The sequence below is a fragment of the Aplidium turbinatum genome, chromosome 12 (genome assembly GCF_918807975.1).
Source record: "Aplidium turbinatum chromosome 12, kaAplTurb1.1, whole genome shotgun sequence".
Lineage (NCBI taxonomy): Eukaryota > Metazoa > Chordata > Ascidiacea > Aplousobranchia > Polyclinidae > Aplidium > Aplidium turbinatum.
In genome coordinates this window covers 24,046,888-24,115,159 of record NC_137483.1, presented here as the reverse complement: position 1 = coordinate 24,115,159, position 68,272 = coordinate 24,046,888, and the positions used below count along the sequence as shown (strand labels likewise).

Here is a 68,272-nt window from a genome sequence, read left to right as displayed (position 1 = left end):
GTCGCCAAATCAACAAACCTTGGATTGCGGCGGCAATTGCCGTATGCTTTAATCAAGCGAAATTTTATGCGCTTCTTCTTGATCGTGTGTCACATGGCGGTAGCCCAGAGCATCACGCACGCTATTTTATGCGCTGACAATGCTCTTGTGAACTGTGAAAAGTTTGCAACCTTATAAATACTGGCTTAACTGTTACGCAAAAGTTATTCTTTCATCGAATGCTTATTTTTGACCGGTGTCGTTGCGAATATAAAAAGTGGTACAAAATTGGATAAATGGTTCTTCGGCAGTAAAGAAAAGTAATGCTTCCGATCATATGGCATCGCGCGTTCATTAGGGTGCGTCATGTGCCCCAATGTTCATATTTTTTGTATTATTTTTTTTCAAGCAATAATATGAAGTTTCAGCAAAAAATATTAATGTTTAGGTCCTCCACATTGCAGTTAAAAATACAGGAATTTCACCCTATAGTCCATAAATACCTTGTTTTAACATAACAACACGAGTTTTGTTCTATGGACTTTGAAAACTGATTTAGAGTAATTTTGGGGTGCTGAATCCGAATCTGACCTCAGATTTATCCTATCACGTCAGGTTTGTGAGATATGATAACAGCAAATTGTTACTTTTGTCAAAAGTGGAAGATTTGACGTTGCGTTTATTGCACATACACATTGTGCTATATCCAGAAATCCAGGCCATGTGGTGCATAAGTAGCTGGAATACACTCACCAAGTCACCAACTATAATTTTGATACCAATTTGCTTTCTAAGTAACATTATTAACAAGGCAGTAATAACAAGCTAAAAGGGAGGCTGAAAGTATAACTGACCCCCTCCCCCATCAATGTTTTGCATGAAACTACAAAATTTTTAGCAGGCCTATGGCAATGCTTAGCCAGTAACCTTACTTAAAGGCTGTTTTGGCCTGTCTAATACTAACCTTTCGCTATAGCACTGCATATGTTGGTGGTGAACGCAACGCCAAATCTTCTACTTTTGACAAAAGTAACAATTTGTTGTTATCATATCTCACAAACTGACGTGATAGGATAAATCTGAGGTCAGATTCGGATTCAGCACCCCAAAATTACTCTAAATCAGTCTTCAAAGTTCATGGAGCAAAAAAAATCTTTTTTGTAGACCAGTGTAATATATGGATTATGCCTGCATTGCGCTTGGGCATGTTGAATGTTGATGAAGACTTGCAGTTTTTGTCAGTCGGGGAGTTATGTCATTCAAGGTGGCTAACACTTGCTTGTAGGCTACTTACGACTCATGTAATCAACCCTTCCAAAAGTTTCATGAACTTGTCTGAGTACTGCATTGTGCATCAAGGTTTGCTTCCCATCTTGGTTTGAAATAAAACACCACAATTCATTATCTGATGGGTTAAAAAACTTCTTCAACATGTTGCAAAGAAATCTTCCCAAAGCAAGAAGTAAAAGAGATTTCCAAGAAGGTTTTGGAATGCAATGCATTATTCGCTCAATCTGAAAATGTCATTGTTGGTATGCTAGGCGATGAAGGCTGCCAAGTTAGAAGAGCAGCAGTCCAACAAATCTATTCCTTAGGTTCACAAGCACAGGAAAAGCAAAGCAAGAATCATGTTGGCTTCTCACAAAAAGCAGAAGATGAAAATCGAAAGCTGAGAAAGGAAATTTCACCAGCGGTGCCACCTGCAATATGCAGATTTCTTGTGCCACAGCTTAATACTAAAACAAAATCATACGTGAAGCTTGGCACAGTTCATAAGTCTGAGCCACCTATCATGAGATCACTAACAGATCAACAGCTTGACAATGTCATCGACGAACCTCTGCGGCTGGATTATCCTTGCCACAACCAAGCAGTGGAGCGTCACGTCAATCTTGTGACTGAAGCAAGCTTATATGCTGTAGGTTTTGAAAGAAGGGATGACCTGGGCTGATTCATCAGGTACGATCTCGTCAATTTATGAAAGAATTCAACAGCAAGAAGCAATTCCCACTAGGGTTAACCCACTAGATTGACATGTTCACCTTTTTGTGCTGATTGCTGAAGTCTCAATGTAGTACCGGTAGTCTAGCACATGCAGCAGTATGGACTGGAGTATATCAATCTGTGTGCTGGTATTTTCTTGACAATCATTTCATGGCAGATCACAGTCTACCAATTACACTATATGTTTTATGCACCTACACTTTGCACAGTCCAGTGAGTAACCCCCAGGTCATGCAGTTGTGTGTGTACATGACATGAGCACTATATTGTATTATCAATCACACTACTGTACCGTTAGACCAGTGCCAACATCCTCTCAATTAACCCTTGTATTCTCTATGTCATGTGTGCCGTATATTATGCATACTATGCTGTATATTTATTGCAAATGCAATAAGCAAAAGTATCCAAGTCATCTGTGACCAGTATATGCAGTACAGCATGTGCATTTACCCATTACTTTGTGCTTGCGCTACCGTTTTTGTCCAAAACATTGTCAAATATACGTTTTTTGTCATAACTTTTTTTCTAGTGAAATTAAGCCAAAAAGTCCTCTTAGAGGAGATAAAAACATTACGATTCTGCATCATTTGATACCAAACTCATGTTCCTAGCACCAGCAGTTCCAAAGTTACATCAGATTTGAGAATTTTGGGGTCTTCCCCCATAAAATGGGGGGGGGGTAGCACGGCCAATAGGTGGTACAACTCCCTGAAACCAGTTTTGTTGTTGTTTTTTGCCAATTTCTCAGGGGTGTAGACCCCCTTTTTTTAATTTAAAAAAAAATCTTTTTTTAATCCACCCTATTGTCAAGCTAACAAGGGGATACGGGCAATTGGGATGTGGAGCACCTAAACCTTGACCAAATTCTTTGAAATTTTGTAATTTTGCTTTTTTAGTCAAGCCTCACCAACAACAAAAAAAAATTTTGTTTTCAATCATTTTTTAAATTTTTGGGGGCACACGACGCACCCTAGCGTTCATGAACGGGCAGTTTTGCGTCTTCACGTATTCCAGTGACAACGCGACAACCTCATCCTCCGATAATTCCGATTCTGACTAGTTCTTTATCCAATAGACTTTGTGTTGCTCGCAGTATCCTAATTGTGCCGAAATTGTGTTAGTGCAGGGGTCACCAAACTTTTTTCTCGGAGGGCCGGATTGCTGCGAGATTAACAGCTGCTGGCCGGATACAAATTTCAAAAAGATATGAGTCCGCCCCGTTAGCTCAGTGGTTACGCGCTCGGCTCAAGATCACGCGGCGCTGGTTCGACTCTTGGTGTGTGCGCTTGAGCAACGCATTTCAGGACTGCTCTCCATTCAGCGGCATCTAGTGAATGGAATAAATCCCCGGCAACAACACTTCAACAACCGAAAAACTTCACTCTGCCAAGCTCGGTAACTGGCCCTGCGTCAAGAGCCTCTGCAAGTATGCGAAACTACCAGGAATAACCTATCAAGGCTTTGTCAGTCCGAGGATAAAGATTCAAACCAACCAACCAACCATAAACAACTATTTAGAATCTCCATTGACTTGAATTGAGCACAATAAATAACAAAGTCAGCGGTGGAATAGCAAAGTTGTGATGAAAATCGAAAGGTTGCTGGAAAAGTTATCCCCTACTGTGATACACTGCAGGGCATCGTAGGCTACTCTTGAAAAAACATTACGTTTTTCCAAATTTGGCCTAGGCTGTCCCCATTTGTGGTGGCCTAATGATAAAAGAAACAAAAGAAAAAACAATATGGAAAAATCATTAGCAGGTTGCGTGTAGCTCAACAGCAACGTCAGTCCTTTACAAAAGTTTGGTAACTTTTTTCCTTAACAGTTGTATAGTGCAGCTGTTATTTCCGCAGCACGTGGCGGGCCGGATGAAATGAGTTGGCGGGTCGGTTCTGGCCCGCGGGCCGTAGTTTGGTGACCCCTGTGTTAGTGCAATGTATACGTAAATCGAGGCAATCTCGCAGGGAGCTATTGATTTGTTATCGGTACCTGATTGAGCAATTAACGTTATTTCATGAAAATTTAACGTCGCTAGATGTCGAATTAATGTAAAACAAACGTAAATTTCTTATTGGGCATTGTTGTTACGCCATATAACTCGCCAGGAAAATTAAATCGATTTGTGCTGACTCGAATGTTGAATCAACCCAAAATTAACTTACTTTTTTAATGAGTTATAACGTGAATCACCGTAACAGCTCGCTTTATCACTACTTTTGGTATTATTACATCACAACAAATCAAACAGTGCGGTCTTGATAGACTATTCGATTATTTTTTTCTCTTATCGTTTTACATGTTTTGGTACAATTTTTTCGTAATAAACGTGCACAGCAATTGCCGAAGCAATTTCAACTTTTGCCGTTTGGCCTCGTCAACGTTTTTGCGAAGTAAAAATATGCTACAGTAGTTTTGAAGACTGTGTAAATGTTCACAGCAAGTGAAATAGTCCGAGGTGAGGTCTTGGTGCGATGTTTCTGCTGATTAAACTCCCGCTGCGAGTAAATCAAACAGGAAGAAATTTTGAACAATTTTTGTCCGAATTAAATGCTCATTTTGCGACGGCATTTTTATTGCCGTAGCAGAATGGCCATTATGACGTTTGCGGCGGCAACTGCCGTGTGCCGCCGCTAATTTCGAGGACTGCACAATAGTACTGTCACTTAATACATAACATCATAAGATGATTTCAAGGTAAATTTCAATGGAATTTACCTTGAAAAGGAACGTCCTAAAAATTTTATTTACATGCACTCCGCTCACGCGATGATGAAATGATCTTTGAATTCAAAGCATTGGAGTTTGTACATTACAAGTGAGGCTTGTAGCTTTTAAGCTGCTTGTGTTGAATGGTCGGCAACATCTCTTCTGTATTTCCCTCTCATGCAAAATTATACAAGAGATATAATTGTGCATCGGCAACATCTCGTGACGTCTCTCCTATATTTCTCTCACATACAAAAAAAGGAAAAAATAAAATTGTGGGCGGCTTTATTTTTATAACGACAATCTGTCTGGTGTTTGTTTACTGAGGAGACCTTGAATGTCAGAAGAAGTCTTGTCTTGTCTCCAGCAAAGTAAATTCTGTGCAGTGGCAATACATTCAAACACATTTCATTGAGTTGGTAGTTACTAGTTCAGGGATTAGGATAAATTTATTGCTCTAAAAAATGGCAATATCCCCCAACAGCAATATCTTTTTGGCGGAAGAGGGCAATGCCTGACGGGCAGGCATCCTGTAAGGCGGGCCTCAATGAACGGGTCTGCTACTATTCGGTAGGGTGGAGTGAAAAAAGTTTTTTGTTTAAATTGAAAAAAAACGGGGTTCTTAAATCCCGACAAATGACCTAAAACTTCATTAAAAATTGACTTTAGGGGGTTGCCCCCATTTTCCAGCCGGCAACCCCCCAATTTATGCGCGCGAGGGGGTAAAATTGCCTATCTCGGTAACCACTGGTCGTAGAGTCATGATATATATCTCAAAAGCTGCAAAAACATCATGTTTCTATCTGTCCTAAGAAGAAAGTTTGCTCTATTTACAATACAAAACGAGCTATAGCCAAAAAACCAAAATATACACACATTTTTGTTAAAATTCAGCATTTTTTCTGACAAATTGTGATCTGTCATAAGTTTTTTGAAAAAAAAATCTGATATGTTGCACTTAACTTTTAACCCCCAAACCCTAAAACGGCAATGATAATTAGGCTACAGTACCCAAATTTTTTTTAAATCGTCAAATAGGGCACTCGCCGAATCGGACTCGCAGAAACGGGCCATTCCGCAATGAACAGAGCACCCGGCAGCCCGTTGCAACCGGTTCCCCTGAATCTGCACGTTCCGATCTTAAAAAAGAAAAGCTAAAAGGGTAAACGTCTTTTAGGTGCTGGTCTAATAGGCGCGCACACCGTGGCGTCTGGATATTTAGGTGCGGAGCACTGTGGCGCCCGGTCATTTAAGTGCTATTCCTACCTAGTGGCGTAGGGCAATGCTTTTCACACAAAATATTATATTGAACAGGCAAATATATTGTTTTGGTAATGAAACGTTCGAAAAATGAAATGAAACGTTAAAAGTTAATTGTTTTGTTAATGCGTGTGCGTTGTTGGTCATGGCTTCAGTGAGTGAAATTGCTTAAACCGGCAATGCTTTTTCACACAAAATGTTATTTTTTTGAATGCTTTTTCCGAAACCGGCAATGCTTTTTCACACAAAATGTTATACTGTATTGAACAGAAAAATACGTTGTTTTGTTAATGCGTGTGCGTTGTTGGTCATGGCTTCAGTGAGTGAAGCTGCTTAAACCGGCAATGCTTTTTCACACAAAACGTTATATTATAATTTTAAGCAAAAAGTTTATGTAATTTAGCCTACAGTCTTTTTGATTGAGAAATTCCAAAGTAAGGGGTTGCCTAGTCAGTTTTGACTGCCAATTCCAATGAGTGAAAGAAAAAAAATCCACTGCGTCCCCATCTTTAAGAAGTCCTCATCTGATAACTGCACCGCCAAAATATTTTTTTTTAATTAGCCAAAAAAGGACAGGCAAAGACTATGGATCTGCCATCAATTACATTTTTTTTGCTTGAAATAGGCTACCTTTTAACCTTGGACGTAGGGATACTTCTTTGGTCATCATGGCAAAAATCCCAAGACGTGTGTATACGTCCGTGGTCACGAAAGAGTTAACTAAAAATGAACTCAATAATGTTTGGAAGCTTGAATAATTTATTGATAAAACTTTCACCAACGCAAACTTGGACTAACAACAAATAAAACAATAATAAATCAATAAAACAACAATATATTCTTCTGTTCAATATAACATTTTGTGTGAAAAGCATTGCCGGTTTAAGCAGCTTCACTCACGGAAGCCATTATATATTTTTTTGGCAAGCTGCCAAGCTGATACAATCTGCAGACTTTACTAGGAATAGCACTTAAATGACCGGGCGCCACAGTGCTCCGCACCTAAATATCCAGACACCACAGTGTGCGCGCCTATTAGACCAGCGCCTAAAAGACTTACTCCCAGCTAAAACTACCACATCCCCCACCCTCCATACAATGCGACTTTTGCCCACGTCTTTTCCCGGAATGGCCCGTTTTGGCGAGTCTAATTCGGCTAGTCCGATTCGGCGAGTGCCCTATTCGGCGAGAGCCCTTTTCGGCGAGTTCCCTATTTGGCGATTTTTTGAATTTTTTTTGTTAAATTATCGGGTACCGTAGCCCAATTATCATTGCCGTTTTAGGGTTTGGGGTAAGGTGTTAAAGCAGGGGTTCTTAAACTTTTTTTAACGCGGACCCCTGAAAAAATTTTGGTTTGCATGTGGACCCCTTTCTGGCCTAGTCCGAGAAACTTTTTTGATCAGCATATATTGGACATTAGGGTGATTCAAAAAAAACAAATTTTTTTTTTCATCATTCTCACCCCTTAGATATGTGATGCATCATGCAAAAACATGTATTCCAAAAGATTTTTAAAATCAGACATCATTTAGAGGTGGCACAGCCCATGCAAAATTTTCATAGTTTTCCTATATGCGTTACACTACCAATCTACCATTGACAGGCAAGACACACCAATAACACAAGGTTGAGCATTACAACAGTATATTACATATTTACAAATAGTTCAACATATCAAACGTTTTCGACTTAACTTAAGTCCTCATCAGGAATCTGTAAATAATTATAAACTACAATAAATTTCACTTCTTGACAGTGACTACCGTAACTAACTAAAAGCATCGAGAAACACGCACGATTAAAAGCACTGGAGTGGAAAACATACAGACAGACGAAAAATTACATTAAGAAAAGGCAACTGCATGATTAAGTTACAAACGAATTTGCACCACGGAGTACGTGATACAACTAGGCTAATAAATATTGAGGAGAATGGAGGCGCCACTGGCAAATAATTGTTTGTTTAGATTTGGATTGTAGCGTTTGATTAACAACGCTTCCTGAATTTTTGTGTCAAATTGGGATTTGCCTTTGCGTAAAATTTTAAATGAGTCAGCAGAGAATTTTTGATCTGTGCAAAAAGAACAATCCATGATATGGTCCTTGATGGCACTTTTCTTTAAGTCTCTAAAGTTCAGATGCTCCCGTACTCTCGTGGTCAAATGTCTGGTGGACATACCGATGTACGTCAATGCCGAATCACACGGACATGTAAAACAATATACGACATTTGAGCAGAGAGACGAAGGCGTCTGAGACTTTAGTTGAAAATACGAACTAATTTTAAATGTTTTATAAACAGGAAAAACGTCCACATCAAATTTATTTTTCATAAACTGTCCGATTTTACGAGCAAACGTTTTGGATTCTTTTCCCACAAACGGAATGGACAAGCAATGCTTCACATTTAACTCATTTTCAGCCTTTTCTTTTTGGTTGGAATTCTCAGAGATAAAACGATTCAATATTTTCTCAAAGTACAATTTTGGATAACCATTATTATAAAACATTTGTTTCAATTTCTCTATTTCAATATTAAAAAGAGCATCATTGCAGCAAATCATTTTAGCCCGAGCTAATAGGCACAAGATCAAACCAGACTTCCATTTCAATGGGCATAATGCATCAAAGTTCAAAAACAAACCAGTATGAGTTGGTTTGCGCCAAACCCAAGTATCAAATCCAGTGGCATTAATTTTAATTTTAACGTCCAAAAAAGGAAGGGTTTCACGTGAATATATTTGTAAATATGTAATATACTGTTGTAATGCTCAACCCTGTGTTATTGTTGTGTCTTGCCTGTCTTTGGTATAAAAAAGCAAACTCTCTCCCGAAACTATACAATCTACCATTGTTTTGACCAGAACCACAGAAATTCTTGGTCAAGATGCTACTGTAGAATATATCAAAAACTGGGTAAATATTACAAGCACATGGCAGTAATTTCGTAAACCAGAAGAAAGAGTGCCTGAAAAAGTCATCACCTGGTCTTGCAGCTGCGTTAGATCGCACAGGGGTCACTGACATGAGAGCTGTGTAATATATCAGCAGAAACAGTGGCGGGGGTGGGTGGAGACCCTGCTCAATTCAGGCTAAGTTCTTCTACCATAAGACACCATTGACAAAAGTATCGACTAAACATTAATTATGAATGAAACAAAAGATCAGTTCCATTCTAAAATCCTAATGAGCCATTAAAAGTGCATTGGGATGGCAAGCTCCTCGAAGATCTGGTAGGCAAGCAGCATGTGGACCATTTACCAATACCAGTTTCCGGTCACAGCATTTCCAAGCTTCTCTGGGTACCGAAACTTGCTTCAGGAACTGGAGACATAATGGCAACTGCTGTTTTTAATGCACTTGAAGAATGGGTAGTGCGAAAGTGAGGGCCATGTGCTTTGACACCACTGCCTCAAACACCGGCCAACACGCTGGTGCATGCACTCTTGGAGCAAAAACTTAGGAAAAGTTGCTTCACTTTGCTTGCAGATATCACATTATGCTTAAACATATTGCTTAAAATTTCATGGAAGGATAAAATCACAAACAAAGATGTACTATCCAGAATACAAACCAACATGGAAGTTCTACAAACAATTAAATCAAGAAAATTGAAATATTTTGGCCACATGATTCGCAATAATTCTATTCAAACACAACTACTAGAAGGAAAAATGAACGGCAAACGAAATAGGGGCAGACCACCAAGAATTTGGACTAATGATATTGAAGACTGGTCAGGACTTAACTACAAAACTGCAAAAGAAAAAGCTCAAAACAGAGAAACTTGGCGTCTCATTGCCTCCAACCCTCGACGAGAGGAAGGAACTTAATGATGATGATGATCACATTATGGAACTTATTTTGAAAAGCACATTTGAAACAAAATTTGATATGTCCTCTGCTCCAGGCATCAGCCTCTTCAAGCGGTTTCACGAAAAATGGAACTTTATTGATCAATCCAATTACCAGCCAGGCCCAACTGATGCACATGTCAATAACTTCATCTAGCCAGTTTGTGCAGATCTGTTGACATTTGCAAATGAACAATTGTCTGTAAGACACCTACGAGATTATTACCGAGACATGCTGGAATTGCTTATAACTTTTTTAGGAGAACAACCTCACAATGGGGTTGCCTTCCGCTGTCCAGGTGCATTCCACCACACTCGATGGAAGTCCAAGCCCAAGGTATTGTACTGTTAAAAGATTTTGCTTTTTTGCAGCCAATTTAAGCTGACTCTTTGCTTCATTAGTATATGTGAAAGCATGGATTATATACTTGCATTTTGCCAAGTGAAGCTCCACGACAAGATCTTAATTTAATGAAATAGCTCTTAGTCTTAGGGTATAAACATATCTGCTCAGGTCTTTCAAAAGCTACTTCAAACAAACTTTCACACCACATATGGTACGGTACGTGTCAGAAGAATTAGTAGCTCTGGCTTTTTTTAATACCTCGGTGAGCTTGGAAACCAAGAGGAAAATGATGAGCTCTCTCAGAATGCAACAAAACCTGGAGGGCAAAAACAACCTCCGTCCAGAATTGCTGAAAAAGAGCTGCAGGACTTTATGTCAAAAGACACTATGGAATTTTTCCATAAGCCAGACATTTCACATGAGCTCCTTTCATTAGATCCGATTACTTGGGATGACAGAGATGATTATGCCAAAGCTAAAACACAGGTGTTGGCTCTAAAAGTGGCTAACGATCATGTCGAACGAGGTGTGGCCCTGGTACAGCGATTTAACAAGCTGCTTTCGGAGACTGAAGAGCAATTTCAGTTTCTTCTTCAAGAGGTGACTGAGCAACAAAAAAATTTCCAGACAGTGTAAGAATACCGTTGTGAGCCAGATTGAAAAACAATAATGTGCATTAACTTTGTGATAATGACTGAACACATATCTACATTACAAAATAACATTTCTGCATTCATTGAATCTTTGTAAATATTTGATGACTTTTAAAGACAGTGTTTTTGATATTTATCAAGTATTATTGATCCAACAAAAACGCGAATTTTTTGTTGTTTGTTTTGTGTGTGTTAATTTGTCAGGTTGTATTCTAGCTTTGATAGCTTTTTTTAGCATGTATTTGTGTTTTAGGTGTTGTTCTTCCTTTGTGGAATAATGTGAATCAGTAAATCTACCATTTCAATGACATAATAATAATTATGTTATTTTTTAATAAATTTCATCCAATTTGCAAAAATTGAAACTGGATGTGCCACCACTAATCCTTTAGGTAGGACAAAATTTTTTTTATGTATCATATTACTGCTTTACTCATCACACTTTTAGGGGGTGAGAGTTAAATATTTCAAAAAACAAAATTTTTTTCATCGATTTTGAATCACCCTATTGGACATAATACAAAAAAATTAAATTGAAACAATTTATGTTTTATTAAATTTAAGAAATCGCGAATGCAGATTGTTTTTCAATATCTTCGATTTAATGTTATCAATGTGAAGAATGCTGCTGTTTGTCTTCAACAAGAACATGAAATTGCGACTTCGCCTTTGATAGAGCAACAGCAACACGCATGCCATCCTTTGCATCCAACCGGTTTCAACTCTTTGTTTTGATAGTTACCAAGGATGAAAATCCTGATTCACATAAATGTGTAGTCGCAAAAAAGGATTATAGCAGCCATGGCTCTCTTTACCAAAAGAAGATATGCTTGCGTCAACGAACTCCAAAAATCGCCAATACTTTTCGATTTGAAAGACATTTTCAATGAATAACGTAATAAACGTAGGCTACGTAACAAAAAACAGTAGGCCTACAATGCGATAACAATTATCTGGAAACGCCAAACTAGAAATCCTCAGCATTGTTTGAACTTTATCTCTTCTGTTGAAAAATTTATTCCATTTTTGAAATTATGCACTAAGATTTCTATTGGGCCTTCGTGGACCCACTAATACTAGTCCGCGTACCCCTTGGAGGTCCATGGGCCCCAGTTTAAGAACCCCTGTGTTAGGGTTAGAGGTTAGGGGTAAGATGTTAGGGTTGGGGGTTAGAGTCTTATTTTAACGTTTAGCGTCGTTAAAACGATGTAAATGCGGCAATGACAATTAATTAGGCTACGTTACCCAATACCGGTAATTTTTAAAAAAAAATTCAAAAAATCGCCGACTAGGGCTCTTGCCGAATCGGACTAGCCGAATTGGACTCGCCGAATCGGACTATCCGAATAGTAGCAGACCCGTCTTTTCCATCATAGACTGGGCCTCCAAAGCCACATACGACATCACCATCCAAAACCAAATTCAATTTGAAGACGAATGCTCAACACGAGCATTCGTCTGCTCGGACACGAGCTGGAACCGACGATTGCTGTAAAAGTGAAGTCATATTTTCAAGTCAAGAAACTTGCTTTAGCAATTTATCATACACTTTTTTATTTTGCAGGTTTGCTTAGTTGTTACCTTTAGAAATGTTAAAGAATACGTCACGTGCTGTCGGTGCGTTGTTGAATCACAGAGTCACAACATTGTCTCAGCATGTTGCACCTGTACACTCTTCATCCAAGGCTGAACCAACCGAATCACAATCATTTGTGATGAATTTGTTTCAAGGCAAACTAGCTTCAAAACAAGTCCTTCCATACCCGAAAGTAATCAATCAAGAACAGCTGGAGTTCATACAAGCTATGATCGACCCATTGGACAGATTCATGAAAGAAGTAAACAACCCAGCTGTTAATGATGAGCTTGCCAAAGTCGAAGATCACACAATGCAGGGGCTCAAAGAAATGGGAGCATTTGGGTTGCAAGTGCCTGTTGATTACGGAGGGCTTGGGTTAAGTAATACACAATATGCTCGACTTGTTGAGATTGTTGGTCGGTATGACCTTGGAGTGGGAATTGCTCTTGGTGCCCATCAATCTATCGGCTTTAAAGGAATCTTGTTGCGTGGAAACGACAAGCAAAAGGCAAAGTACTTGCCATCGCTCGCTGCTGGAGAACAATTGGCAGCTTTCTCACTAACAGAACCTTCAAGTGGCTCTGATGCTGCTTCTATTCAAACACAAGCTGTGAAGAGCGATTGTGGAAAGTTTTACACATTAAATGGTGGGAAGATCTGGATCAGCAATGGTGGGATAGCCGATATATTTACTGTGTTTGCAAAAACGCCAGTGCAACTTTCTGATGGCACTACCAAAGATAAGATATCCGCCTTTATTGTTGAACGTTCGTTTGGTGGAGTGACAAGTGGACCTCCGGAAAATAAAATGGGGATCAAAGCTTCTAACACTGCTGAGGTCCATTTTGAAGATGTAAAGGTTCCTATTGAAAATATGCTTGGTTCTGAAGGGGATGGGTTTAAGATAGCCATGCACATTTTGAACAATGGCAGATTTGGGATGGCAGCCGCGTTATCTGGGACCATGAGGGCAATGATAGAGAAGGCTGTGGATCATGCCTCCAATCGAGATCAGTTTGGAGCAAAACTTCACACGTTTGGCGCCATCCAGGAGAAGCTAGCGAAGATGTCGTTGCTTCATTACGTCACCGAATCGATGGCTTATATTGTATGTGCTAACATGGATGCCGGGTACGAAGATTTCCAACTTGAAGCCGCAATTAGTAAAATATTTGCTTCTGAAGCTGCTTGGACAGTTGCTGATGAGTGCATTCAAATACTGGGTGGCATGGGCTACATGAAAGAATGTGGCGCAGAACGTGTCCTTCGAGATTTGAGAATATTTCGAATCTTTGAGGGAACAAATGATATTCTTCGACTCTTTGTCGCACTGACCGGCATGCAGTATGCTGGGAGGTTCCTCGAGCCTGTGTCGAAAGCGATAAAGTCGCCGGTCATGAACATGGGTGTTCTATCACGATTCGGCGCTGGATATGTTGCCAAAAGATTGCGCAACAACGTCAATATGTTACCAGGCCCATCGCTGTCTCCACACGTACATCCCGACGTGTCTGCATCAGGTTCATTGCTTTCCAACGCCATCCTCCAGTTCGGCTTGGCTACGGAAAGCATTGCGGTGAAACACGGAAAGAAGTTCATTGAAATGCAGTTCCTTCAAAACAGACTTGCTGATGCGGCCATCGACATATTCGCCATGATGGCGGTAATCAGCCGCACGTCTCAGGCTTTGGAAACGCAGAGCGACGCATCGATGGAGACGGCAATGTGCAAGGTTTGGTGCAACGAAGCTTCCAGACGCGTTCTTCAAAACTTGAAAGCGACAAACAACAAAGTTTATTCAAAAGACTTTTCGAACATGAGCAAAATTTCCGAAGCTTTGATTGAGAAGCAATCAGTGCTTCAGTCCCATCCACTCGGGTTTTAATATTTCCTATCTCGTAACTATCTCGCTATTTTATTTTGTAAATGTTTTAATTCTTGTTGAAATCCCTCTGTCCACGCTTCCCAGCGAGATCCAGTTGGTAACTGACCGCTTTTATCAACCACCTCATTGTGCAAACCAACACATCTTTCAACAGCTGATGGCGTATTCCAAGGTTTTGCGCCTTGTGTGGTTTTGACATGTGAACAGCTGAACGTATTCTTGCCATGGGAAGCTGCAAGGACTTGTCAGATATCATCAGGTGTTCATTGATCAGTAGGCTGTTCAATAAAAATAGGGATAATAAAAATCACGCTTCATGTGCTCTAGAAAGGTTAGTCTGATCATTATAAGTATTATTGTTATATAATAAATAAATGAAATAACTTATAATAGTATAAATCGTTCAATAATATTGTAATCGTCACTCTGATCTTTCAGTTTGCTGATAAAGTAATTGAAGACCTGAGTTGGAAAACGACTTGTCCAAAATACGACTTTTAAAATGACGCAAGTTAAAGTTCTTTCAAATTTGGTAATCTTCTTTCTATGCAAACGCCAGCGTGTGTTAGGCTATAGCGAAATTAAGCCAATTTTTAAATTAAATGTCGCGCGGAGCTAGGCATTGACCATCATGCAACATATTGTTGGTGATAACTCAATTTCCACAAAATGTTATTTAAGTAATTCCACAACTCCGGTCTTAAATTTCGTTTTCCAGAAATTGATAACATACGGACCGTTACTTCTTGCTTTTCATTATAATCAGAACTTTGTTTACTGGTCAGAAGTTTTCATCACAATGTTTTAGCTTTGATGTGGCAGAGTTTTGTATGTGTTGTATATACTTTGTAAAAGATTAGTAATTTGTGTAGAAGATATCTGCGTTTTCTGCGCTACACCTGGTGCTGTTCGTTGACACACCCACAGATGGTTGTTATTCTTACGCAATATTTATTTCACTATCTCCCATCAACGTTGTTTGAGTGGTTCAAGCGGGTGTGGCCACCACGATTTACTATCGGACGCTGATAGGGATGCTGTGTTGGCATCTCATTCCTTGTTTAACTAATACTCAAGACCGCCCTGCTTGTCATGTTGCGCTTGCAAATTAGAGGTATTGATGAGGCAATTATGCCTGTGTCGTGTGTGTGTAGTCCAGTTTTAATCCGGTGATGTCCCCGTTACCGAGGGTGGCTGGATTCATCTCCAATTGCCGCAATCGCCTTCACACCCTGCCTCCACATCGATCTTTCTAACGCGTTCTCTCTTGTCAAGCCCACCTTGACGCTTTCCTCCTCAACTTGCCTTTTCCACGTTTTCTTGGGTCTTCTTTGTTTTCTACGACCCTCCACTTGCAACTCCAGCGCTCTTCTCCAAACATCATCTTCATTCCCTTCTCAAAACATGCCCATACCAACTCACTCCATTTGTTTTCGCCAAATTATCAACAGCCTGGACTGTCATTTTCAATTACTCGATAGCGAAAATAAAATTGTTTTACATGCACCTGATACATAGAGGTTTATAACCACTCATGGGCTGAAGTCCGTCGCGTTTTTATTTAAGAGTAAGGTCTCAAAACATCGGTCAACATCTTTTCAGCTTCAGTTGTGACATTTTCTTTTGTGTGAGACGGATTGTTTAGATTTCAGGTCTGGTGATAGAAAACCAAGTCTGTGTGGCTTCGCCAGTGGTGCTGTACCATGCATCCACGTCGGCCGAGTGGTGAGAGCGTATGCGCGACGTTCAACAGGACTCGCTGTGTCTGTGCAAAGACACTTAAATGACATGCCAAAATAAGGGGAGCAGCTGACTCAAAGACTGATATGTCCCTTCGCTGCTTCCTGTTGTATAGCAGTGGGCGAAACATAAATCATATTATTATATCCCGTTTGGTGCTTTGTAAATCGGATATTTTAGAGTAACATGGTCAGCAGTTTGTTTCGCCGTATTCGAAGGCCAATGAGGGAGCCAAACCTCACTTGTGCATATTGCAATGGAAGTGGCTTACTATTGTTCAGATTCTATGTAGCTTGATCCAAGGCAGGTTTACAAAGGGTTTAGCCTAGTTATGGTTGCTTTTTGAGCATTATTTTTAGACCAATTATGGTTTTTTGATTGATGCTTAGATTCCGTATTTGGTCAAATTCATTAAATTATAGGCTAACTGAATTTCCATAACAGTTTGAGAGACAAGTTTTATAATAAATTTGAATTCACTCTTCAAATTACTTTTCTTTCATGACCACCGAAAGATTTAAACGAATTAAATCATTTGCTCAAAATTCGTGTAAGTTAGTGGCTTTTAGAAAAAATTCCAAAGTTTGTCTGGTTTTTGAATCTTTATCCTCGAACTGACAAAGCCTTGATAGGTTATTCCTGGTAATTTCGCATACTTGTAGAACAGGGGTTCCCATCCTGGGGGTTATGTCCCCCTAGTAGGCCATGAGCCTTTTTTAAGGAACGTTTTTTAGAAAGGTGGTCATAAAAAAATTTGAAAAATAATAATTTTTTAATTTATCTCCAAGTTCACTCCAACACTATATAACTAAAGAAATAATAATAACAACATTTATATAGCGCCACATCCACAGTCAAACTATGCTCCTGGGCGCTGTACACGACAATGGTGATAATTAATACGGTAATTTCAGTCATAATGTTCATTGAAGTAGAACGTTTTCAAGCGAGTTTTGAATTCATTTAAATTTTCTGCTTCTTTCACACAAATAGGCAAACAGTTCCAGCAACAACTGGGAAGGTACGATTTCCATATTGTGTCTTATATGAAGGGTTGCACAAGAGCAATTGATGTTGAGAACGCAAAGTTCTGGCAGGTTTATAATGAACAAGCAAAGTGTCCAGATAGTTTGGAGCAAAACCATGGAAAACTTTATAAATTAATAGACATATTTTGAAGCGAATACGATACAATACTGGAAGCCAATGCAGGGATTTTAGTATAGGAGTGATGTGCTCACGTTGACGTGTTAAAGTAATTAGCCGAGCAGCAGCATTCTGAACTCTTTGAAGACGCAAAATAGTACAATGTGGAATGTTATTTAACAATGAATTTGAATAATCAACCAGGACGTCACAAGTGCATGAGTTAAAGTTTTACAAGCATCAACATTAATAAACTGTCTGATGGAACCAATATTTCTAAGATGAAAAAAGCAAGATTTGACAGTGGAACTGACAAAGTTTTCTAAACACAAATGTTGATTTAATGTTACACCAAGCAATTTAATTGAGTTAGAAGAAGAAAGATTGATATTACTCAGGGTAAGGGTCATGTCATTAAACTTTGAAATACACCGTTTCGGAGAAAATACAATAAACTCACATTTTTCTTGATTCAGTTTCAACATATTATAAGACATCCAATTTGAGATATCAACCATACATTTTTGGAATTTTGACTTAATACAACACAATGAATCTTCATCAGTAACACGCAAATACAATTGTATATCATCAGCATATGAGTGGTATGAAAGCCCATGTCGCTTTATGATGTCAAACAGAGGTTTGATGTAGAGGCAAAACAGGACAGGGCCGAGAACAGAACCCTGAGCAACTCCAGAAGAAAGAAATGTTGCAGAAGACATTGAGTTTTCAATTGCTACAGATTGAGTTCGATCATAAAGATAAGAAGAGAACCACTCAAGTGCCATTCCTGTAATGCCAAAATCTGATTTGAGACGATTTAGAAGAATTTTGTGATCAATGGTATCAAAAGCAGCTCAAAGATCAAGAGAAAGTAGAACAACGCTGTGATTACAGTCAAGTACGGTAGCAATATCATTGTGGATTTTTAGTAAAGCTGTTTCTGTGGAGTGATGTTGACGATAAGCAGATTGATTGATATCAAATAAATTTTGCACGTTTAAGAAATCATTTAACTGTCTGCCAACTACTTTTTCCAATATTTTTGACACAAAAGATAGATTGGACACAGGGCGATAGTTCTTGAACTCTTCTTTGTCTAGACTAGGATTTTTTAAGTGTGGACGAACAATGGCATGTATAAGTTTTGGGGGAACAAGACCACTTGTCAAGGATTTGTTTACGATGGAGGTCAGAAAAGATGATGAATGCTTTTTGAGGAGCCATGAAGGTACTGGATCTAGTTCACAAGATGCAGATGATAATGCAGTTAAAATGTTAAGAATTTCAGTCTTGTCTGTTTCAAGAAAACTAGAAAATGAAAAATCAATGTGAATATGGTTACAAGGATCTGCTGACTGAGTTCCTCCAGTTATATGATGAAGACATGGAAGAGTATTCCTAATTAAACTAATTTTGTTTGAAAAGTATTGGTTAAATGATTCAGCAATTTCTTGAGCAGACTTTCCAGTTGGATGAACACTTCTGTTATCTTTGCCCATCAATGTTTTAGAAAATTTGAAGAATTGTTTTGGAGTTTGCTTTCACTGATTTGCTTAAGATAGTAATTTTTCTTGGCCTTAAGTAGGGGAGATGTGGGACCAATGATACAAGGGGACCAATACAACACAGCTCGTTTTTGATCCCTACTAAAAATTAACTTTTTTTTTGGTAATTATTGGAACGAGATTACATAAACCTTCTTTGCCACGAGGTTTGAAAGTTAGGTTGTTGCAAATGCAGAAATGAGACACAAAAGTATGTTTTTGGCAGGCAAAAGTAAAATGTAGTACTTCTGGAAAACTTTCAATATTATGTTCAAGTGTTTATTATAGCAAATGCTAAGTTTTTCATGTACTAGGTAGGAAGGTATTTTACAAGATTGGTAGGCTTTATGAGAAATAATAAGTCGAGTTTTGTGAAACCATCGTTTAATTCAAAGTTTTTGAGATGGGGGAGCTTTGAGACACTGTTAATTGAGACCATGTCTCAAAGGTCCCTGTCTGAATTTGAAAGTATTTTTTGCAGAAAATGCCTATGTTGAAGCCATCCGAAGGCTTAAAAAGGAATTTTTCAAATGAAGCTTCAAATAATGCTTTGCATGACATTGTTTAATATAACTTATCTGTGAGAAAAGCTGCCAAAAAACATAAATTTGATCATACCACTCTTGGCAGATTCTTGAAGGATGGATGAAAAATGAGCCATTTTCTGAAGTGTTGTCACACTTCATTAAATTTATGAATTTCTCCAAATCAATCTAGGTATTTCTGGAAACGTAGCCTACAATGTGAGAATTCTGTAACTTCTGATGAGCATCACCAAACAGGAGAAACTGAGCCTTGTACCTCAGCTTCCTTACAAAAAAATGATTCGATTTTGTTATCTTCAATACGGCCATATCCAAAAGCAGTTGCAAAGGGAAGAAAGAGAAAATCACGAAAACGTAAATCAGTTGTGAAAATCTTCAGAATCTAACACAAGCAGTGTTGTGGAAGTTCATCTAGAAACTGACGTTGAGAGTGTTTGCACCGATACCAGTGATGTTTCATGTGAAGAAAATGCATTGCAAAACATAATTCCTGATTGTCTTTCTACTGGAACCTATGTAGTGGCCAAAGTTCATGCAAATGCAGATGTTAAATTTAAACATTTTATCGGCCAGCTTGCACATGGACCTGATCAAGATAATGACTATGAAATGGAGTTTTTAAAACTAAATTGAGAAAACATCGGACAAAATGAAGGACTGTTTTGTGTTCCCAGGAAATGAAAATGTGGCTTATGTGTCTCATTGTGATATTGTATGTCTTCTGCCAGACCCAACCTCGGTTGCCAAAACGAAACGCTTGTCTGGTGTTTTGAAATTTGCAATAAACTTGTCACAATATCACATTGCTGTCTGTGACGACCCCTCCCCAGCCAACTGTTACTGTTTAAACAATTTTGTATTGAATCAGCTTGTTCTTTCTTCCATCTGTCCATGTTCGTTCTAGAAACTTCTTGTTCTTTGCTTTTACACGAAATGCAATCTTTCTTCAGAAAAAGTACAGTTTTCGTGTAAGTAGTAAACCTGTCTCATTGGTCCCATTGGTGTGTTGCAAAGGTCCCACCCAGGTGGGACCAATGATACAAAAAAGTGAACTTTTAAAAAGTGAAATAATTTTTTAATCTGTGGTCCAATCCAAAGCCTTAGCTATGCATAAATACAGTAAGAAGATGTGCTTCCCTCAAACGCTTAAGTAGCCCTGTACTGCGAAAATCACGCGCGACAACGGAAAAATACCCATTTTGTTTCATTGGTCCCACATCTCCCCTACTAACATGTTCACATATTTGCATTGTTTTTTGTAAATATCTCGATAAATAGATAATTTAGTTTTTCTCCATTTGTGTTCAAGCTTTTTTCGAATTTGTTTTTCTTTCTTGAGTTCCATAGTAAACCAGAGAGAATTTGTTCTGAGTGTGAGCAATTGGGAGCAGATGGGGGCATGATCATTAGAAATAGATTTAAGAGTTGAATTATACAATTTTACAAGTTCTTCACAAGAACAGTTCAATTTTAAAGATTGAAAAGCAAGACAGACATCAGAAGCAAAATCTTTATCAATAATGTTCTTCCATTTGCGAAATTTTACTTCCTTCTTGGGACGAGGTGGTTTGTATAGATTTGTTTTTAATATTAATGCAAAATGGTCAGAAGAGAAAATACCCTGAACATTGGTCAGACATGGATCAATGACTAGTGGTTTATCAACAACAATGTTTGTATGACATCGCACTAACATGAAGTCTAGTGTGTGACCTTTTGCATGAGTTGGATCATTGATCAATTGTTTCAAACCAAATGTAGATGAAATATTGTTAAATTGCACAACATCCACTGAACCAATATTATCAAGATGCAAATTTATATCTCCAGTAACAATAATTTCATTATTACATAAAGACAATTGTTCCAAATAGTTAAACCACTCATTAAAAAATATGCTTGTTTTAAATCCATTCTTTATGGAGGGAGGAGGTCGATAAATTACACAAATTAATACTGGAATATTACCATGCTTTGAAATACATTCCATATGTTCAAACTGAAAAAACTGATGGCTAGCAAAAATTTTACTCTTGTCAAGTTTGGCAGAGACATTGTATAAGAAACCTACACCACCACCACGCTTTCCTTGAGATCTGGGAACATGCAAAATGTCATAACCTTTAGCAGTGATGTTACTTAACACATGACCATCAATTGAACTTCCTAACCAAGTTTCAGTCAGGGCACACACATCAATTTTGGAGTCAAAAATAAAGTCAGTTAAGGAAAGTGATTTATTATTGATTGATCTTATATTTAAACATCCAATAATTAAGGGGGAGTGAAATTTACTAAAAGTGGGAAAACGTTGGACTGGAATTAGATTAGTTAAGTTCAAGTTACTTTGTTTTCGATGAAAAGTTATAGGCCTACCAGATGACTTTGTACATACAACTGAAATTGGTCTTCTGAAACACTTTCCTGCTTTCTTTCCTCTCCTGGTTGGCTTAATCCTGTTGATTTTCAATTTTAATAACTCATTCCAAGCTCTTTTCTCTAAACTGTACTTTCCACTTGACAGATTTTTTACTTGTAACAAACTGCATCCTGAATAAGTGTACTGCTGCCATCTTGATTTTAATTTTCCAAGCTCAAATAAATTAAATTTTAATAAAAATAGTATAAATTAACAGCACAGGCTAATACAGTAGAACTTGGATAACTCGTCAGTTTTCCCAAGTCGTCAATGATTGCCAGGTCCCGGAAGAAGGCCTATCTTTTGTACACAATCAAGTTCGGTTAAGTGGTCATCGCATAATTCGATTATGTCGTCACTGTTTTCTTTCCCCTGGGACGTAAGATTCGTCTAAGTTGTCATCCACCCAAATGCTGACGTGGCATTTACAGACTTTCATCAATTTAATGAAGCCGATGTGGAGCTGGTAACCAGAGAAACAATAGCCTACTGCAAGAAATCCCAGGCACCTTAGGTAGGCTACAGAAAATGAAAACAACGAAGAAGATGATGGTCAAGAGGAAGAAGAGCCTGTGCCACCTCCTTCTACAAAAGAAGCTTTGCAGATGGTCGGAAAGCTCCAACACTATATGTTATGCCAAGAAGACAGTGGTGAATTCGCAAGCTCACTATCAAAAATGCATGACTACTTGGTTGACAAGATAGGCAAAACGCAGTCAAAAATATCTGTGTTCTTCAGTTAGTCGGCAGCAGTGGCCGAGTGGTTAGCGCGTTGGGCTCGCAGTCGAGAGCCTGCATGTTCGATTCCAGCCACCCGTACTTACTGTTGTTTCTCTGGGCAAGAAACTTTACGATAATTGCCTCTACCCAGTGATCGATTTCGAGTAATGGGTAGGTACCAAATTTAAGTCATAAGTAGAGTAGACAACCGGAAACAGACATTGCAGTCGGCTGCAGCGTGGGTCAGGTGTACGTAGGAAGGCGTACGCCGATGCATAGCGCTCAAGTCCGCTTTCCCGCAATGCAGGATAAAGATAATAAAAAAAACAAAGCTATTAAGTGCGTTATTAGTAGGCTACTGTAATGTAGCCTACTTTATTGTGTAGCCTACCTACCGTAATTAAATTCTTTCTCGCTTTCCTCTTCGTCTCACTTTACAACTGTCGCATTTAATTAATTAGGTCGCGGTGCACCATGAAATTAATGCCACGCGAAACAATGGCAAAATTTAGCTGTTTGCATTGGTAGTCAGTTCGCATAAGTCGTCACTTTTTCTGTTCCCCCTGGGGTGACGAGTTATTTAAGTTCTACTGTAGCTATAATTAATGTAGGTTACTGTCATGTTTGTTGTGTGTTGTATTTATATCATTCTAACTACCGGTTGCTGTATAAACAATTTTTTTAATTAAAATGACGTTTCTTAATTTTTTCAAAAGGTTAAAAAAAATATGGGGCCATTGATTTTTCAAAATTTTTAAAGGGGGCCACACAGGGGTTATACTATGAATCCCTGGGCCTGGGGCCACAGTGTAAAAAAGGTTGGGAACCCTGTTGTAGAGGCGCTTGAGTTGACGCAGGGCCGGTTACCGAGATTGGCAGAGTGAAGTTTTTGATTGTTGAAGTGTTGTTGCTGGGGAATTATTCCATTTAGCCTACTAGGTGAATGGAGAGCTATCCTGAAATGCATTGCTCAAGCGCATACCCCGAGAGCCGAACCAGCGCCGCGTGATCTTGAGCCAGGCGCCTAACCACTGAGCTGACAGGATGGACGATGTGTCTGACGTGATATGACGACGTCTCAACTTCTCAAGTACGGTCCCATCTCCTCTTTACTGCGTACATTAAGACATATTTTACCTCATACTTCTATAAACATTATATAGCCTATTCAATTAAAATTTAACGTTAAACTCCACTTTAAAGCAATTAGGCTAGGCTATATCGCCTTCGTTTATAACGTCACTGAAAATGTTGCCCTCTAGGAAAAAGCATTGCTCTTTCCTTGCCTCCTCCCTCCCGCTGTAAAATTGATGTGGATACACCACTGCCCAGGCAGCAAAATCCATCATTTTGCATTGATTCAACATCGACGTTGAATCAATGTAAAAATGATGGATTTTGCTGTCCGGCTGGAAGCAGAGCCACTTAACCTTGTTTGTTTTTTGTTTGTTTTATTATCTTTATCCTGCATTGCGGGAAAGCGGACTTGAGCGCTATGCATCGGCGTACGCCTTCCGACGTACACCTGACCCACGCTGCAGCCGACTGCAACGTCTATTTCCGGTTGTCTACTCTACGTATGACTTAAATTTGGTACTGTCCTACCCATTACTCGAAATCGATCACTGGGTAGAGGCAATTATCGTAAAGTTTCTTGCCCAGAGGAACAACAGCAAGTGGCTAGAGTCGAACATGCAGGCTCTCGACTGCGAGCCCAACGCGCTAACCACTCGGCCACTGCGTTCGCGCCCTACCTTGAGTGGGGCGCGAACACTGAGCTAACGGAGCGGAAGACATAGTTATCTTGCGTTTTGACAATTATGACAATTGATAAAATTGCAGTAGAAATATTAAAAACATCTGGCAGCAGTAGTTCATTTGTTTTTAATCACATTTTTTACAGGGTTGGCAGCAAGACGGCAGTTTTCTTGTCAAATATGAGAAATCTGGCAGTTTCTTTTTACAGTATCTGTTTTGTAGAAAAACGAAACGTTTGGCAGCTTTTCAAAACTTGTTGGACAGAATTCAGGAAATTTGGCATTCAAAAATGCTATTGAAAAAGTGGAAAGAATAGTCGGTGCAAGTATAGAATCCGCCACCCTGGTCAACATGACGTCACAAAACGGACGCAACTATTATTGGGAGGGTGAAAAAAGGGAAGGTAAAAAGCGGCGGAATGGAGGTGATATGGATTTTTTGACAATTTTACTGTGTTTTTACAATAAAAACATTAAACCAACACCGAGTGTTGAATATAACTACCTAGAATGACATTGCATCGTTTGCAACTAAATGTGTTGTAGCTATCTAATTTCTGCTCGCATTTTAATTTATACAATAAAAGTACCAATGTAACGCAACTGCAAAGAGTATGTCTTGCTTTATGCACGTGGAAAGTTTCAGGTTTATATCTTATCTACAAAACGGGCAATCGTCGTTCAAACGTAGCCGCTCAGCGACACTTTTTTCCAATGCATTGTAAAGGCGAATCGATCCTCATTCAGTACACGCCACCCCCTGTTTGCTGTGATCGGTAAATAGTGCTTCTACTAAACTTGCTGTAGTTTTCTCGTTTCTGCTCGGATTTTAACAATTTTGCCATCGTTGGAAAGCACGATCATACATCTACACGAATCAATTAAACAGCAGCACAAAATAAGTACTAGCTTATCTTGTGATAACTTAAACTTCACCAACTTGTAACGATTCTCAGCAACCTAATTTTTGCAACAAATACATTAACACGAATCAATTAAACAGTAGCACAAAATAAGTACTAGATTTATCTTGTGATAACTTAAACTTCACCAACTTGTAACGATTCTCAGCAACCTAAATTTTGCAATAAATACATTAAATCTTTGCAAACTGAAAGAATATGTCTTGCTTCATTCACCTGAAAAGTTTCAGGTTTATATCTCATCTACCAAACGAGCAATCGTCGTTCAAACTTAACCGCCTGGCGAAGCTTTTTTTCAATGCATTGTAAAGGCGGATCGATCCTTATTCAGTATAGCCTACGCCACCCCCTGTTTGCAGTGATCGATAAAAAGTGCTTCCACTAAACTTGCGGTAGTTTTCTCGTTTATGCTCGGATTTTAACAATTTTGCCATCGTTGGAAAGCAAGATCATACATCTACACGAGTCAATTGGCTACAAATCCAGAACAAGTACTAGATTTATCTTGTAACAACTTAAACTTCACCAACATGTACCGATTCTCAGCAATTTAATGTTTACAATAAAATCATTAATGTTTTGCAAATGGAAAGAGTATGTCTTCCTTTATGCACCTGAAAAGTTTCAAGTTTATATCTCATCTACCAAACGAGCAATCGTTGTTCAAACTTAACCGCCCAGCGAAGCTTTTTTCCAATGTATTGTAAAGGCGAATCGATCCTCATTCAGTATCCGCCACCCCCTGTTTGCAGTGATCGGTAAATAGTCCTTCCACTGAAAGTGCTGTAGCTTTTTCATTTCTGCGCGGATTTTAACAATTTTACCATCGTTGGAAAGCACGATCATACATCTACACGAATCAATTAAACACAAGCACAAAGTAAGTACTAACTTTATCTTGTGATAACTTAAACTTCACCAATTTGCACCGATTCTCAGCAATTTAATTTTTACAATAAAATCATTAATCTATTGCAAATAGAAAGAGTATGTCTTGCTTTATGCACCTGAAAAGTTTCAGGTTTATATCTCATCTACCAAACGAGCAATCGTCGTTCAAACTTAACCGCCTGGCGAAGCTTTTTTTCAATGCATTGTACAGTAAAGGCGGATCGATCCTTATTCAGTATAGCCTACGCCACCCCCTGTTTGCAGTGATCGATAAAAAGTGCTTCCACTAAACTTGCGGTAGTTTTCTCGTTTATGCTCGGATTTTAACAATTTTGCCATCGTTGGAAAGCAAGATCATACATCTACACGAGTCAATTGTCTACAAATCCAGAACAAGTACTAGATTTATCTTGTAACAACTTAAACTTCACCAACATGTACCGATTCTCAGCAATTTAATGTTTACAATAAAATCATTAATGTTTTGCAAATGGAAAGAGTATGTGTTGCTTTATGCACCTCAAAAGTTTCAGATTTATATCTCATTTACCAAACGAGCAATCGTCGTTCAAACTTAACCGCCCAGCGAAGCTTTTTTCCAATGTATTGTAAAGGCGAATCGATCCTTTATTGAGTATCCGCCACCCCCTGTTTGCAGTTATCGGTAAATAGTCCTTCCACTGAAAGTGCTGTAGCTTTTTCATTTCTGCGCGGATTTTAACAATTTTGCCATCGTTGGAAAGCACAATCATACATCTACACGAATCAATTAAACACAAGCACAAAGTAAGTACTAACTTTATCTTGTGCAGTGGCGCCGGCAGGGGGGGGGCAGGCGGGGCAGCTGCCCCCCCAATGTTTTAGGCATCATCTTTTTAATTTTTTTTTTTATTAATACATATTAATTTTTTTTTTTTAATATTTGGATCCCAACCTCAAGTAAGTCAACTCAAGTTGCAAGGGGGGGGGGGGGGGGAGGGGGGGGGGGTAAAAGTTCTCTCTTTAAAAAAAAGTATGGAAAACCTTGATGACTAAATTGTACAGTAGATAAAAAGATTTTCTACAGAAGCAAAGATATAGACTTTTTAAAGTTTTAACTAACGTCACATTGATGTAGAAAAATAACAAACTGTTCAATTTTTGATACCTCACACTCCCATGACTTCTTCCGCGCGCATTTTGGCATTGGTTGCTTGCAGTGATTCTTTCACTTAAACAAAACGTTTTGTTTCAACAGTTTTGAGTTGTTTGATTCTTAAGTTGTAAAGGAGACTCAATTTCTCACATATTTATCATTTATGCTTCTTCTTTAATCTCAGCAGAGTATAAAACTTGTAAAAGTTTTTCATCCATACGACGTCATGAATGAAATTATATCTCAAATCGGCGTAATGACGTGACATCATCTAAACATTTTACCGAATAATAAATTAACAAATTCGATCGTCAAAAGTGGTTTGGTGGTGGTAAATATTACGTAATGAAAAAAATGTGATAAGGTTGGAAGACATTAGCCTACATCATGTTTTTTCAATACAAATTGAAGTTTAAAATTTATTCTTTTGTTCATAGTCGTAATCCACCTTCAAAGCGGTACTACAAAGAACAATTTTCGATAAGGGGGGCATCAAGAATAAGTCGACATGACTTTTAACCCTGAGAAGGTTGGGCTCTTGGAGTCTTGCTCAGTTTGGGGGGGGGGCTGTCGATTCTTCTTATGCTTTAGGAGTGATATTTCTGTTATTTTGGCACGGTTTCAAAATTTGGGATTCACTTTGTAAAATTATTCACGCTGAGCATATCCGAAAATTAAAATTATGTGAATTTTAGAACTGCTCATATACGTTGAAATGTTGAGGTCACTTATGAGTGTAATTTGTAGCGTGAGTTTACACATTATTTTTTGGTAGAGTAATGAAGAACGTGCATTGTAATGTTGTGATTAATTTTTGTTTACATTATTTTACATACAGCCAATGCCCTTCACGCTGTGAAACAGTTAGGATTAACGAGACATGGGCCAAATTAATTACTTTCATCCAGCTGGTGGGAAAATGTTTCACAATGGAATATGAAATATTTCAGAGGATGTGTTGAGAAATGCCTTATATCTTTCAATTTATAACCTTTATTCGCTCAAAATTTCAACTCAATAGAGGTGAATAAAAGTTAAGAAAAGTCAAGAGATCTCGTAGTCGCAGCCTCAGTGATTTTAGAGATACAACTGTTGATACAAAAAAGTTGAATTGACAGCCCCCCTCCCCAACCTTCAAAGGGTTTGCATTGAGTCAACAGATCTATGCGTTAAGGTTTACGTCAGCTCCAGAGATCAGTAAAATATAAGGTTGTCATCTTCGGTGCAACAAGACCATTGATTGATTGGTTTAGTGAGGATTCGTAGTCCCATTGCTTTCATTTTGAGTGATCATACTGATTTTCAATTTATTCCTACAAGACGTTACGTAATGAAAAATATATAACTAAGGTTGGAAGACATTACCGTACGTCATGTCTTTTCAATTCAAAACGAAGTTTAAAATTTATTCTTTTCTTCATAGTCGTAATCCTCCTTCAAAGCGGTATTACAAAGAACAATTTTCGATAAGGGGGGCATCAAGAATATGTCGACATGACTTTTAAGGTTTACGTCAGCTCCGGAGATCAGTAAAATATAAGGTTCTCATTCTCGTGATTGTAAGCCGCGGAAATTTTTTCTCTAAAAAACAGGTTCCCGGGAAGCTAAACATATTTTCCAGCCCTGGTAGAAAACAAGAGAAATTAAATAATATACCACTGTCTTGCATGTCTTGCACCAGTGGCGTAGCCAAGGGAGGGGGTTTGGGGGTTTCAACCTTTCAAATTGAATTTACGGATGTTAATACACTGTTTACAAGAAAAGCTTTAGCCTATGATGCAATTTCTTGTTAAACTGTGCAAGGATGCAAGCCATCTGCAACTGCTGAGATCGCTTGTTCGATCTAGATTCTAGATTAACATCTAAACAGCTATTTGTTATACAAAACTTGAATATACCAGAAATAGCTTAAAGTAACTTCATTGTCTCAAAGCTTTTTGTTTGACACTCATTAAGATGTATGACCTCTATGACCTTACATTTCTAAACTTTGGGTTGACTTCAGAGCATAAAAGTTAGGCTAGTGACTTACCGGAATAAGATCGCTTTTTGAATCAACGAAGAAGAAAATTGATAAATAATAAAACTGTAATAATCTCGCAAAAAAAAGCAATCAACCTATGTGTCTAAAACAAAGTTTGCCTAATTTTAAACGAAACTGCATTAAAAGAGCGAGTTTTGCCAATACCAAGCATTCAAATATCTCAGTCTGGAATTAGCAACAAAAAAACATAGAGACTTAGCTTTATTTCCGAAAAATGCCAAAGAAAACATGATCTTATCCTTTTGCTATGCCACCGGACAGCACCATTTTACAGAAATATTCATACCCACAATTTTGTTGAAAATGCTCTCAGAATTCACCAAACTGAAAGTAATTTTTCAAAATTTTCTGGGGGAGGCCCCCAGACCCCCCGCCGCTAAGTGTCGCCTTCGGCAAACACGCCATCGGGCTTCGCCCGTCGGCTGTCAACACCCTGCCTTTCAACATTTTTGACTACGCTACTGTCTGGCACTGTCAATATTTTGCCCCCCCATTGTTGAAGGTCTGCCGGCGCCACTGATCTTGTGATAACTTAAACTTCACCAATTTGCATCGATTCTCAGCAATTTAATTTTTACAATAAAATCACTAATCTATTGCAAATAGAAAGAGTATGTCTTGCTTTATGCACCTGAAAAGTTTCAGGTTTATATCTCATCTACCAAACGAGCAATCGTCGTTCAAACTTAACCGCCCAGCGAAGCTTTTTTCAATGCATTGCAAAGGCGAATCGATCCTTATTCAGTATACGCCACTCCCTGTTTGCAGTGATCGGTATATAGTGCTTCCACTAAACTTGCTGTAGTCTTCTCGTTTCTGCTCGGATTTTAACAATTTTGCCATCGTTGGAAAGCACGATTAAATATCTACACGAATCAATTAAACACAAGCACAAAGTAAGTACTAACTTTATCTTGTGATAACTTAAACTTCACCAACATGCACCGATTCTCAGCAATTTAATTTTTACAATAAAATCATTAATCCATTGCAAATAGAAAGAGTATGTCTTGCTTTATGCACCTGAAAAGTTTCAAGTTTATATCTCATCTACCAAACGAGCAATCGTTGTTCAAACTTAACCGCCTAGCGAAGTTTTTTTCAATGCATTGCAAAGGCGAATCGATCCTTATTCAGTATACGCCACCCCCTGTTTGCAGTGATCGGTAAATAGTGCTTCCACTAAACTTGCTGTAGTTTTCTCGTTTCTGCTCGGATTTTAACAATTTTGCCATCATTGGAAATTACAATTATATATCTACCCGAATCAATTAAACACAAGCACAAAGTAAGTACTAGATATATCTTGTAACAATTTAAACTTCACCAATTTGTACCGATTCTCAGCAATTTACTTTATACAATAAAATCATTAATCCATTGCAAATTGAAAGAGTATGTCTTGCTTTATGCATCTAAAAAGTTTCAAGTTTATATTGTATCTACAAAACTAGCAATCGTCGTTCAAACGTAGCCGCTCGTCGACACTTTTTTCCAATGTATTGTAAAGGCGAATCGATCCTTATTCAGTATACGCCACCCCCTGTTTGCTCGTTTGGTAGATGAGATATAAACCTGAAACTTTTCAGGTGAATAAAACAAGACATACTCTTTCAGTTTGTAAAGGATTAATGATTTTATTGTAAAAATTAAATTGCTGAGCATCGGTACAAGTTGGTGAAGTTTAAGTTATCACAAGATAAATCTAGTACTTATTTTGTGCTTGCATTTAAATGATTCGGGTACATATATAATCGTACTTTCCAACGATGGCAAAATTGTTAAAATCCGAGCAGAAACGAGAAAACTACAGCAAGTTTAGTGGAAGCACTATTTACCGATCACAGCAAATAGTGGGTGGCTTATACTGAATAAGGATCAATTCGCCTTTACAATGCATTGGAAAAAAGTGTCGACGAGCGGCTACGTTTGAACAACGATTGCCAGTTTTGTAGATAAAATTTAAACTTGAAACTTTCTAGATGCATAAAGCAAGACATACTCATTCAATTTGCAAAAGTTTAATGATTTTATTGTAAAATTAAATTGCTGAGAATCGGTACAACTTGGTGAAGTTTAAGTTATCACAAGATATATCTAGTACTTACTTTGTGCTTGCATTTAATTGATTCATGTAGATATATAATCGTACTTTCCAACGATGGCAAAATTGTTAAAATCCGAGCAGAAACGAGAAAACTACAGCAAGTTTAGTGGAAGCACTATTTAACGATCACAGCAAACAGGGGGTGGCGTATACTGAATAGCCTAAGGATTGATTCGCCTTTACAATGCATTGAAAAAGAGCTTCGCTGGGTGGTTAAGTTTGAACAACGATTGCTCGTTTGGTAGATGAGATATAAACTTGAAACTTTCTAGGTGCATAAAGCAACACATACTCTTTCCATTTGCAATGGATTAATGATTTTATTGTAAAAATAAATTGCTGAGAATCGGTACAACTTGGTGACGTTTAAGTTATTACAAGATATAGACAGTACTTGTTCTGGATTTGTAGCTAATTGATTCGTGTAGATGTATGATCGTGCTTTCCAACGATGGCAAAATTGTTAAAATCCGAGCAGAAACGAGAAAACTACAGCAAGTTTAGTGGAAGCACTATTTACCGATCACAGCAAACAGGGGGTGGCTTATACTGAATAAGGATCGATTCGCCTTTACAACGCATTGGAAAAAAGTGTCGTCCAGCGGCTACGTTTGAACGACGATTGCCCGTTTTGTAGATAAGATATAAACCTGAAACTTTCCACGTGCATAAAGCAAGACATACTCTTTGCAGTTGCGTTACATTGGTACTTTTATTGTAAAAATTAAAATGCGAGCAGAAATTAGATAGCTACAACACATTTAGTTGCAAACGTTTCATATTTTTATTTTTATAGTTTAATAGGTAAATTTTTAGTTGAAATGATGCAATTTGGTAATTTTTTTGTCATTCTATGTAGTTATATTCAACACTCGACGTTGGTTTAATGTTTTTATTGTAAAAACACAGCAAAATTGTCAAAAAATCCATTTCCATTCCGCTTTATCACCTTCATTCCGCCGCTTTTCCGCATCCTTTTTTTCACGGTTTATGTAGTAGTTGCGTCCGTTTTGTGACGTCATGTTGACCAGGGTGGCGGATTCTATACTTGCACCGAATAGTCAATATCCTATCGTAGGCTTAGCCAGGAGCCAAAGAGGCCATGGCTTATCCCCAAATTTTTTAAATTTTAACTGTCAATAATTGTATTTCTAGCATTTTTTTTAGCAGACGGTCAGTCGTTAGGCTGGTTTTTATTACACCTGTTCCATAGCCTGCAGTGTTAGCCAATATTGCCATTGCCAACCACATATCATGGTTTTACTACTCGACCATGATTTTCACCATTAAAAAGCATTACCGTATGTCTTATTTGCAGTCAGTTTTTAGCTAGGGCAAGATTTTCACTTCGTGACTTGTGTTTACAAGAAAAGATTCAGAACATAAAATTAAACGAATGCCACCGACACTAGCGTACGCAGGGGGGGCCATTGGGCCATGGCCCCCCCCTTAAGATGTTGTGTGACGTCACGATATTGAGAATGATGCTTTCAGTCTCTTTATGCTTGGGAATGATGCTTTCAGTCTAAAAAAAACTTGCCTAATTGTAAACAAAACTGAATTAAAAGAGCGAGTTTTGCCAATACCAAACATTCAAACATCTCAGCCAGGAATTAGCAACAAGAAAACGTAGAGACTTAGCTTTATTTCCTAAAAATGCCGAAGAAAACATGATCTTATCCTTTTGCTATGCCACCTTTCACCACCATTTTACAGGAATATTCATACCCACATTTTTGTTGAAAATGCTCTCAGAATGGGGTACCTCTAAATACCCATTGTCAGGCATTGTCAGGCATTGTCAGGCATTGTCGGGCATTGTCAGGCATTGTCAGGCATTGTCAGGCATTGTCGGGCATTGTCGGCTTCTCGGGGGGTTGTGGAGCATTTCTAGGGGTTGTCGAGCATTTTCAGGGGTTGTCAGGCATTGTAGAGTAGCTACTTTCAGGCATTGTTTGGAATTTCCAGGCATTGTCTAAGATTTCCAGGCATTGTCGATCATGATCAGTGGTTGACGGGTTTGTTAGGCATTATAGAACATTTTCAGGCATTGTCGAACATTTTCAGGGGTTGTCGAGCATTTGCAGGGGTTGTCAGGCATTGTAGAGTAGCTACTTTCAGGCATTGTTGGGAATTTCCAGGCATTGTCTAGGATTTCCAGGCATTGTCTAGGATTTAAAGGCATTGTCGATCATTATCAGTGGTTGACGGGTTTGTTAGGCATTATAGAACATTTTCAGGCATTGTCGAACATTTTCAGGGGTTGTGGAGCATTTTCAGGGGTTGTCAGGCATTGTAGAGTAGCTACTTTAGGGCATTGTTGGGAATTTATAAGCATTGTCTAGGATTTCCAGGCATTGTCTAGGATTTCTAGGCATTGTCGATCATTATCAGTGGTTGACGGCTTCGTTAGGCATTATAGAACATTTTCAGGCATTGTCGAACATTTTCAGGGGTTGTCGAGCATTTGCAGGGGTTGTCAGGCATTGTAGAATAGCTACTTTCAGGCATTGTTGTGAATTTCCAAGCATTGTCTATAGGATTTCCAGGCATTGTCGATCATTATCAGTGGTTAACGGGTTTGTTAGGCATTATAGAACATTTTCAGGCATTGTCGAACATTTTCAGGGGTTGTCGAGCATTTGCAGGGGTTGTCAGGCATTGTAGAATAGCTGCTTTCAGGCATTGTTGTGAATTTCCAAGCATTGTCTATAGGATTTCCAGGCATTGTCGATCATTATCAGTGGTTGACGGGTTTGTTAGGCATTATAGAACATTTTCAGGCATTGTCGAACATTTTCAGGCATTGTCGAGCATTTTCAGGGGTTGTCAGGCATTGTAGAGTAGCTACTTTCAGGCATTGTTGGGAATTTCCAAGCATTGTCTAGGATTTCCAGGCATTGTCGATCATTATCAGTGGTTGACGGGTTTGTTAGGCATTATAGAACATTTTTAGGCATTGTCGAGCATTTTCAGGGGTTGTCAGGCATTGTAGAGTAGCTACTTTCAGGCATTGTTGGGAATTTCCAAGCATTGTCTAGGATTTCCAGGCATTGTCTGAATACGCCAGGTTCCGACTCCAAAGCCATTTTTCACACTGCGCATCCACGATTATCGTGTTTTTTATTTCCATTATCTTGAATCGTCATATAATCATAAAAAGCTCTGCATTTTACTTGGTGTTTTGACTAAACATGGGCCAACTCGAGATACGATTTTTTCAAATTGCGAACTGCAAAATTGGAATAAGAAAGACGTTAGCTTATAAAAGTTAGACTTTCCACTCTATCTTCATTGTGAGATTCAGTTTGTTTTTATTTCTTCGATGCAGCTTTAAATATGAAGATCGCGGGTAGGCTATGCTGTACAGTAGGCCAGGGGTTCCCAATAACCGGGGCGCGACCCAGTATGTCCTTAGCCATAGAATAAACTAATTACAGTTAAACAAGATCAAGCGGCGCTGGTTCGGCTCTCGGGGTGTGTATTTGACTGAGCAACGCATTTCAGTTTAGCTCTCCATTTAGTGGCACCAAGTAGATGGAATAATTCACCAAGAAGAACACAAGAGAAAATACCACTCCGTCAATTTCAGTGACCGGCTGGTTCAAAGCCTCTACAAGTACGCGAAACTGTCAGGATTAAGCTCTCAAAGAAGCTTTCCCAGTCCGAGGATAAAGATCAACTACCCAACAATAAAATTGAAGTATAAGGTGAAATGTGCATTGTATAAGCTATATATGAAAGGTGGGGGCACCTGAAATGGATTTTCGAAATTTTACTTTAAGCTCATACAATATACTACTATACAAACTTTTAACAAATAAATTATTGAAATCCTTCTGTAGTCGAGAAAGAAAATATATTTAAAAAGTAACTTTAATTTTAAATCAAAATTTGTCACTCAAACTTCTAAAAATCTATTTTTAATTTGATGATGTTGATCAATTACGAGGTGTGCGACTTCATAAATAAATCATTATTGGGCCTAAAAGTGCATCAAAATGCGATCAAAGCAACGTAAATTTAGTCAAAATTTTCTGGGGAGCAATCCTCACAGACTCCCTGCTAAACTAGCTTCATTTTCCGACCTCAACTGTTACATTGTCTATTATATTTTACAAATCTTGCTCAAAGTGTGTTTAAACCGCAATAAAAAATTGGACCTGGGCTATAGGCCTACGTAGATGTCAAACTTTGTTTTTCCTATCGCCGGTCCGCAAGGCAATTTTTATTTAAAAACGGTTCGTGAGAGCAAAAAGGTTGGGGACCGCTGCAGTAGGCTATTTCGATTATCATGCGTATGGTGCTGATACCATACTCAAGTCCTACTTTGGATGGGGGTGAAATACCACAGGGTGAGAAAAGTCAGCTTCTATCGTAGCCTATAACCAGAAAATACAGTATGGCAGCTCATCTTCGACTATTTAGGGTAGGCCTATAACAATGTAATAATGAAGTAGCCTATGGCAATGCATTAAAACCAATCAATTGAGAATTAAAACAAAGTTCCTCCAACCCAGCCTCTATGCTGGCGATTTTAATTGCCACCACGTTCACTGGGGCTACAACACCACCAACACAGACGGAGAAAGCCTGGCCTCATGGTCAGCCAATAATAACCTCACCCTACTGCACGATCCCAAGGGTGCAGCGAGCTTCTTCTCCGGGCGCTGGAACACTGGTACAAACCCCGACCTGGCTTCGTGAGTGATGACCCCGATAATGGCCAACCGGACAAACGTGCGCTAGAGAAGTTCCCCAAGTCCCAACACCGACCCTCGCTTATCACGGCTCCAACGCTCACAATGCCTGTCCCGAGCAAGCCTGTTAAGCGATGGAACTTCAGAATGGCTAACTGGGAGTACTATAGCCTCCTCACCAACGAAGCCAGGCAGTATCTTCCATCACCACACACCAAGAACGTGGAAGAAGCTTACTAGGACTTTTGTGATGCAATAACATCAGCGGCAAAACACTCTATCCCCCGCGGCCGACGAAAGAACTACATGTCGTGCTGGGACAAGGAGTGCGAAAGCCTCTTCTCCGACTTCCTCCACGCCCCTCAGGGCAATGACACCAACAGTTCAGCCACAGCTCTGTTGGCAAAGCTGGACTCAAAGAGGAAGGAGCGCTGAACAGAAGCCGTTGAATCAATCAACTTCACGCACTCCAGTCGCATAGCATGGAGTACATTGAACAACCTAACTGGCAGATCACATGCCTCTCGTCAACAACGTCCCGTTTCAGCAAATTCCATCGCCTCACAACTTGTGGAGAACGGGAAATACAAACCGAGAGACCGTGAATCAGACAGATTCGTCTTACAAGAAATGACGGACCTCTGGAAGGTAACAACCCCAGACGGAGACAACATCTCGGGTGAGTTCACCACGGACGAATTTTCCGCCGCCCTCCAGCACATAAAGCCAGGTAAAGCCCCGGACCCTGACCACCTATGCCCGGAGTTGATACTCCATGCTGCTGCCTCCTCAAAGTCCTGGTTAAAAGACTTCCTTTCCTGCTGCTTGCGCCGCCTGAGAATTCCCAGGATCTGGAGAAGAGCCCTTGTGGTTGCGGTTCCTAAGCCAAAGAAGCCCCCAGGGGACCCGAAGAGCTACCGCCCAATGTCACTGCTCTGCATCCCCTTCAAGATCCTCGAGAGACTCATCTACGCCCGTGTCGAACCAATAAAAGATCCGCAGCTCCCCCGTGAACAAGCTGGCTTCCGACACGGACGATCAACCGTAGATCAGGTCACACTTATGACCCAAGGCATTGAGGACAGCTTCTCGGCTAAGAAGAAGGCTGGCGCCGTGTTGTCAATCTCACGGCTGCCTAATGCCTATGATACTGTATGGCATAGCGGCCTTACTTGCTAGTCGGCCTTACTTTGCGGCCGTCTGCTCCCTGACAGACACATGGTTCATATGATGATGGAACTTGTGCAAAACCGCAGTTTTACCCTCACAACCGGTAGCGGTCGTCGAAACAGACTATGCCGACTCAAAATCGACGTCCCACAGGGCTCAGTATTGGCTCCTGTCCTGTTCAACACATAGCCTACACCTACGACATGCCCCCACCATCTCCACGAAATATGCTTACGCAGACGACCTGGCACTCCTGCACTCAGAGGGAAATTGGCAGTCAGTGGAGAGGAACCTCAGCCAAGACATGCAAACACTATCAGCATACCTCCAGAAATGGAAGCTACAGCTCAGCAAGGCTAAGACAGTGTCGGCGGCCTTCCACCTTAACAACTGGGAAACACAGCGCGAGATAAACATCAACATTGACGGGGAACGCCTTCCCTGCTTGCCGAACCTACTTATCTCGGCATAACCCTGAACAGGTCACTCACGTACGGCCGACACTTGGAGTCACTGCGCAAAAAAATATTTACACGCTTCGCACTTTTGAGGCGATTGGCGGGTTCCTGCTTGGGAGCTGGTGCCAAAACTCTTCGTACAACTACCCTAGCCCTTGTTCATTCCACTGCTGAGTACTGCGCACCAGTCTGGTGCCGTAGTTCTCACACCCACCATATTAATACCGCCATCAACGATGCGCTGCGTACTGTGACTGGATGCCTGCGTCCCACCCCGACAGACTAAGTCTACCTATCCTAGCAGGCATCCAATCTGCTGAGCAACGTCGTAAAGGAGCCACGATTCCTCTCGCTCGCCGCGCTCTGGACCCCGACCATCCCCTCCATCCAACATTCAAGCGACCACCACCTATAAAGCAGCGACTGAAATCAAGACGCCCCTTTGTGCCTGCCGCACAACAACTACTTAAGAACGAAGAAGAACTTGGGTTAAGTGGGGAACACTGGACGAACCACATGTGGAACACGGAGTGGCAAAACCATATACCTCCACGCTCCGTGACTTCATACCCGACGGCGATCCCCGTCCACCGGGGATGTCCCTCGCAAGGCTTGCGTGGATCAGGCTTAACCGCCTGCGAACTGGCGTCGGCCGCTTTCGTTCGGACATGCACAAGTGGGGCCTGGCTCCTCCATCAGAATGCGAGTGTGGCGCCACAGAACAGACCGCAGACCATGTCATTCACCACTGCCTAATCCACCGGCCTCCACACGGTGCGCATGGCCTAAGGGTCCTGAACGACGAGACTGTTGAGTGGCTGATGACTTCCTGCCCTCCAATCTAGCCTGGAAAGACCTGCTCATACGTCGATGATGATGATGATTCAAACACGATGAATGTCTTTAGCCAATTCACTTTCTAACTTCGCAATGTTTGCAAAAACATTGAAAAAATATCAGGCAGTAGTAGGCTACCATTTTTGGTTACTGTTTAGGTACCACAAATGGGAAGCCTCTGCTCCACATTTTTATTTGAATTTCGTCTGCCACGAGAGCCAAATTATCCTTAAATAGTTGACTCTCTTCCTCATGGTAGACCCCAATTTTATCCGCTCTGCCTACTGGCAGACCGGGTATAAGAGTCAAGTACCTGCGCCGAGGTCGCGTGAGGGAGACGTGGGCGCCGTCCGGCGGTCAATTACTGCCGGTTCCAGCGTCCACACGCGACGGGTCGCCCGGCCCGTCGCAGGCCATCTTTCTGGTCAATGCAGAAAGAGCCTGTCTCCCTGGCCCGCTCCGCCATTCTAAATTTGCGGACGGGTCATGTAACGTTTTCGATCCACACTCTCCCTCCACAGGTACCTCGACTCCCCAGCCTGGCCCCCGCGACCTAAGCTGGTGGACTTACCCCTCCGGGTGCATCGTCACCCCTAAATCACGCCGCTCCCCGCCGCCGCGGGGTGTGGCAGGCCGGTTTCTGAAAGTCTTCGACCTGGCTATGTTTGTTTGTGCTCTCTCGCCGTGTCAATTATTTGTACCCGTGCGCTGTTGATGCGAATAAAACAGTTTAACACCTTAACTACTGCACTGATGAGACCGGGAGGTCGAAACGGTGTGCACTGTCTGCAGTTAAAGCAATATTTTAGATTATCACACACTACCTTCTCCCGATATGCTGCTCTTTCACGCTCGGATCAACCTCGCGTTGCTTTTAACTCATCGATAAACATGATTTCCCGATCAACTCGATGCAACCTCCAAAGTTTCATCCCACTATTCTATATTTTTCCTGGTAACGTAGCCTAGTCATATCTATGCTTCGATCGCTAGTCCCCCCGATCTATCTGGGCGAACCTGCCTCAACGTCTGGCCAGTGCACATCCGTGCTCGTTGGTTCAACGTCAACACTTTTTCGGTAGGTAAAGCATACAATATATTCCCACTTGCCATCTTTTTTTTACACCAATTAATTGAGCCTTTGCTCCAGATTTTATATAATTTTCGTTTCCCACGAGTATTCAAATCGTCCTTGTAGCTAAGCTTCTCTTCCTCGTGGGAGACCCCAAAGTTTATCCGCTCTGCCTACGGGCAGACCGGGTATAGGAGTTAAACGTACCTGTATTAAGGTCACGTGATGGAGACGTGGGCGCTGCCTGGCTTTATAAAACTTCTGTCGCCCGGCCCGTCGTGAGCTGACCTTTTTGCGTTTGCAGAAAGCAAAGCCCGTCTCCCTGGCCCGTTCCGCCATTCTAACTTTTGCGGACGAGTCGCACAAAATTCTCGATCCACACTTTCCTTCCACAGGTACCTAGACTCTCCAGCCTGGCCCCCGCGACCTAAGCTGGTGGACTTCCCTTCCGGGTGCATCGCCATCCCATAATCACGCCGCTTCCCGCCTCCACGGGGCGTGGCAGGCCGGTTCTTTAAAGTCTCTGACCTGGCTATGTTTATTGTGTTCTTCTCGCCGTGTCAATTATTTTGTACTCGTGCGTCGTTGATCAAAATAAAACAGTTCATCATCCAAGCCCTATATGCACCAACTACAAAAGTAAAGGTTTTCAAATTTCTTTCTTCAGAAACATCATTACAGCCCAGTGGGCTACTTTGTAACCAGCATGCCGTGGCACCGTAGTGTGCCGAGCGGCGGCACTAGGTGTAGCCAACGGAATGATAATTGATTTTGAGATGTTTCTATTCTTGGACTAAAAAACCTTCTTTGAAAGCTTAATTCTTGTAGTTTCCCATAGCCTACTTATAGAGGCTTTGAACCACCGCCGCTGGCCCGGTCACCTAGATTGGCAGAGTGAAGTTTCCGTTTGCTGAAGTGTTGTTATTATTCCATCCAGTAAGTGTAGCTGAATGGAGCTCTTCTTCATGATGCAATACCTTCAATAGCTTGCTCTCCTCCATGATGAGACACCCACCCCATGACTATAACGCACCCCTCCAGACCATCAACACTCTTGATAACGCACCAAGGCCGATCAACATAGCAACTGTTTATTATTTTTTGTTTTTACCAATATAAATTTAAAAAATTTTCCTTGCTCTTTTTTCCTCGTCGGTTTTCTAAATATTGAAACTCTTCGAAGGTGTTGGATGGATGGATGGTCATTTTATTTTTGTTTGGATGCGAAACGCCGAAACATACATAAAACAAAAACTGACAGTGTGCATCCAATGAGAGAGTGCGAAAGACCGTAGCCCTGAAGGCGTAGGCCGTAGGAGGTCGTCGAGTCTGCACTCTCTCATTCAAATAGTTATACGAAAGAAAGTAGGCCTATTGGGTTTTTAAATATTGTAGCAAATTGACACAAAAAAGAAGAAGGAAGGAAGAACAGAAAAAAATAAATACAGATACTACAAAAAATAATAACAATTAACATAGTCAGGTAGTGGATGTCGTTTCTATAGCTCTTGATTATTGAAGAAGTGTTTTTTGCACATTTTACTGAAAGATTTGAAGCCTTTTTTCATGTTTTTTTTTCATATTTTGAGGTAAACTGTCCCATACCTTGATTCCCATGCATTTTAAACTTTTTTGAAATAATTGGGTATTTGCCTGTTTAATATAAAGTGAATTAGAGCTTGAACGTCGGGTGTTATACAAATGAATAGCTGATACATGTGTAAAGAAAGTTTTGAAGTTTTCCGGTAGTTTATTATTATAAAATTTGAACATAAATTTGCTTATTTCCAGTTTAGGCTATAAGTAGAATTAACTAGAATTAACAATGTCTTCTTAAGTACCGTAACTTAAATAAGTAGAATTAACAATGTCTTCCTGAACCAACAATTTGCGTGTACTGCAATGATAACAAAATTGAACAGGTTCAAAAATTCAAATATTTGGGCTCAATACTGAATCCAAGCACCCGATGTGAAGAAGAAATTAGACGACGCATTGCATTATCAAAGTCAAGTTTCAACACCATGGCAAAAATCTATCGAAAGCTCTCCAAAACCTTAAAAATTCGTTTGTTAAAATGCTTTGTTTGGTCAATTTTGATGTATGGATGTGAAAATTTTGACATATCATGGAAGCAAGTTTGTTTCCTATCTTGACTCTTTGTTGCTAGTGTAGATATTTTAGTGTAATGTTTACTAAATGTTTATTCATCGACTTGGCTGAGGGTGGCTGCTTGACTCGAAGACCGTCATGGTCACTTCGCAGCTTCCCGTTGTGATTTACTTATCAACGATGCATTGTAGGCTACATTTGTTATTTTTCTTTGTTTCAATTGTGTTCGTTAAGCGTACTGCATCATTTAATGATTTTGCTGTTATAATATTGCACAACAAATAAACCAATCAATCAATCAAACACTAACGGCAAAAACACGAAAAAAACTTGAAGCTGCAGAAATGTGGTTTTACCGAAGAATTCTTAAAATTCCATGGACAGCTTTTCGAACCAACAGAGCAGTTCTCCAATAGATGGGCCAGGAGCAGCAGATACTGAGATCTTTAGAAATGCGGCAGCTGAAGTTCTTAGGTCACATTATAAGGAAAGGCGAACTTGAAGATTTATCTTTAAGTGGAAAAATTCTAGGAAAACGGTCAAGAGGAGCACAAAGATTCACATTTTTGCACAATTTTCAACCACTTATCAAAAACCCTACTAAAATTTGGCAAGAAGCACGAGATCGATCAAACTGGAACATCATTGTACATCGAGGGCTGTATCTGCTATGATACCTAAAGAGAAAGAATTAACAGTTAGTAGGCTATTTTATTTTCTTGATAGAGTGGCAGTAATTTAGTTTTCATTTTAATTATCTTATTTTGTCTAACTTGGATTCTATTCAAGTATTTTGTGGGTGCGCATCCCCAGTTGATAATTCCATATTGTAGGTGCGAGTGTAGCCTACAATGCTATAATAAATATTGATGAGAACTTTTCTAGAAGTAAATTTTCTAAGTTTACTCAGTTACGCCTGAAGAAGAGGATAGTTTTTTCGAGATAGTTCTTGCTTACCTTTGTGTCATATTTTAAGCTGATTATTCTATTTTGGTGTCAAGCACGTCATTAACTTTCGCGTTTTGTCGCTCCTACTTTTTTTAGACCTCTGTTAAGTTTGGTATATATTGTTATTCGCTGTGATGGTCAGAAATATAAACAAACTGTCCTTAAAATGCGTTGCTCGTACGTACACCCTGTGAACTGAATCAGAGAACCTTGCGGTTTCTCTCGTGCATAAAGGGGGGGGGGGGGGGGCGCTTAACCAACTGAGCTATCGGGACGGACCGCAATCTGAACATACTTTTAAAAAAGCGACTCGCAATTTGAAGGCAGACTAGTGATTTGAGAGGATGATTTGATTTTCAGACGTCAGCATAAATTGTCGGTCGGAGGTCCTATGAAGTTAGTTCTTTATGGGCCTACTGTTTGTTTTCCAGATTTGAATATGGAGAACTGCTTTGAAGTAGCCTACATTGCTCAAGCTCATATAGTTACATAGCCTACTCCAAAAATTAAAAAATTACTTTTGTTTGATCTTGCTGCTTTTTTGTTTATTTTACTAAAATATGATATTTATCCACAGACCATTCGGGGCAGACGTTTTCACCATTATTGAAGAACAAAAAGATTAGGCTTAAGTTCTATTTGAGCCTCATACTAAAATTCCGAGGCAAGGTTTGTCAAGTTGTCTTTGTTGAACTGACGGAACTCAAGGATTAAAGTTGTTTCAATACGCTATACCACTTGACTATTTTTGGATTCCTGTTGAAGAAGATATAGCCTAAGCAAACTTCGGAAGCAGTTATTACAATTTGCTCCTGTTATACACTAGGCCAGGGATGGCCAACTTCTCATCGATTGTGATCGACTAGAAAATTTCTTAATCACTATAGCGATCAATCGGTCGGTGATCAAGTCACTAAACAATTTTTTTCCAGTGACACCTTTACTGTAAATGCATTTACATTTATCACACATCCACCATCGTCAGCACAGAGCAGAACACCAGTTTAAGATTTAGGCTTGCAGGTTTTGATTTTAATTTTATGTAACCATCTATTTAAAATAGAATTTTATGCATGTTGATAATATCGGAGTTTGCTTTATTTGTTCGTTTTACGTATTTTCAAATTTTCTTTTTTACATGTGCTAGCTGAAGATGCTATTACTATAGCGAAATCGATTCTTATTTGATAAATAACACTAAGAGGTTAGATTGTTGTACAAATGCCAGCATTTGATGAATGCAAAATAGCAGAGCAGTCTATTCATGTTTCAGTTAATTTGGTTCTTTACAGTAAAACACGAGAAGAATAATTATGTTCTACAAGTAAATTTACTTTAAATTTCTTCTAAAGGGTCAGTGAAATATTAGAGTCATCATGTTGTAGGTACTTCAGCTTGCCGTTATCATTACATCAGGTGTCTAAAGCAATCGTCCAGGTGGCGGTCGGTTAGCACAGCACGTTGCTTTTTTTGATTACGTTCACAAATGAAAATGCAGATTGACATAAATAAGTTGAACCAAAACTAGAATGGATGTGTTCCGCACATCTTTTGATATTGCACTATTTTGCATCAACAACAAACCACCAGAAATCATCTTCGGATGCTCGAACCTTCAATGTCTACATTTCCACTTCAATCGTACCTACGTAGCCTACCTGTTTCCAACAAAAATATTTCATTTATTTTGAAAGAAATTAGTAGAGAGTAGACACAATTAAATCCGACTTGAACGGGTATGAGACGTAGTCGACTATTTCTTCGATTTCATGAAAAACACTAAATCGAGATTTAAAATCATCAAAAACAATTTTCATTTTTCAGCAATGGATATTTTGTTTCTATGGCCTAGTTACTAAAGCTCTGACTGGATTTATCTATCAAGCAAATTATCTGAGTCGATCGAAAATGTTTCTCTCCGGAATATTGATGAAAAACATGCCTTTTAGGAATGTTTTTCTTCCTTGTATGACTGTTTGTTATCGAAAACATGTGTTAATGTTTGTTTTTTGCTGTGTATTGTGGATAGTGTGTAACATCGACAATGCCTGATAAACCTGGAAATGATCGACAACCCAAGAAAACTTTCGACAATGCCTAACAAACCTAACAACCACCGAATATGTTCGACAATGCCTGGAAATCCCAGACAATGCTTGGAAATTATCGACAATGCCTGAAAGTAGCTACTCTACAATGCCTGACAACCCCTGCAAATGCTCGACAACCCCTGAATATGTTCGACAATGCCTGAAAATGTTCTATAATGCCTAACAAACCCGTCAACCACTAATAATGATCGACAATGCCTGGAAATCCTAAACAATGCCTGGAAATTCCAAACAATGCCTGAAAGTAGCTACTCTACAATGCCTGACAACCCCTGAAAATGCTCGACAATGCCTGAAAATGTTCGACAATGCCTGAAAATGTTCTACAATGCCTAACAAACCCTCAACCACTGATAATGATCGACAATGCCTGGAAATCCTAGACAATGCCTGAAAATTCCCAACAATGCCTGAAAGTAGCTACTCTACAATGCCTGATAACTCCTGAAAATGCTCGACAACACCTGAAAATGTTCGACAATGCCTGAAAATGTTCTATAATGTCTAACAAACCCGTCAACCACTAATAATGATCGACAATGCCTGGAAATCCTAGACAATGCTTGGAAATTCCCAACAATGCTTGAAAGTAGCTACTCTACAATGCCTGACAACCCCTGAAAATGCTCGACAATGCCTGAAAATGCTCGACAATGCCTGAAAATGTTCGACAATGCCTGAAAATGTTCTACAATGCCTAACAAACCCGTCAACCACTGATAATGATCGACAATGCCTGGAAATCCTAGACAATGCCTGGAAATCCTAGACAATGCTTGGAAATTCACAACAATGCCTAAAAGTATCTACTCTACAATGCCTGACAACCCCTGAAAATGCTCGACAAGCCCTGAAAATGTTCGACAATGCCTGAAAATGTTCTATAATGCCTAACAAACCCGTCAACCACTGATAATGAGCGACAATGCCTGGAAATCTTAGACAATGCCTGGAAATTCCCAACAATGCCTGAAAGTAGCTACTCTACAATGCCTGACAACCCCTGAAAATGCTTGACAACCCCTAGAAATGCTCCACAACTCCCCGAGAAGCCGACAATGCCCGACAATGCCTGACAATGCCTGACAATGCCCGACAATGCCTGACAATGCCCGACAATGCCTGACAATGCCCGACAATGCCTGACAATGCCTGACAATGGGTATTTAGAGGTACCGCTCAGAATGCACCAAATTCAAAGTAATTTTTCAAAATTTTCTGGGGGTGGCCCCCAGACCCCCCACCGCTGGGTGTCGTCTTAGGCGAAAACGCCGTCGGGCTTCGCCCGCCGGTCTTCAAACCCACCCTTCCAAATTTCCTGGCTACGCTACCGTTAATGGCCCCCCCCCCCTTGAGAAAATCCTGCGTACGCCACTGGCCACCGATGTCGTCCCACGTCGATGTCGTCGCTGTTGCCAGATGTTCAACTTTTTTTGTCCATTTAAATGTAGGTAAAAATTATGGTTGTTTAAAACGTACTTTTTCAAATCAAAACGAAATTTTTGCTACCTTTTTCTTTTGTTGGTTTTGTTCCTGTACTCTACAGTATTGTTAAATTTATCATTACTGCTTTACTTGTTACAATATTGTTCAACTCAACTTGACTTCTACAAAGAAAAATGAAATTGAATTGAAAACAAAAAAAATCTTTCTTGCTCCGTTCTGATTCCTCATGAATTTCGCATTGCTTTTTCGTCTGAAGAACATGGATTTCATGTTCCTGCAATGAACAGTCGGCAGCCGTGGCTGAGTGGTTAGCGCGTTGGGCTCGCAGTCGAGAGCCTGCATGTTCGACTCTAGCCACCTGCACTTGCTGTTGTTTCTCTGGGCAAGAAACTTAACGATAATTGCCTCTACCCATTGATCGATTTTGAGTTATGGGTAGTACCAAATTTAAGTCACAAGTAAAGTAGACAACCGGAAAACAGACATTGCAGTCGGCTGCAGCGTGGGTCAGGTGTATGTCGGAAGGCGTACACCGATGCATAGCGCTCAAGTCCGCTTTCCCGCAATGCAGGATAAAGATAAACAAACAAACAAAATAACAAACACTCAATTTTTTTTCATGAACATTTATTTTGACATCGCTATAACGTAGCCCACTGCAAATTGGTTGGTTTTGAATCTTTATCCTAGGACTGACAAAGCCTTGATTGGTTATTTCTGGTAGTTACGCATACTTGCAGTGGTTCTTGACGCAGGGCCGGTCACCGAGATTGGCAGAGTGAAGTTTTCCGACTGTTGAAGTGTTGTTGCCGAAAAATTATTCCATTCACTAGGTGCCGCTGAATGGAGAGCAGTCCTGAAAGTGTGTTGCTCAAGCGCACATCCAGAGCGTCGAGCTTGCGCCGCGTGATCTTGAGCAGGGCGCATAGCCTAACCACTGAGCTAACGGGGCGGACAATAAATAAACGCAATAAAGGGCGAAAATAAACATATCTAACCTACGACAAAAAAACAGCTAAAAAAACATCAACTATGACTTGCAACAAGTGTGGTCGTACGTTATCAGGTTACCGGTATGTAGATTAAAGATGTGCTTAACTGTTACTTTTAAATAAGTGTTATATTGAAAATCTGAACTGCTACTTTTAACTGCTAGCCTACTTTATAACAGTTAAAGAACAAAACCATGAAAGCAGCAAAAGGCTAGGCTACAGTAAACCTCAGATAACGTGTGACTAAAAAAAAAACAATTCGTTTTGATTCAAAGACATTGAAAATGCTTTTGAATCAAAACGAAAAAAAAATTAAAAAACGTCCATTTGCTAATAATAGCCAATAGGTTGCTGGCATAGGTGGCCTACTCAGCTTGCATTGACGATAATGTTTTAATTTGCAGCGACAAGTTTACTCATTTGGATAGCTGTTGTAGGCTATTGAAAACAAACGATACGATATAACATTCTTAACGTCGCATTTAATGCCTTACGTAGACGACGTAGTTGGCTTAATAAACCCAATGAACTACGCGTATTGAGGGTAGGCTACGTTCAGTAGCGTAGGTACAACATTTTATAATTAGGAAGTGGCTATTTTTCCACACTTAATGCCATGGTTACAATCAGGTGTTGCCAGGGTTAGGTTTAAAGTTAGGAACTAGGTTAAGGTTAGAGTTAGGAATAAGATTAGGGTTTTGATCTTTGCCCAGGACTAAAAAATATTCTAAAATACAAGTTTTTGTTTTCAACAGGGCAGAATTCCTTATCTGGCAACACTATTGATGCTATTATTACACTATATAACTGTGTAAGTATAGCCACAGCCTTTATAATAATGTGTGTTGATAATTACTTTTCTTTTTTAGGTTCTACCTTATGTAGTTTAGTGAACCAAAATGTCTAACCTTGTGTCCATCGCCTTCAACCAAGATCAAGGTGAAAATGCTAATGATTTTTATTGTTTCATAACTTCGTTTTCTATAGTTATATTAAATATATCATATATGATATATACCAGGGTGATTGAAAAGTAACTCCCTATTTTAAAAAAACTATAATTTATTTTTAAAATATAATTTCTACAATTAATGAATATGAGAAGGAAGTATAATGCATGGGCTTTTATTTAAAATTCGATATGGGCGCCTTTATTTGCCACCAGCTTCTCAAGTCGACCAGGAATCGCATCAACTGATTTCGCAAGAAACTCTTGCGGGATGGAAATTGCGGAAAAAAAAGTCGCAGGGTGTTAAGTCAGGACTTCTGGCCGGCCATTCGTGTGAACCGCGACGACCCATTCATCTTCCAGGAAATTGAGCATTTAGCCATTCACGAACAACAATAGCAAAGTGTGGAGGAGCTCCATCTTGCATGAAAATCAAATCTTCAATATTTTCCCAAGCACTGATAATTGGCCAAATTTCATCTTTCAACATAGCGAGGTACCTTTCGGCATTCATGGTATCGCGAAGAATGAAAGGACCCACAATCCTATCAAAAGTCATTCCACACCATACCGTTACTTTGGGTCGATTTTGCATTTTTTCACAGGTAACACGAGGATCTTCTTCCGCCCAGTAGTGGCAGTTATGACGGTTCACAAATCCACCTATGTGGAATACAGCTTCATCACTCCATAGAATATTTTTAAAGAGGTTGGGCCAATCTCTAAACCAAGCCAACATTCAAGCCAAGCCAACGTTCCTGTAGAGTAAGACGTCCAGCCATTTTTGTAGGGTTTTGAAATAAAATAAATTTGAAAAGATTGAAATTGAACAATATTTAAACAAATCTGAAAGGAAAACAAGAACATAAATTAAATTGCCATACATTAAGTAATATATACACAAAAATTGAGAAACATGATATAGCATTTGAATAAATTGTATTTATTTTAAAATAGGGAGTTACTTTTCAATCACCCTGTACGTATATTGCATCTTAGCGAATAGTCCAAATTTTTTTCAATATTTAGCCTAGATTACCGTACCTGTTTGTGACTTTTAGATAAAATTTTGCAAACTTGCAACTGCTTTCCGTTGTATCATATGAATAAACATTGTGTTTTTTATTTTTAAGGTTGTTTTGCTTGTGGAATGCAAAACGGTTTTCGAGTTTATAATTCTCACCCATTAAAAGAAAAAGAAAGACAAGGTGATTAAAATATTCTAATGTACCTAACTGAGTTGCCAAATCAATTGGCTGACAAAGTCAACCTTTATTGATAAGATGATAAAGGACACACATCTACTTTCTAAGAAAATAATCCACACTAAAAGGTGGTCCATTGCTTTGCCACATACGCATCGCATATAACTGAACATGTTTTGCCAATACCAATGGCCCACTTTGGCATTGTAGGTATAGCCAACACTAGTTTGGATTTTGGAGTTGGTGTAGAAGTTCTCACTTTCCCAAAGTGCATGCTTAAGTCGTTCTTTTCTTTTTTAAGCCTTGCTTGTATCATTGAGGTTGTAGACTGGGTACCGTATGTGTTTTGGTCAAGCTTTCTGTAGACTTCGATCTAGTCTGTGTAATGTGTATTAGTTTATCCCTAGGGCAGATGTTTCACATCAAATCATTGCGTCAGTCATTTAGATTAGCTGCAATGTCTCATCTAATGTCTGGTAGTGCAATGACAATTGATGAGAAATAGAGATGCACCGATATATCGGTATCGGTGATATCGGCCATTTTTTTAGTATTGGTATTGGCAAAATTTGGCCGATACTAAACACGTAAAAAAAGGCGTTTGCTGCGGATTTTCTACAGAAGCAAAGGTATAGATTTTTTAAAGTTGTAACTAATGTCACATTGATATAGAAAAATAACAACCTGTTCAAATTTTTGATACGTCACACTCCCATGACTTCTTGCGCGCATGTTTTAACATTGGTTGCTTACAGTGATTCTTTCACTTAAACAAAACGTTTTGTTTCAGCAGTTTTGCGCTGTTCGATTCTTAAGTTGTATAGGGAGACTCAATTTCTGCAATATTTATCATTTGTGTTTCTTTTTTACTCTCAGCAGAGTATAAAACTTGTAAAAGTTTTTCATCCATACAACGTCATGAATTAAATTATATCTCAAATCGGCATAATGACGTGACATCATCTAAACGTAACAGAAACATCGAAAAGCATGTATATATCACTATAAAAAAAAAAACGTGACGCAAATCGGCAACATCAAAAGACATTGTTTTTGCCTTGTCAGCAGCAAGTGGTGATAACTGTGGCTTTGGGAGTTGGGCAACAGTGAGTGGTTGATCACCATTAAACTCCTGTTACAGCTAATACCCATTTCTTCTTAGTGGGGCAGACCCAATATGACCTAAGACCTTGTGTGGACTTTGGTAATGACCATTGACCAATAGACTTATAGGCGTACTATTGTCGGAATGGCCCGTTTTGGTGAGTCCAATCCTTTAACGGGGGATTTTTTCAATTTTTTTTTTATTATTAGGTATCGTAGCCTAATTATCATTGCCGTTTTAGGGTTAGGGGTTAGAGGTTAGGAACTCACCGAATAGTAGCAGACCCTACCATTGTACAGCAATAATACCACTTTAGAACACATAACACAATTAAACATGAAAATCAGAAATTTAAAAATTCACCCTATCGTTGAGGTAAAACCAAACCGGTTTATGTCCACTATTTTCTCGGTTTTTGAACATAGCTTTTTCCAGCACTCCAGGTTTCAGCCTTGTACATATATATGTAATCAAATTCAAGGTGAAGCTATGGACATACTCCCAAATATCTCGCATACTTTGAAAGCAAAACTGGGCTATTTACGACTGTGGACAATGCTACCATAAATTATGGACATAACCCCCTTATTATGGAATCGTGCCAAGGATCTATGTCCAATTTTCACCAAGGATCTATGTCCAATTTTCCATTCAGGTCATGATGCAAATTAAAAAAAAAATTGCAAAAGATTTAGTCCTTTCTATAGAATTATAACCTATTTGAATTGCTAAACAACATTGTGTGAAAATAACTTGTGCAGTGCACCTGAGTTAATATGGTGTGATAACTGGTGTATCATCATGCCTTTGTGTTATTGGTAATCCTTCCTTTTCTGGTCAAGTGGTTAATGACCAGTCTGGTTGACATTCATTACACTGATACAGCCCTCGAAATTAGCTTCCATGTACGACGGCAAAAACATTGCCGTCGCCAAATCAACAAACCTGGGATTGCGGCGGCAATTGCCGTATGCTTTAAAGTTTAATCAAACGAAATTTTATGCGCTTCTTCATCGTGTCATACGGCGGTAGTCCAGAGTGTGCTATTTTGCAAAATTTGTTAAGAATTGACGGAAACAAATCGGAATTAGAAAAGCTACAGGGTCTAGTTAAAAAAGTAAGTTAGTACAAAATTTGTTAAATGTTTTTTTGGCAATAAAGTAATGCTTCTGATCATATGGCATCGCGCGTTCATGAACGGGCAGTCTTCAAGTATTCCAGTGACGACGCGACAACCTCTACCTCCGGTACAACATCTGATGATTTCGATTCTGACTAGTTCTTTATCCAACAGACTTTGTGTTGCTCGCAGTATCCCAATTGTGCCGAAATTATGTTCGCTTATACGTAAATCGAGGCAATCTTCTCGCAGGGAGTTATTAATTTGTTACCAGTACCTGGTTGAAGAATTAACGTTATTTTATGATTATTCAACGTCGCTAGATGTCGAATTAATGTAAAACAAACGCAAATTTCTTCTTGGGCATTGTAGCTACCCAGGCAGCAAAATTCGTTGTTTTTGTATTGATTTCACATCTGTAGACGTTGAATTAATGTAAAAATGATGATAAATTAAATCAATTTGTGCTGACTCGACCGTTGACTCAACCCAAAATTAACTTACTTTTCCCCCTGAGTTATTTAACGTGAATTACCGTAACAGCGTGCGTATCGCGTTGCTCGCTTTATGGCTACTTTTCGTATTATTACATCACAACAAATGAAACAATGCGGTCGTGGTAGACAACTCTAGTATATTTTTCGCTTCTCCTTTGACATGTTTTGGTACAATTTTTTCGCAATAAACGTTCACAGCAATTGCCAAGGCAATTTCAATTTTTGACATATAGCATTGGCAACGTTTTTGACGAACTGCTAATTTCGAAGACAGCGTGAGTGTTCACAGCAAGTAAAATAGTCCGAGGTGAGGTCTTAGTGCAATGTTTCTGCTGATTACACTCCCGCTGCGAGTAAATAACACAGGAAGAAATTTTGAACAATTTTTGTCCTAATTTAGTGCTCATTTTGCGATGGCATTTTTATTGCCGTAGCAGAATGGCAATTATGACGTTTGCGGCAGCGTTTACCACGGCAATTGCCGGCTGCCGCGTGCAGCCGCTAATTTCGAGGACTGGTGATAGTTCTGCGCTCATGGTTCGCTTCTTGCTCAGGTCACACTTGTGGTGGAGTGACAGAAAACCTATTGCTACATTGAGAGCTTAGCTGATATAAAGTGACATTTAATATAACTTATCAAACGTTTTTTTCTTTGTCGATGGTGAAACGATATTGAACTTGCATCCTCGTTAGATCACTATACCACGCGTTTTTTTGTTTTTGTTTTTGTTTTATTATCTTTATCCTGCATTGCGGGAAAGCGCTATGCATCGGTGTAAAGCGCTATGCATCGGTGTACGCCTTCCGACGTACACCTGACCCACGCTGCAGCCGACTGCAATGTCTGTTTCCGGTTGTCTACTCTATTTATGACTTAAATTTGGTACTACCCATTACTCGAAATCGATCACTGGGTAGAGGCAATTATCGTAAAGTTTCTTGCCTAGAGAAACAACAGCAAGTGCGGGTGGCTGGAGTCGAACATGCAGGCTCTCGACTGCGAGCCCAACGCGCTAACCACTCGGCCACTCCTGTCTGACAAGGTGCTAGCTAGCAGAGTTGAGCAAAAACTGGAGCTGGATTGGAGTCAGAGCAGGAGTTTGTGTATTTTTAGAAAAATTGGTTCTCCTTGATGTCATTCAACCATCGTCTCAGTTTTCCCCTTTTTCCTTCCTTCTTGCCCTGTTTGAATACTTTTTTCAAGCTATGCTTTGATATCAAGCCAATTCAGGGTTGGAAGTAACGACTAGTTGTCACTATTCGATAGCGTTATTTGTTGCTTTCTGAATATCGAATGCTTATACCCATTCCTTTCAAAAATAAATATCGAATGCGCGTTATTCACTGCTTTTTTATGCAAGCAACAAAATCATTATTCGTTTTTCACTAATCGATATTTAGGAGAACTGCTGAATCATTTTTTGTTGTTCACTTATATATTTTGTCGTCAAAACGAATTTACAAGATTTGGTTTTCGGATTACTATCTGACCTAGTCCCCTTCCGGTTTTCGAACTTTATAGGATTAAGGAAAATTTTTCGGCAACACAGTTCAGAAAAACCATGCCAGTGAAAGCCGTTAACAGTGTTGCAAACCTTGCGGGTTGCTTGTTTTTGGGCTTTTTTTGGCCAGTCAATTTTTAGTAATTGCTATTCGTTGCTTTTTTTAAGTATCGATAGCGGAAAGTCATTGCTTTTTTGGGCACTATCGAATAACGAAATAGTCACTGCTTTTTGACTAACGACTTCCAACCCTGAGCCAATTATAGAAGAAATCTTAGCTTATTGGATTGATCATATGATTAAAAACTAATGATAAAAAATTAATCTTATGCTGATTTAAGGGAGGTTAAGGAGGAGAGAAAAATGTAGAACTGGAAAGGGAGCGTTCAAATATTACGTAACGCTGTTTTTCCGAATTTTTGACCCCCCATGTGACGCCAACGTAACGTTTTTGTCAACCCTCCCTCACGTGACGCTTTTCCATTACAAAGCCCGTTTTGCCAGTTTATATCAAAATTATGACGTGGAAACACGTGCTGATAAAATATCTTGGTTTGTATGCACCTAAAGCTTACGTTTGAGACATGAAGTTTTAGCTACCGGTATATTCTTTTGGAATTAAAACGTTATGTACCTACTGAAAACGTATAGTAGCCCACCATCCAAAATGTTTCGATCCAAACCTTTCATTGTTTGGTTATGTATTGAAAAAAACATCACAAAAGCGCAAAAGAAACCACAAGGAAAGCTAAGCATCTTCGAATGGGGTCATCAATGCTTCAAAAATGTTTCTATATTTTGGAGCAGTACTCTCGCTTGTGTGGTTCGAACTTGATGCATAATTGTCTTCTTCAGACTCGCACGTATGAATGTCTTCTACCTGTTGAGAGAACACGGTTCAACTCAATAAAACCACTCTGTCTACAGATAACACATTCTCTACTCTCTATGTCTCTACCAGAGATGTACGTATACGCCGCATACTTGCGGCATAGACTTTTTGTTTACGCTAACGCTTGCGGCCACATTTTTTTGAATAGTTTGCGCTTGAGGCTACGCCGTAAACTTTTTGCGGTTTTTTAGCGCATAGGGTCAATGCATACTTTTTAATGTCTTTTTTTCGCTACAACACGCCAATACCTTTAGTTGAAAGAATGTTTTCAATGGGCAAAGACAACACAGCAAAATGTCAGATGAACACTTTCAGATGCTTGTGTTTCTTCGTGGAAATTCAAAATAAAACTTATTTGTTTCGAGTGGTTTATTCTTTATACCATGTGAATGTTTGGCACCTAGCAAACAAAGTCAGTTTATGCTATAGTTAGAGATGTACCGATACCAATATTTTGGCCAATACCAATCCCGATACCGATATCACTTTTTTAGGCCGATACCGATACTGACACCGATATTTTGGCCGATACTTCGGTGTTACAAAAAGAAGCAGTTTTGGTATTTGCAAGGAATTATATCAAATGCTAAGTTTTACCTTATTTGCATAAAACTATTAAAAAAAGCTTTCATTTGGCATAATTTATTAAAGATTCCAGAAGCCAATCTCAACCGCATTATTGTGTCATAATAGTAGGTTTTAGTAATGAAAGGCCATCGTAATTGAGGACTGGGATATAAGGGAAGAAACATAACATCATAATTGGGGTTTCTGAAAAATTAATGAAGTGCCAAACTCTCCAAATAGGCTATCATAATCGATAATACGATGTATATAAAATGTAAACCAAGTGATTTGTGTAGTCGTACAAAAACTATTCGACAAGTAATGTACAACCTAACGGCGCTTGTCGTTTGGTTGAAAAGCTTTTGCCAGGCCAAGACTACCCAGGTAGCAAAAATGTATAATTTTGCATCGTTTTTACGTTGCTAAACGTTTAAAAAACTTGTGTAACTTGGTTGTTTTTTGTAAGCTGGTTCTATCAGTTTGTGATTAAATTTCCACCTTTTGTTGTAATAAACTCACCAAGCTTAAACAATGTCATGGCAGAATTTAAGTAGGCTCAAAATGAAAGCGATGGAACTACGAATCTTCACTAAACTAATCAAAATGCTCTTGTTGCGCCTAAGATGACCAAGGCCTATGAGAGGGGGGTACAGAGGGTTCGGCATACCCTTGACGGCCCAAGCCTGTGTTTGTTGAGGGGCCCAAAATTGTGGTTTGGTTGATTGAATCTTTATCCTCGGACTGGGAAAGCTTCTTGCAGAGCTTAATCCTGGCAGTTTCGCATACTTGTAGAGGCTTTAAATCACTGACGCAGGCCCGGTCACCGAGATTGACAGAGTGAAGTTTCTGATTGTTGAAGTCTTGTTGCCGGAGAACTATTCCATCCATTAGATTCCGCTGAATGGAGAGCAGTCCTTAATGTGCGTTGCTCAAGCGCACACCCCGAGAGTCGAACCAGCGCTGCTTGATCTTGAAGCTTCTTCGTTCCAGAAGTGACGCGCTAACCAATCGAGCTATCGGGGCGGATAATGGTTTAAGCGCAAAAATGTTTGGTTAAAACCATCCTAAACGACTGATTTCAAGCATTAAAGTTGTTATTCTTTAGTCCTGTGGGGCCCATAATCTAGCAAAAGGGGCCAGAAAGGTAATCGAGTGCTTTGCAAGCCAATTATGGGCCCAAAGTGGTAATTTAATGCTTTACGAGCAAAAATGTTCTGTTGAAAGCACCCTAAATTAAATCATAAAAATTAGTTATTCTGCTGTCCGAGCGTACACTAGCCATTTAATTCTTGTCGATGTCAATTCTTGCTACAAAACGGCTGCCGAGAAACATATAGTTGATTGGATGGTCTAAATGGCTAGCGTGGAAGCTACACCGTTATGGTTAGCGAATCGCAACAGCTCGCTGTACTAGTGAGTAGTGAGTGCTCAGCGTTGTGCTGATAGCCGGGAAGAACGCTCCTGTCTTCACAATGAGGTTGTCATCTTAGGCGCAACAAGACCATTTATTGATTAGTTTAGTGAGGATTCGAAGTCCCATTGCTATCATTTTGAGCCTACTTACTCTGCCATGACATTGTTTAAGCTTGGTGAGTTTATTACAGCGAAAGGTGGAAATTAAATCATAAACTGATAAAACCAGCTTACTAAAAACAACCAAGTTACATGGGTTTTTTAAACGTTTAGCAACGTAAAAACGATGCAAAAGTATACATTTTTGCTACCTGGCTAGTCTTGGCCTGGTTTTATGCTCTGCTGAGAGTAAAAAAGAAACACAAAGAAAAGAATGATAAATATTGGAGAAATTGAGTCTCCTTCACAACTTAAGAATCAAACAACGTAAAACTGCTGAAACAAAACGTTTTGCTTGAGTGAAAGAATCACTGTAAGCAAACAATGCCAAAAGGTGCGTGCATGAAGTCATGGGAGTGTGAGGTATCAAAAATTTGAACAGGTTTTTATTTTTCTACATCAATGTGATGTTAGTTACTACTTTAAAAAATCTATATTATATCTTTGCTTCTGCAGAAAATCCGCTTCAAACGCCTTTTTACATGTTTTGTATCGGCCACAGGATCGGCCAAATTTTGCCGATGCCGATACCGATACTAAAAAAATGGCCGATATCACCGATGCCGATATATCGGTACATCTCTAGCTATAGTGTATGCGCTGACGTCGCCAACTTTTTTTACAAGTTACGTTGACGCATACGGCGTATGGTTTTTCGAACGTTTGCAATTACGCTGACGGCGTCAATATTTTTTGTATGCGCATACATCACTGGTCTCTACTTGGTAATTAAAACGAATATAGTTCAGGCTTTAAGTGATGATAAGTGATACTTTTATTTGCAATTTACTTAAAATAATACTTTCTAAACCGGTCAAAATTTGCAGCCATAAAAAGGGCCAAATAAGGCCATTTCTGGCCTTATTTGCATCAATTTTTTTTAAGCCAACTGCTATTTAAAAAGGCCAGATTTTTGGAATTTGGCCTAAAAAAAGGCCACCTGGCAACCCTGATGTTGTTCACTCACATCAAAGTAAGCTTTGTGATGTAAGAATGCTACCTTGCAATTTCGCAATGCGAGGTTTTAAGCAGTTAGAACTTGTATGGAATTACGGGAATTATAGTACTGTACCGTAATTGGCGTAGTGGATACTTAATAGAGATTTTGTTGGTGCTGAATTGGTGTTGTTGGATATGATTTCAGCTTAATTTAGTATCAAAACGACGATACCAGCCAGCACAAATAAACTACTGTACCGTACTCGTAAGCGTTACGTAACGTTTTGCTTGAACCCTCCCCCCGATGTGACGCTAACGTAGCACTTTTCATAACCCCCCTCCCCTCGATAGCGTTACGTAATATTTGAACGGTCCCAAAGCGAAGAGAAAGAGTGAATAGTAGGCAGTCACTTTGTGGCGAGCGATGCGACACTAGGGACAATTTTTCAATGGCAACTACATAATTTCTGCTGTATTTTGTGCTACCTTCTTGTGTACAGTGTACGCATTTTATGTCAAGTGCGATTTGCCGAGCATTACACTTACAAAGTGATATGCTACCATACAATATATTTCTGTTTGAAGGCACCACCTCTTCACCACATACACAAATTGTTGAAATAGGCTACAAAACTCAATTTGCAGATGACTAGGGGCCTACATTATTGCAAACAATGCCATGCTTTTTCAAAAGCACCACAACAAATCCAATCCTGGCAGTGTATCGGGCTATGTCCAGTAGTGTAGCATACTATGTGTTTGACAACCGGTTGTTACTTTGAGAACCTCACTGGGTTATGTCCAAAAAAGGGGTGTAAAAAATGGGGGGTGGCGCACAATTTTGAAAAACATCCAGTTGTGTGCAAACCAAGGAGAGCATGGTATGGTTGTAAGTATGTGGCACTGGTGGTTGATCCATTTGAGATATCAAAAATATTCAAAAAAATAAATGGTGTTTTGCGTTTATTTCAGTTTAATGATTTTGGACATAACACCATTTGGTTTTACCTCAACGCTATGTACTATTACTCTTTGCCAAGTCATAGAGCTCACTTTGCTGAATAAAATGAACCCAAACACTTGTATGTTAGCATGAACCGTTTTCGAAACACAGCCATTTTAAGTTTACACTTTTGTGACAAAATCGCCATAAGTTTAGGGGGCTTCGGGCAGCTCTAAACATGATTACTTTTCAAAAATATTTTACACAAGTTATTTTTTTTGAAAAGGAAACTTTTGGCAGGGTAGGTAGCCCATATAATTTTCAAAAATTGATTTTTTTGAACCACCCTAGTACTCATGTATTAATTTCAGTGCTATAAATTGTGGCTATTCTTTGTCGAGGTATTTACATTCTTCAACAGATTTTCCAGATGAAAATGGTGGAATCGGGTATGTGGAGATGTTGTTTCGTTGCAACTACCTTGCTTTAGTAGGTGGTGGATCAACTCCACAATACCCAAGAAACAAAGGTATGATGGAATTGTTTTGTTTAAAGTTTAACTTGGACATGGGACATGTATGCATAGACAGTGTAGCACTGTGTGTTGTTGAGCCACAATTTGTGAAACTTATTGAAGGAAAATAAATGTTAATTGCTATTTTGTGTTTTAGCACGCGCTCACTCAAATTTATTTGCGTCACAGTCATTTTTGCAGATCGTTGTTTGAAGCGATTTTGGTTAGCAGAAAAAAATAGCTGAGAAACAGTGAGTGAGAACACTTTACATAGAAGAAGTGTATTACAAAGGGTTCTTCTTGCGTCACAGCAGCCAATAGATTGTGTTTTCGTCGAGCGTTGTGAGGTCCACATATCTGTCCTGGGGTTGATATACATTATACAGGACAATGGTAGATAATGTGGTGTGCAGTCTGAGAATCTGAGCCACATGCACAAGATGGTGAATCGGCGAGGTCCCATTGAAACATTGTTACTATTGAAACAGCCCACCCCAGTTCGCACGCGATTGAGCTTCACCCATTGCTTTCGAGGTAGTTCTACTGCAGATTGGACTTCTCTCAAGGTAAACAACAGAACGCTTGATTTTGCCAATGCGGTTTGTTGAAAAAGAAACTCGAAACACAAAACAAGTCGGTTTATTAGTTTGCCCCACCACAATAGTTTGACTTTCTTATATCAGCCCGTAACGAAATTAATTTAAGGCTAGGTTAACAAAAACAGTTTTGTTAAAATAGGTTGTGTATTTTACAAATAACATTTTTTTAATAAAAATGTGTTGAAACTGCAATGACATTTAGATATCTCGGCGGCCGTAAAAGTTTTTCAAAGAGTTTTAAAGTGTTTCATGCTATAAAAGATTGAGCACTTCTGCACAAGATGATTACTGCGTAAAGCACGCTTCTCTCACGTTGACATTTGTACTGTGATTGTGAAATAGCTCTCATACAACACCGCACGACATGCGCCTTGGTCGACACAAGAGCCACTTTCCTGGCAAAGTTAGGTATCTTGGAAGATATCAACTTGGTGGGTTTGTAAATGTATCTCTCTGTTATCATATTCTCATTGTTCATCATTCGCATGATAATTACCTGTTGTTGCAGTCATGATCTGGGATGATTTGAAGAAGAAAGTCGTCATTGAACTGTCATTTTCATCCGACGTCCGCAGCGTGCGTCTCCGTCGCGACCGCATCGTTGTCGCGCTTGACCGACTCATCAAAGTGTTCACCTTCACACAAAGCCCTCAACAACTTCATATATTCGAAACCATGTACAACCCTGAAGGTGAGCCCCCTCTACAAATCTACTTTCCTTTTCACCAACCGCCGGTGTGGCCGAGGTGTCTGCTATACCGTTGCGATAACGGCTTGTGTTGGATTACTGCTGCTGTGTGTGCTATCTCTATTCGAGAGTTTGTTAAATTTATTGTGAGATTGTTATTGAAAGTTGAAATTAAAGTTTGTGCAAAGAAAATTTGCCAAATTTAATTCAAGCACTCACCATGGACCGTTGGTTTTTGGCACTTTTCATTTATTCACGCTGAATGGCAGTGGCAATTTTCCAATTTGTGGTCCCAAATAAGGCCACAAAATTGGTACTTTTGCCAACTTTGCCAAAAATGATCAAACTGCAAGCAGTGAACGATGCATTTTCAGTATAAATGGGTGTTGAAATATAATGCAGATAAAGAATGAAACGTTTTGCTTCCTCTGAATGTTTAAGATTGCACTAATTTTGTAGTTTGTTATGGCAGGATTGTGCCAGCTTTGCCCAAGCAGCAGCAATTCCATCCTTGCCTTCCCATCGCGGACTACCGGGGCAGTGCAGGTTAGCGACCTTATAATTCATATCTAGTCATATGTTGTACGTAGTTATAGTTGGCATTGTTCAAGTATTGCAAACACTCCAACACGGTTGACAGAGGCTGCAAATAATCCTGAAAGATTTTCTATTGTCTCAATCGTTTGTGATACACGTTATCTGTATCCTGATATCTTGTCGAACGAATTTCTCGAATCAAAACTTTCAGTTTGTTTAATAATCTTTTGTTTAATAACTTTTATTAAAAATTGTTTCATATTAATTCCCAATCTCACTTCTTTTATTAAGTGGCCTCAATGTAGTTGTGGCAGAATTTACTGGTTGCTGCAAACATACGTAAACAATTAAATGCAACACAATTAAACACAACATAACTGCAACAAACGGTTCCGGTGCGATATAACAAACTGAGATTGATAGCAATATCACGGCAACGAGAGGCTGTGAGTGTGAAGTGACCATGATAAAATCTTCAAGTCAAGTAGAAATGAATTAAATTTGTTTCTTAGGTTGTTGATCTCGCCAACACGGAATGTCCCCCGCTAGAGGTGGCTGCACATGATAGCCTCATCACTTGCCTCGCCCTCAATCTGCACGGCACACGCCTGGCCACCGCCTCTCAAAAGGTAAAGTCATACAAGATGGTATTGCAGAACTTCATGTAACTTGAGTTTTTTGCAGGGTTGGAAAAAATCATGATTTTTTTAAAAAAATCAAAAAAATCGGATTTTTTTGATTTAAATCGGATTTTTTTGATTTAAATCAGATTTTTTTGATTTTTTTTATATAAAAAAGCGTCGAATTCTACTTGGGGGAAGAGATCATTTTAGTAAGATAGCAGAATTATTTTTAACCCCTTGATTGATTGAAAGGCTTTGCTTTGCAAGTGTTTAATCATTTTTATTATCATATTGTAGGCTAGCCTGTTTAGTGTCTATTGCACGGTACTACAACAGTTTATCGAACGACAGTTTATTAAACGACAATTAATCGAACTACAGTTTATCGAAACGACAGTTAATCGAACAACAGTTTATCGAACGACAATTTATCGAATGACAGTTAATCGAAAACCTAACCCTTACCAGTTACCCCTAGCCCCTAACCATTATCCCCTAACCCCTGAGTATTCCATTGCATATGTGCTTCGTCGTTCGATAAACTGTCGTTTCGATAAACAGTCGTTTCAATGAACTGTCGTTTCGATGAATTGTCGTTCGATGAACTGTCTTTCGATAAACTGTCGTTCAATGAACTGTCGTCCGATAAATTGTCTTTCGATAAATTGTCGTGTCAGGTTATGGCACATATTTTTAAGTAGGTGTGATATGTTGCTTTATACTAAATCATAATGTGCATATATCGAGATTGAGGTATGTCTCAGACTGTCATCTCACTACACTAAAATCTTTTCTTACGTTTGAGCACACATTACTTTGCTTTTTTGCTCAGCTGATGCATAGCCTACAACCAGACTTTTTGCAAAGAAAGTTTAACTGTGTAATATAATTATGTTACCGACGTATCATACCAAAACAATCAAAGTTCAGATGACACAAAATTGCAGTTTATTTTGCATTGAGAAGTTTGTACATAAGTACAAGCTCGCCAGCTTTTGCAGTGCCCAATCGATTTCGAACTTCTGATTAAACCAGACCAAAAGTGGAAAAAACTTGCTCAAAAACTATGTTTAGTGAACAACACTGTTTGTGAACTGCCAAGTAAACGAAGTTGCCTTTCAAAACATGCATAGCCTATAGCCTTAAGTATTTAAATATAACTTTTGTATTACAGAGAAGCAGTGAAACATTTGTTGATGTATTTATTTTTATTTTAGCAAATAAAAAATTATTTGATTTTTTTAATTGATTTTTTTGATTTTTATTGTTTGATTTAAATCATGATTTAAATCAATGATTTAAATCATTTGATTTAAATCAGCCAACCCTGGTTTTTTGTTTCAATCTTTAAAGATGTCGCTGATGTATCATTATTTTGACGACTTGTATTTGCGTTTCTGGCTCTCTGTGAAATTATTTTCTTCAACTGCAACCACAAGAAGGAAGGTATCCTTCCAACCTTCGTGTCAAGGGCTGTCTCAATTGGTCAAAGCATCTGCGAGCACTTGAAATTGTGACGAGTACATCCCAGGAATTCTTCAGCTCAATCAATTGATTGGTTATAGTTAACTGTTACTGAATTACTGATGCTCATTGCAGGGTACACTGCTGCGCATATTTGACACAGCCAGTGGTCAGCAGGTGGCAGAACTGAGGCGTGGATCCGGGAATGCTCGAATATATTGGTGAGTTTCATGACACCCCATAAGTTGTGTGTCTCATTGATGGCCTCAAAAGTTGTGTATCTCATTGATAACTTCACAAGTTGTGCGTTTCATTGATAACTTCACAGGTTGAGTGTCTCATTGATGGTTGTACAAGTTGTGCGTTTCATTGATGGCCTCACAAGTTGTGTGTTTCATTCATGGCTTCACAAGTTGTGCGTTTTATTGATGACTTTACAAGTTGAGTGCCTCATTGATGGCTTTACAAGTTGTGTCTCATTGATGGCCTCACAAGTTATGTGTCTTATTGATTACTTCACAAGTTGTGCATTTCATTGATGACCTCACAAGTTGAGTGTCTCATTGATGGCTTTACAAGTTGTGAAGTTGGCTTTACAAGTTGGCTTTATAAGGTGGCTTTACAAATTTGAACTTGAAAAAAGTGATTCCGCCTCCAAAAGATTAGTTTCAATATGTACAGGAGTTTCTGATGAGCCTTGTTGCTCCACAGCTGGTGGGGCGACATCAGGTTTGCCTGATGAGAAGCGTACCGGGCTGCTTGTTGGTCTTGCGAGCCGCATTCGTACTTTCTCTTGAAGATTTTATGTATGGTATTAACCTATTATGTTGTTTGATTTATTTTTTGTGGTTACCACATTCCACTTAATATTTTCACAGCATGAACTTCAATACTGACTCGACGTTGTTGTGCGCTTCCAGTGACCATGGAACAGTTCATATATTCTCGTTAGGTGATTCCGAGAGCAATAATGGCAAGCAATCATCGTAAGTTACATGTTGAGATCAACTTGTGTAGGGGAGGGCAATTTAGTTTCACACTTCTTAGGTCTACCAGTGGCTACAACTTCTTAGGTCTACAACTCGACCAGTGGCTGATGGTTAGGGTGGAGTGAAAACACTTTTTATGAAATTTTTATTAGCTTGGGGTTGGAAAACTTGCCAATTACTACTAAAAACAGTTGTGCAAAATTAGAATGTAATCTGACGACATCTTGATCTGCCACCAGCCACTTGAAAATTTACTATTTCCTTTTACATTAGGGTGGATCAATTTAGGGGAGTGTAAAACTTTTTTCCTCATTTTGCTTAGCTTGGGTAGCCAAAACTTTCCATTGGGTATATAGAACACTGTGCTAAAAGTATATTTCGATCGAACAAATTTTTGATGTACAACCAGGCCATTACTTATCGACTAAAAACGCAAAAATACAAAATACATGCAATTGTATTTGAATTTGACGTTAGCATAGAGATTTATTGCAATGCAATATGGAAATGATAATATGCATCAAACTTCCTCGCTTTAGATGAAATAGTCACGTTTCGATTCGAACTTGGGCATTTCTTGTCGTGATTCAATGCGTGAGCGTGATCCATCTCGCGAATTAACCCAGCACACCGCCGCTGAAGCTTCCATCACCAACTTGACGCACTTTTCCACCACCTGTGTGTGACACGGAAATCGAGGGAATAAAAGTTCTGGAGTGTCCTTAGCTGCAATCATGTCTCGCAGTTCTTTGTCCCCCATGTTTCTTGTTACAGGAGGCTCGGTGAGATTGAGAGCCTGTCAGTCAACCATATCGTAGTATTTGTTGGCGTCAAACTTTAAGGGCGGAATGCAGAATCGTCGCATTGTTCTCTGTTCGCGATGTCTTTATCGATCTTTCTGAATTCAATTAAGTCCAAGCTCACAAATTATTTGCCTCTCATCTGTGATCATGGGCAACGTAATGTTTTCTGAGTGTGCGAAGTACCCATTTCTCTGGAGAACAGTATCATGTATTTGCATGGGGCATGTATAAGCAAAATGAGGAAAAAGTTTTTCACCCACCTAAATCGATCCACCCTACTGATGGTAGTCCCCTCTTCCAAGCAACATAAACCATAAGTCTTACAAGTTAGTGGCCTTCGACTATCACGTGTGTGTGTGTCTGCAGGTCGACTCCGACCAGGTTCTTGCCCAAATACTTCAACAGCAAGTGGAGCTTTGGAAGATTCAACGTCCCAGCATCTTCACCCTGCGCATGCGCATTCACTGCCGACTCCACTGCAGTTGTTGGTGAGTTGTAACCGGTTCACGATGTCCACTATGACGTCACCGGACACATTTCTGGTATTGCTGGCTGTTTGAGGGCAGCCTCTAACCCAACCAATGGTGAGCTGAATGTGGAGCCGGTATCAATCGTTGTTTAAGTTGTAACTTGGCTGCATAGCCGAGTGGTGATGACCCTGGTACGATGCTCGAAAGGGTGTCGGTTCACACTGCTCAAGAGCATGCGGCTGTGTCTTTGGCAGGATATTTAAAGGCATGCCTGAAGGTGGACACGAAGAATGACTTCTTTGCCTTCCCGTCCTTTTAATCTAAATCTTCATCTGCTGGGTGCAAGCCTGGATATGACAAAAAGCTATAGCTTTGTAAAGCATTGTGAGCAAGAGTGCTCTCAATGAGCAGTCTCTATCACATTGTCGCCTGTTGTGAGGTGTAGTGCCTGGGCTCGAACCGTGCCCTCTCACGCGGCGTCAACGACTTGATAACATTCCGTTGCAAGTTGGGCTAACCCTTTGTGTCATCACAGCAATCTGCTATGATGGAAGCTATTACAAGTTCTCCTTCAACCAGAAGGGCGAGTGTTCTCGCGACTGTTTCTCACGGTTCCTGGAAGCCACCGACGACACGTAAACGGAATGAATCCTGGATCACAATGATCTTTCGAAACCTGTGCAATACATGACCCCCGATCCCTTGCAGTGATCGTTATTTTATCGTGTTCATTTTTGTCTTGTACTTTATCGCATTTGTATTCATCCCAACTATTGTTGCAGCCGAGATTGAGTGTTCACATGGGCTACGGCGGCCATGTTGAGTGTTCACATGGGCTACGGCGGTCATGTTGAGTGTTCACATGGGCTACGGCGGCCATTTATCGAACATAGAAAGATGGGAATGTTAACAAAGATCCATTTATCTTCAGTCACACAAAATTCAACCTGAGGCGAGGTATTGATATGATTCGCCGCAGATACTGACATCATGTAAAAATATCGTGACTGGATGTTCATTTTATGATGACATCTTTCGGGACTGACAACCAGAAAAGTGTATAGGACGGCGACATACGCGTTTGTACGAGAATTTCGAAAGGCGGAAAGCATCGTAAAATTCAAAATGCGTGTCCTCAAACTGTGTTTAAGTTACTATTCAGAAAATATTTCTTGGCCTAGGTTTCGTTTTGTTTGAAACTAACGTTGAAAGTAAAGAATTTCACGTCAAATTGTATTTCATGGAGTTAAATTTTCTTTGGAACAGCTCAAGTTAATATCAACCAAAATGCTTCAAGAAACTTATGAAACAAAATATTCAATTTGGTTACTACAATAGAGATTACTTTTTTCAACCAAACCATAAGTTTTTCTTTGGAATATTTAACCCGTTGTGCTGCCCGTAATCTTTCAGTTTTCATTTCGTATGAAAAATGTGAGCAAAGTAAAGCGGTTCTCAAGTGTTGAGATTAAACCGCACCTAGTGTTTCTTATTCAATGTTAAACTAGTTTCCTTTCAAAGACTAGATGCATAGCTAATTATTTTGATTTTGTAATGTTAAATAACTGTGTTGCGGTTATGTCAGTTTGTGGTTAAGAAATGTTTAGAAATTGTAAAGTACATTCGACCTGATGTGATGTAAGTTTGATGATTTTCACAATTCCATGAAATGTTTTCTGACCTCGCTTTCCACGTTCATATCTTGGAATGCGGAAGCCAAATATCTCTGAGATCAGAATAAAGCGGGCTGCTGACCTGGAGGGGCTTCACTTGGTTGTTCATTGGTCTTGTTATGTTTTGTGTGCTAGAATTACTTGAACAAATTTAAGTTTTTAGTTTTCGAGGCTTGTTTAATTTTAGGCAATCAAGTCATATTTGCTAACTTCTTAACCAATTTTTTGCGCCCTTCATGTTTTTCATAGGGCCAAAAATATCTCATCAGCTGCTTCGACGTACATCAATCGTTGTATGATTGACAACACTTTATAGCTTACTGTTCGTGGAATGTTTGATTAATTTACCTTAAAAATCTAAGAAACGTAGCCGTGCACAACTGCACATAACCCTTTTTTTTTCGCGCTGTTCAGTGGTTGAATTTGAACAACTGATCAGGCCAATGTCGTAGTTCTGTAGCTTTCTCGTTGCATTCTGTACCATTTGCCAGCAGTATCATATTGTATCTGTATTGTCAACAAGTGTATCTGTATTGTGTGTTCTACTTCGGCCCATTAAAGCGGTTTGAAGGTTACTTGGGAACATGGCAATTTGTTTGAAATGATCGAGGTCGGAAGTGCAACCTTTCTGGCCGTAACTCTATACCTGCGCAGTCCATCTACCGCGGCAGAATATAGTAGGGAAGGCCGAGATGCAAATGTTACATACAGTGGCGTAGCTAGGCAATGTGCGTTTTTTTATCAGATTATAATCAAAAATCGTAGTCTGAAAGTGCCGCCCCCCCCCTAGTTGCGCCACTGGTTACACACCGATTCCAATTCTCTCGCAGCATTCCTTGTTTTCGGCACCGCAGCGTCTTCATGGAATGGCGAACTACCAGCGAGTCTAGTATTGCCCTCGGTCGAATGTGCTCATATATTTGTATTATTGCAATGTTGCGCGTTGTCGTTAAAAAATAAAATCGCCAGTTTTTCTCTTGATTAAAACATTGTTTTCCTCATTACGGTCTCCCAACATTGTGATTGTCATGGAATTGAGAGGTAAGCCGAGTGACGTTACGCTTGAAGACAATCTCAACCAACGTCGAGCGGTTATGGGGTGAAAGTTCGGGTGTTTCATTTGTTCACGGTTTAATCAGATCGGATTTTAGTCACATGGAGCCGATCTAAAATATTTTTTCGTTCAGACGACTTTGAGGGTGCGCAGCCCCCCCCCAAAGTTTGAAAAATTGAAGCCCTGGAAAGTTTGTGATATCTCGCCCTCGGTAACGTAAAGAGATAGGAAGACGTGTGAAGTGAAGTGTCAACTTGTGCGGAATGCCCAACTTCCTATCTGCGCTTAATACATTTTACTAACATTTAAAACGCTATCCTATCTGCAACGAAAAAAAGTTAATTGCAAAAATCCGTTTTTCATATTTTTGATGTTTTATAGTTCTGCCGAAACAAAACGCTTTCAGTAACTAGGACTACAGTCAGGCGCGGATCTATGGGGGGGCCCGCCCCCCCCCCCCCGAAATGTTGTGAA

The 68,272-nt window shown here is 39.5% G+C and overlaps 2 protein-coding genes across 2 annotated transcripts; both read left to right on the top strand.

Moving 5' to 3' along the window:
* Positions 1-12,375: 12,375 nt before the first annotated feature.
* Positions 12,376-15,781, top strand: LOC145780847 (very long-chain acyl-CoA dehydrogenase, mitochondrial-like). The gene has a single exon (XM_082592494.1). The coding sequence runs from the start codon at positions 12,396-12,398 to the stop codon at positions 14,268-14,270; it is 1,875 nt and encodes a 624-aa protein (XP_082448620.1). The 5' UTR covers positions 12,376-12,395; the 3' UTR covers positions 14,271-15,781.
* A 32,141-nt stretch (positions 15,782-47,922) lies between these two features.
* Positions 47,923-67,738, top strand: LOC145780506 (WD repeat domain phosphoinositide-interacting protein 3-like). Its single transcript, XM_082592124.1, has 10 exons — positions 47,923-48,032; positions 49,176-49,250; positions 58,806-58,913; positions 60,006-60,188; positions 60,658-60,731; positions 61,235-61,351; positions 62,945-63,030; positions 63,688-63,795; positions 64,968-65,089; positions 65,607-67,738. Exons 1-10 carry the CDS (start codon positions 47,993-47,995, stop codon positions 65,708-65,710), a joined length of 1,017 nt encoding a protein of 338 aa, XP_082448250.1. The 5' UTR covers positions 47,923-47,992; the 3' UTR covers positions 65,711-67,738.
* The last annotated feature ends 534 nt before the right edge of the window (positions 67,739-68,272 follow it).

Bases quoted from the DNA above. Each gene is read 5' to 3' on its own strand.
- LOC145780847 (XM_082592494.1), top strand. From the start codon at position 12,396: ATGTTAAAGAATACGTCACGTGCTGTCGGTGCGTTGTTGAATCACAGA.
- LOC145780506 (XM_082592124.1), top strand. From the start codon at position 47,993: ATGTCTAACCTTGTGTCCATCGCCTTCAACCAAGATCAAG. The intron at 58,914-60,005 runs GTATGATGGAAT...CTGTTGTTGCAG, and splicing joins ACAATACCCAAGAAACAAAG to TCATGATCTGGGATGATTTG. The intron at 63,031-63,687 runs GTGAGTTTCATG...ATATTTTCACAG, and splicing joins GGGAATGCTCGAATATATTG to CATGAACTTCAATACTGACT.